Source organism: Pelophylax lessonae (assembly GCF_965119305.1).
Source record: "Pelophylax lessonae genome assembly, chromosome: 3".
Classification (NCBI taxonomy): domain Eukaryota; kingdom Metazoa; phylum Chordata; class Amphibia; order Anura; family Ranidae; genus Pelophylax; species Pelophylax lessonae.
This window is the reverse complement of record NC_138770.1, coordinates 446,398,263-446,470,351: the sequence shown is the minus strand read 5'-3', so window position 1 is coordinate 446,470,351 and position 72,089 is coordinate 446,398,263.

The following is a 72,089-nucleotide window of genomic DNA, read 5'->3' as shown; positions in this document are numbered from 1 at the left end:
ATGTCAGTGTGGGTTGATTTACTAAAAGCAAATAGGCTGTTCACTTTGCACTTTGCAAAGGGATTTTTTTCCAGAGCTTAGCTTGGTTACTCATAATTTTGTATACGTCATTGTGCCTACCAGTATCTTTTGTTTGTATATAAATCTTACATTTCGGAATCTGTCTTTATAAAGTATAAACTATCAGGCTTTTTTTTTTTAGAAATAATTTGTGGTTTATTTTAATATAGGTAGCTATCTGTTTTTCAGTTTCAGTTTTCTGAATTTCTTTGTTGCAATTTTTATTACATTCCTTGTAATTCCTTAATGAATTTTCAGTATCTTTAAACTTTAGAATCGTGCATTCTTTCCTTTTATGCCTTAAAGTAGATAATAGGTTTTAATGGTTTTTTTTTTTTGAGATCTGTATATGAAAATAATTAGCTTAATGTAATTAATCCTATTAATGTGTGTTAATGCATTAAATTGTTTTTGTTTTTTTTTTTCTGTTTATAGTTTGTTCTTATCAATGTGTATGCAGTTGAGATATTTATCCTTTTTTTCTCACTGTTCATTAAAAAGACTAGACTCTCTAAAGTAATAATTGGCAGGCCTTGTGATTTAGGCTGCCCAGACTGGAAACTGGGGATTTAAGGCAATAAAGAGGTACTTTAATGTGAACTTTTAATTTCAATTAAATAGAAATCCAAAGCTTTTCCATTAAGTTATATACCTGCAGCAGTATATACAGTATCTCACAAAAGTGAGTACACCCCTCACATTTTTGTAAATATTTTATTATATCTTTTCATGTCACAACGCTGAAGAAATTACACTTTGCTACAATGTAAAGTAGTTAGTGTACAGCTTGTATAACAGTGTAAGTTTGCTGTCCACTCAAAATAACTAAACTCACAGCCATTAACCAATTCTGGACTGGAAGGATTTGCCCCCTTAATGACCAGGACATATTTTGCGATTCAGCACTGCATTACTTTAACGGACAATTGCGCGGTCGTGCAATGCTCTACCAAAAAAAAATTGATGTCCTTTTTTCCCCATAAATAGAGCTTTCCTTTGGTGGTATTTGATCACCTCTGCAATTTTTATTTTTTGCGCTATACACAAAAAAAGAAGAGCGACAATTCTGAAAAAAAAAAAAACAATATTTTTCACATTCTGCTATATAACATTCTCAAAAAAAAAAAAAATAAAAATCTAAATTGTTTAACATTTTAGGACATTTTTTTTCCTGCTATATATTTTTGGTTAAAAAAATCGCAATAAGCGTATTTTGATTGATTTGCGCAAGAGTTATTGTGTCTACTAACTACGGGAAAGATTTATGTAATTTTTATTGTTTTTTTTTACTAGTAATGGTGGCGATCTACAATTTTTTGTGGGACTGCGACATTGAGGCAGAAAGATCGGACCCCTGACTGACATTTTTGACACCTTTGGGGGGACCAGTGACATTATTAAAGTAATCAGTGCTAAAAATATGCACTGTTCTGTAATAATGACACTGGCAGGGAAGGGGTTAACATTGTGGGTGATCAAGGGGTTAAATGTGAGCCTAGGGGAGTGATTCTAACTGTGGGGGGCGTGGCTTGTGAAATGACACAAGAGACCTGTGTTCCTATATAGAAGGGGCTCTTTGATCACTCTTTGATCATTCCAGGGTGAAGAATGGTCAGCTCCCGCCCCCGCTGACGAGGGGAGCGGGAGTGCGGCAGCGCACGCTCACCCCCTAGCCTCCTGTGCGCGACTGATGTACAGTTACGGCGGTTCACGCAGGAGCGGCTGCCTGCCGCAGTATAACTGCGGCGGGAGGTCATAAAGCGGTTAATGTCTAAAGCGCTGGCAACAAAAGTGAGTACATCCCTAAGTAAAAATATCAAAATTGGGCCCAAAGTGTCAATATTTTTTGTGGCCACCATTATTTTCCAGCACCGCCTTAACCCTTTTGGGCATGGAGTTCACCAGAGCTTCACAGGTTGCCACTGGAGTCCTCTTCCACTCCTCCAAGAGGACATCACGGAGCTGGTGGATGTTAAAGACCTTGCGATCCTCCACCTTTCATTAAAGGATGCCCCACAAATTCTCAATAGGGTTTAGTTCTAGAGACATGCCTTGCCAGTCCATCACCTTTACCCTCAGCTTCTTTAGCAAGGCAGTGGTCATATTGGAGGTGTGTTTGGGGTCATTATCATGTTGGAATACTGCCCTGCAGCTCAGTCTCTGAAGGGAGGGGATCATACTCTACTTCAGTATGTCACAGTACATCTGGCATTCATGGTTCCCTCAATGACCTGTAGCTCCCCAATGAAGGCAGCACTAATGCATCCCCAGACCATGACACTCCCACCACCATGCTTGACTGTTGGCAAGACACATTTGTCTTTGTACTCCTCACCTAGTTGCCGCCACACACGCTTGACACCATCTGAAGCAAATAAATTATTCTTGGTCTTATCAGACCACAGGGCATGGTTCCAGTAATCCATGTCCTTGGTCTGCCTCTCTTTACAAAACTGTTTGTGGGCTTTCTTGTGCATCATCTTTAGAAGAGGCTTCCTTCTGGGACGACAGCCATGCAGACCAATTTGATGCAGTGTGCAGCGTATGGTCTGAGCACTGACAGGCTGACTCCCCACCCCTTCAACCTTTGCAGCAATACTGGCAGCACTCATACATCTATTTCCCAAAGGCAACCTCTGGATATAAAACTGAGCATGTGCACTCAACTTCTTTGGTCGACCATGGAGAGGCCTGTTCTGAGTGGAACCGGTCCTGTTCTGCATGGTCTTTGCCACTGTGCTGCAGCTCAGTGTCAGGGTCTTGCCAATCTTATTATAGCCTAGGCCATCTTTATTTAGAGCAACAATTATTTTTTTCAGATCCTTTAGAGAGTTCTTTGCCATGAGGTGCCATGTTGAACTTCCAGTGACCAGTATAAGAGAGTGAGAGTGACAACACCAAATTTAACACACCTGCTCCCCATTCACACCTGAGACCTTGTAACAGTAATGAGTCACATGACACCGGGGAGGGAAAATGGCTAATTGGGCCCAATTTGGACATTTTCACCTAAGGGTGTACTCCCTTTTGTTGCCAGTGGTTTAGACATTAATGGCTGTGTGTTAAGTTATTTTGAAGGGACAGCAAATTTACACTGTTATACAAGCTGTACACTCACTATTTTACATTGTAGCAAAGTGTAATTTCTGTCGTGACATGAAAAGATAAAATAATTAAAATTTTAAGTTTAAATTAAAAATAAAATATTTACAAAAATGTAAAGGGTGTACTCACTTTTATGAGATACTGTATTTCAAATATGTTTAAACATTTCCCTTTTGATTTCTATAGTTTACAGAAAACCATGGCTTCATTGACCTAGTTGATGTCTCGGCAGTTAGAGTTACCCATATAAGCAACATAAAAAGGATCAGTCACTTCATAAACTGTCCATGTAGATCTTTAACCTTCAAGCAATTTGCTCACATTAACATTCACCTGAAACAGCTATCACATGAGGGCAAGCTTGTACAGCATGCAGACTAAACCATTTTTATTAAACATGGAACACATAATTATTAACTATATGGGAATGTTTATATATGACATTTACAAAATCAAAAGACATGGTTTTAAAGATATAAAGTGCTGATTAATTGGAAATTATAGCCAAAATGGTAAATACAACCAAAAATATAGGCAAAATAGCACTGCACTGTTTTGGAATATGTACAGTTGGTATGTAATCTTTTTTTTTTTCTCTGCCAAGATGTCAAAATTTAAAAAATGATTTGCTAGATCTGAATAATATAATACTACCCATACCCATAAATAATTTAATTCCACCTATACTATTAAAGGTATATTTGTATGTACCTATTCAAAATACCTGTCAAATAGTTATTAAATGCTAAAGCCAAAAAGTGAAAATTCTCAGTTGTGCTTGTGATTTTTAGCCATCCCTATGACCATTAATGACTATCTCTATTTATAAACAGATATATTTCAGACTATATGCCAATTTTAATTTAATTAATTTTCAACCTGTGTAAATACAAATGATTAGAGTTTACATATTTCAATTATTTACCAGTAACCTTTGCAGTTTAGCAATCACAATCTGATTAATTAAATTATTATAATTTTATAAAAAAAAAATCCCTAGATGTGATCATCTTAACTTTAATATATTGGAGAGAATTGCTATGTTGGAGATGATACTACTATCAAGACATGCTACATTTTCATCCAACAAAACAATCTGATGTAAAGCCGTGCTTACCCCATGTAAAACCATGCAAATCACACAAATCAAAAACAATAAACTAGAAAAAAATGAATGCAGCTTTTTAATAGTCCAAATATTGTGCAAATAAATAAATAGCTCTCAAAGTGCCAGTTCTCAGAAAGTGTCAGTGCTTCAAAAATGTACTTCTTCTATGAAAAGTGCCACACTCTTCACCATCAGCACTCCGCTATGTGCAAATAGTGCCCTTTTCCCGATGGGAGCACACTCACCAGGTGGGGATGACCACCTTGGCATATACCAAGATACTGTAGGTCTCAAAGGCTTGTGTCAATATCATTTATTTACTGCAGCCTTTATAATAGAGGTCCATAGCACTTCTCTCTAGAGATGGCCTTGCTTTTTGCCCGGTGTTCGGTTCGCGGCGAACTTTGCTCGTTCACACTTTGCCGATCTTGCGAACATATGGCGTTGTTTGCGGCAGCCATATTAGTTTACATTGGGGAGAACTTTGACCCATGTCACATCCATCAGGTGGAACAGGACAGCCAATTGAGACATTTCAGCACATGGACATACCCCCTACCTTATAAATAGACCTGACCTGGCTGCCATTCTGCTTTTTGTCAGTGTAGGGAGAGGTTTGCTGTGTGTAGCAGGGACAGTTAGACAGTGACACAGATCGCTCTGTTATAGGTCCACAAAAGTACTTTTAAGGACTGGTATTTGGTATAGGTATACTATTTATATTGTCTCTTTTGTCAGTGTAGAGAGAGGTTTGCTGTGGGGAGCAGGGACAGATTGTCAGTGACACAGATCTCTCTGTTATAGGTCCACAAAAGTCCTTTCAATGACTGGTATTTGGTATAGGTGTACTATTCTTTGGTGTGCACTATATAGGGGTGTAATACACTCATAATATACTTTATAATATAGAAAGCATATTATAGTGGCTTTGTATTGTGCACTGTGCAGCATTGTGACTGGTGTGGTGAGCGTTTCTGCAGCAATACTACAACTACAAAGAGTGACAAAAGCACTTTTAAAAAAGTATTATAACTGGTGTGACTGACCAGTGGCCCCCCTAAACAACAGATTGAAGCGGGGTGTTATCTAACAATATACTTTTATAACAGTGTATTTGGGTACTGCAAAAATGTTGCCTCTTTTGCTGCATTAACTCTGCTACACACAGTGCCAAACTTACTGGCCAATTTTTTGTATAACTGGTGTGATAGACCAGTGGCCCCCCAATACCACAGATTGAAGCGGGACATTATCTAACAGTATACTTTATAACAGTGTATTTGTGTCCTGCAAAAATATTGCCTCTTTTGCCGCGTTAACTCTGCTACACACAGTGCCAAACTTACTGGCCATTTTTTTGTATAAATGGTGTGATAGACCAGTGGCCCCCCAATACCACAGGTTGAAGAGGTGTGTTATCTAACAGTATACTTTATAACAGTGTATTTGTGTCCTGCAAACATATTGCCTCTTTTGCTGCGTTAACTCTGCTACACACAGTGCCAAACTTACTGGCCAATTTTTTGTATAACTGGTGTGATAGACCAGTGGCCCCCCAATACCACAGATTGAAGTGGGGTGTTATCTAACAGTATACTTTCATAAGTGTATTTGTGGCCTGCAAAAACATTGCCTCTTTTGCTGCGTTAACTCTGCTACACACAGTGCCAAACTTAGTGGCCAATTTTTTGTATAACTGGTGTGATAAACCAGTGGCCCGCCAATACCACAGATTGAAGTGGGGTGTTATCTAACAGTATACTTTCAAAACAGTGTATTTGTGTCCTGCAAAAATATTGCCTCTTTTGCTGCATTAACTCTGCTACACACAGTACCAAACTTACTGGCCAATTTTTTGTATAACTGGTGCGCTAGACCAGTGGCCCCCCGATACCACATATTGAAGCGGGGTGTTATCTAAGAGTATACTTTCATAACAGTGCATTTGTGTCCTGCAAAAATTTTGCCTATTTTGCTGCATTAACTGTGCTACTGTAACGCTCCTGCGTTTTATGTATGATGTGGATTTTCAGCTGCAGAAATATTCCACTTCAGTAGTCATGTAAGAGAAACGCTGAGACACCATTCCCAACTCTCAATGACTCATCATGTGTGGAGGATCTCAATTCAGCAAGTAAATACACACACTCAATAAGATGTTTCCTAGAGTGACTTATGTATATAGTAACACAGTGATAATAGGCTGAAGAGACATGTTGGGTAGAGATGGTAGATGACAGACACTTGAAAGGAAATGTTCTTGAAAGTAAGATAGTAGCAGATGGGATGCAGATAGGTTTAGCAATCATGTATGGTAGCAGATGACAGAGTAGCAGGTGGACATACAAGAGAGATCAACCCAGTGCAAGAACAGGTGGTAGTAGGCTCAAGAGCTAGCAATCTTAGATAATGCAGATGTAGTAATAGTCCTTAGTATGCAGAGCTAGATAGTGTAAGCTTTAGTATAAAGGTTATAGAGGTTTCCCCTGTGGGGTACTTATCACTAATAGCAATGTAGCAGAGGAGAGGTTCGGCAAGAGCGGATGATCCGGTAGCGGGATACAGGGATCAGCGCAGCGTGGTTCCGACAGCGAGGTATGCTTGCAAGCATGAGAGCTTCAAGACAGGTTAGCATCAAGGCACAAAGCAGTTTGAACGAACACATGTGAGTGAGAGCCGGCGATCTAAATAGCCATCCAGTCCGGCGCTCAGTGATGACAGCATCAGTCTTAAAGGTGTATGCGCACCTTACCAAAAGAGAATGGTGGGGCGCATACACTTATGAAAGAGTAATTAGGGTACCCAAAGGTACCAGAACATTACAGTACCCCCCCCCCTTAAGGCCGGCTCCTGAAGGCCTCTGGAGCTGGTTTGTCTGGGTATTTCGCATGAAAATTGCGGATTAATCTAGAGGCATGTATGTCAGAGGTGTTTAGCCAGGTGTCGTCTTGGGGCCCATAGTTCTTCCATCGAACCAAGTATTGAAGTCTTCCTCTGTGGATACGAGAATCCAGAATCTCTTTTATCTCGTATTCTTCTCCACCTTCAACTTGTACAGGAGGAGGAAGTGGGATAGTAGGCCTTATTCCTTGGTCAGGAACATGGGGCTTCAGTAGCGACACATGGAAAATGGGATGTATTTTGAGGTCTATTGGCAATGTAAGCTGTACTGCTGCTTTTCCAATAAGTTTCTTGATTGGGAAAGGTCCCAAGAACAAAGGTCCAAGCTTTTTGCTAGGGATTTTCAGTCTTACATTTTTTGTTGAGAGCCAAACGAGGTCCCCGATAGCGTACTGAGGAGAAGGTCTTCTGCGAAGATCATAGTACTTCTTTTGTTGACTATGAGCGTGTGCAATGGTAGTATTAAGCAAACCCAGAGAGTCCTTTATTTGGGTAAGATAGTCTGAAGCTACTGGGTTATTTGAAGGAAGGATGCGTGGTGGAAGAATAGAGGGATGAAACCCATAGTTCAAGTAGAACGGACTCTGCTTGGTCGTACTGTGGGTTGCGTTGTTGTAGGCAAATTCTGCCAGAGGGAGAAGATCCACCCAATCATCCTGTTGGTAAGAAGTGTAACAAAGTAAATATTGCTTGATGCATTGGTTGACTCTTTCAGTCTGTCCGTTGGTCTGTGGATGGTAAGGAGAAGTGAGCTTCCGCTCGATCCGTAGTATGTGACATAGTTCTTGCCAGAACTTGGAAATAAATTGTGATCCACGGTCAGACAGAAGAGTTTTTGGGATACCATGTAACTTAAAGACATGTTTCATCAGGAGTTCTGCCGTTTGTTTGGACGAAGGTAGTCTGCGAATAGCAATGAAATGTGCCATTTTTGTCAGATGGTCCACTGACACTAAGATGGTATTAAATCCTTTGGAAGGAGGCAATTCCACTATAAAGTCCAAGGACACAACTTCCCATGGAGTTTGGGGTATTGGTAGACTGCATAGTAGACCGGATGGTCTCGTAGTGTCAATTTTGGACCTGGCACAGACATTGCATGAAGAGACGAATTTTTGTATAGATGTTTTCATGTCAGGCCACCAGAATTGCCTGGTAATCAGATTAAGAGTCTTTGTCATACCCATATGTCCCGCCATAGGCACATCATGCGATAATTCCAAGATCTTGGTGCGTATGGTAGGTGGTATGTAAAGTTTGTCGTTGTAGTAGAGGAAGCCTTCTGCATCAGTATTTAGTTGTGGTGGGGGTGAATCCAAACTTATACCATGCAAAACCTCTTCCTTCAAGGAACGGACAACTCCAATAATGCGTTTGTGAGGTATTATAGGAACGGAAGGGATTTCGAAGTAGTTTTCTTCAGTTAGTCGTGATAGTGCATCCGCCTTTTTGTTCTTATCTGCAGGTGTGTAGGTCACTAGGAAGTTAAACCTTAAAAAGAATAGTGACCATCGTACCTGTCGGTGCGAGAGAGTTTTGTTAGTCTGAAGATATTGGAGATTTTTATGGTCCGTGTATATAAGTATTGGTAATTGGGTGCCTTCGAGTAGATGTCGCCAATTCTCCAGAGCCAATTTTATAGCAAGCAGTTCCTTTTCACCCACGGGGTAATTTATCTCGGGACTGCTTAGGGATTTAGAAAAAAAGGCGACTGGATGAAGTGGTGAAGTGTGAGTTGGTCATTGGGAGAGTATTGCTCCTACTGCCATGTTTGACGCATCTACTTCCAGAATGTATTGGAGGGATGGGTCTGGATGGCGTAATATGGGAGCAGAAGTAAACCTTGTCTTTAACAGGTGAAAAGCTTTATTTGCTTCATCTGACCATTTGAATGGTTTTTTAATGCTAGTGAGCTGTGTGAGGGGTCTCACAATGGCAGAGAAGTTTCTAATGAACTTCCTGTAGAAATTCAAAAATCCAAGGAATCGCTGTAGCGCCTTGCGTGTGGTTGGTGTAGGCCAATCCTGAATGCAGGATATCTTACTCATGTCCATCTCGATTCCTGTTTTGGATATGATGTAGCCTAGAAAGAGTACCTCTTCTTTATGAAACAAGCATTTTTTCAGTTTCACATAAAGGTTGTGTGCAAGCAATCTCGATAATACTAGTCTTACATGTCTTATGTGTTCAGACAGGGATCGTGAATATATAAGTATATCGTCCAGATATACCACAACACAGACATCTAGTAAGTCTCTGAAAATATTGTTTATAAATCGTTGAAAAACTGCAGGGGCGTTGCATAGCCCGAATGGCATTACAAGATATTCGAACAATCCGTATCTGGTTCTGAATGCAGTCTTCCACTCGTGTCCATCACGGATTCGAATGAGATTGTATGCTCCTTTCAGGTCCAATTTTGAAAAATAGGTAGCTCCACGCACCTGCTCAATGACCTCAGGGATAAGCGATAGAGGATAGCGATCTTTTATTGTAATAGCATTCAATTGCCTATAGTCGATGATAGGCCTGAGACTTGAGTCCTTATTGCAGACAAAAAAGAGTCCTGCTGCTGTGGAAGAAGTGGAAGGTCTAATAAAACCTTTTTCCAAATTCTCATCCAAATAGTCTTTGAGATGGGAAAGTTAATCCTGTGAAAGAGGATAAACATGACCGAATGGCAATTTGCTATTTGGGAGTAGATCAATGCTACAATCATAGTCTTGATGGGGAGGTAGTGCTTGAGCATTTTTCTCAAGAAAAACCTCAGAGAGATCCTGATAACATAGTGGTGCAATCTCATCTGTCACCACAGACAGGATCTTCCCGAAAGACGGGAGGTTACACGTACCCTCGCAAAAGCAAGAGAGGAAGGCCAGGGTCTGTTCCTTCCAATCTATGGTTGGTTGATGTGTGTGTAACCAGGGAAGTCCCAACACAATGGGAAAGTGGGGTGAAGGTATTAGATCGAAGGTAGTGGTCTCCATATGAGACCCGTTTGTAGTGACTAGGAGTGCCTGTGTCTGATCAGTGATCGGACCAGAGGATAAAGGAACACCGTTAATAAGACTTACTGAGACAGGTTTAAGTTTAGAAATAATAGGAACTTTATTTAAAGCAGCAAAACGTATGTCAATATAATTTCCAGAAGATCCTGTGTCAATCATGGCCTTAGTAGTAATCCTGTTCTGGTCCCACTGTAATGTTAAGCAAACAGAAAGGTAAGGGTTAGTGATTGAAGTTGTCAATCCCCCTAGGAGGACATGTGAACACTCACCCTTCTTTTTGTAGACTAGGGGACAGACGTTTATCTTGTGACCCGGGGATGCACAGTACAAGCAGAGATTACCAGATCGTCTTTTGGCTCTTTCCATAGTTGATAGAGGTGGGCGTATGGTTCCTATCTCCATAGGAACGGGGTCATCGGCCGAAATCCGAGAAGAACTGGATAATGGCATTCCCATTTTCTCAGCCTTTCTTTCTCGTAGTCTTCTATCTATGGTGATACTGAGTTGTATCAATGCATCCAGGGTTTTTGGCAGATCCGCTCGAGCGAGCTCGTCTTTAACGGCCTCTGATAGGCCAAGCCTAAATTGGGTTTTCAGAGATGCATCATTCCATTCTGAATCAAGGGTCCATCTCTTGAATTCTGCGACAAAGTCTTCTACAGATCTCCTACCTTGTTTCAAGGATCTTAATTGAAGATCGGCAGTACTCTGCCTATTGGGATCATCATATAGGCTAGTGAGTTCTGCTAGGAACAAGGCATAGGAGTTGAGAAGCTGGTCGTTTTTCTCAAAAAGAGAGTCTGCCCAGGCCCGAGGATCGCCTGTTAGGTAAGAAATAATAGTACAAACCTTAATGTGATCAGTAAGGTAGGTACGGGGTTTTAGCAAGAAAAGTAACTCACATGCGTTTTTAAATTCGCGAAATTTTTTGCGATCGCCTGTAAATACCAAAGGAGGATTTATTTTGGGTTCAGGGGACTGAGCAGAGGTAAGTTGTGTCAGTCTAATTACCTGCTGCGACAGAGCCTGATTGTCTTCTTTTAATTCAGCAAGTGCGTGTATTAACGCAGTTACTTGCTGTTTTAATTGTATCATCTGAGTGGTTATTTCTGCTGAATCCATTTGTAGGTTCGTTCAATCTGTAACGCTCCTGCGTTTTATGTATGATGTGGATTTTCAGCTGCAGAAATATTCCACTTCAGTAGTCATGTAAGAGAAACGCTGAGACACCATTCCCAACTCTCAATGACTCATCATGTGTGGAGGATCTCAATTCAGCAAGTAAATACACACACTCAATAAGATGTTTCCTAGAGTGACTTATGTATATAGTAACACAGTGATGATAGGCTGAAGAGACAGGTTGGGTAGAGATGGTAGATGACAGACACTTGAAAGGAAATGTTCTTGAAAGTAAGATAGTAGCAGATGGGATGCAGATAGGTTTAGCAATCATGTATGGTAGCAGATGACAGAGTAGCAGGTGGACATACAAGAGAGATCAACCCAGTGCAAGAACAGGTGGTAGTAGGCTCAAGAGCTAGCAATCTTCGATAATGCAGATGTAGTAATAGTCCTTAGTATGCAGAGCTAGATAGTGTAAGCTTTAGTATAAAGGTTATAGAGGTTTCCCCTGTGGTGTGATAGACCAGTGGCCCCCCAAAACCACAGATTGAAGTGGGGTGTTATATACCTTCTTCCACATATACTGTGCTTCTCTAGAGACTTTTGTCACAGGGTAATTAAAAAAAATGTCAGGCAGAGGAAGAGGCAGGCCCTTACGTAGGGGTGGTAGGGGTAGGGCAGGAGCAGTAGGCCAGAGCCAAAGTGTGAAGTTTCAGAAGGTGCGTTCGATTACGTCAAAGGACGCACCAGACTTGGTTGAGTGGCTCACTCAGCCTTCCTCTTCTGCACCCTCCTCATCCTCTCTATCTGCACCCTCTTCACTCTCTGCTGTGTGCACCCCCAAAGACACCACCACCAACACCACCATATACCCTCTGCTTGAGTCACTGGAATTATTTTCCGATCCATCACAAGACATTTGCGATGCGCAGCCATTCGTGGCATCGGATCAGGAAGAGGAGGTAGCAACAGCCGCCACCCAGCAGTCTGACGACAGTACCCAGATCAGCCCAAGGAGGTTGGTCCCCGCTGTTGCTGCCTACTCCGAGATCTCGAATGCTAGTGGTGGGGAAGGTGATGTCGATGATGACATGTCTATGGACATCACGTGGGCGCCCACAAGAGAGGAAGCGGAGGGGAGTTCAGAAGGAGAGATGGACTAGCAGATAGGGAGGAGAAGCAGGCCGAACTTACATTGCACAGGAGGGACTAACCAGACTGCTAATGTATCAGGAGCGAGTCATCAACCATGTACAGTCACATCTGGCTCTCCAGGACGCCGGCACATGGCTCCGCAGTGTGGGCTTTTTTAATGTGTCCACTGCTGACAATAGTGTTGCCATCTGCAGCTATTGCAGTCAACGCATAAGTAGCGGTAAGCCCAACACTCACCTAGGGATAACCGCCTTAAGAAGGCACCTGGACTCCCATCACCGAGCCCAGTGGGAGCAACACCGTCAGAACCCACAAAGCCACACTCCAGGCTCTCACCATCCAGCCTCTTCTACCTCTCCTCTCTCCTCACAATTGTCCTCCACTCCACCTTCCATCATGCCATCCTCACATTGTTTAGGAAAAAGGCAGGCTTCCGTGGCCCAAATGTTGGAGCGTAAAAAAATGATGACGCCGGATAACCCTCTTGCCCAACGGTTGACTGCTTGCTTGTCGGAACTGATAGCCCGCTACCTACTGCCATATCAACTGGTGGACTCAGAGGCCTTTCATAAATTTGTGGCCATTGGAACACCACAATGGAAGGTCCCAGGAAGGAAATATTTCTCGCAGAAGGGCATTCCAGAGCTATATGGCCATGTTCAGCGACAAGTGAATGTATCTCTGGAACACAGTGTCAGTGCCAAGATACATCTGACCACAGACACGTGGTCTAGCAAACATGGTCAGGGAAGGTATATAACTTTTACTGCCCACTGGGTGAACCTTCTGACGGCTGTAAAGCATGTAACCGTGGCACCCATGTAGATTTGGTTTTACCGCCACGGATTGCATGCAGGCCTGCCTCTTTTTCTCCTCCTCCTACTCCATCCTCCCTCTCCTCCTCGGCTGACTCCTTCTCTACCGTCTCTTCCGCTGTGCCGCCCAAGATCCCCAGAACCTATTCCACATGCCAGGCGAGATGCTGCCATGCTGTGCTGTGTCTGTTGTGCCTGGAAGCCAAGAGCCACACTGGTCCTGCACTCCTTTCAGCTTTGCGCTCACAGGCAGATCAGTGGCTGACACCGCTCAATTTGACAGTTGGTAAAGTGGTGTGCGACAACAGTGCCAATCTGCTGAGTGCGCTGAAACAGGGCAAAATTACACATGCCATGCATAGCACACGTCCTGAACTTGGTCGTGCAGCAATTCATTGCCAAATACCCTGGGGTCCAGGACGTCTTGCGGCAGGCCAGGAAAATCTCGGGCCATTTCAGAAGATCTTACACAGCCATGCCTTGCCTTGCTCACATTCAGCGGCGGCACAACCTGCCCATCAGGCTTCTTTTTTGTGACTGCCCGACGCGATGGAACTCAACTTTGTATATGCTTGATAGGCTGCTCCAGCAGAAATGTGCAGTTAATGACTACCTGTACGAACCCTGCGGCAGGACAGGTTCTGGGGAGCTTGGGTTTTTTCACGGCGCCAGTGGCTGCTCATGCGAGACGCATGCAGACTTCTGCGGCCATTTGATGAGATCACCAAACTGGTCAGTCACGGCCAGGGCGCCATCAGTGACATTGTACCATACGCCTTCTTTCTGGAGCATGCATTGCGACGTGTCATTGATCAAGCTGTTGAGGAGCTGGAGCAGGAAGATGAGGAAGTCGCAATGTTGGATGCATTTCCAGGGGGTGCTACTCCAAGTTAACAACAGGAGTCTGAAGAGGAGTCAGAGGAGGATGGTGCCTGGGCAGATGAGGAGGAGCAAGAAGAGCATGCTTTAAACCTTTCTGGGATCCCTGGTGTTGTCCGCGGATGGGGGGAGGAGAACGAGGACGACATTATCCTGGATGATTAGCAGGAGTCAGGCCACTACACCGCTTCCAATTTAGTGCAAATGGGGGCCTTCATGCTCCAGTGTTTTAAGGGGAACCCCTGTATAAAAAGCATAAAGGGCAAGGACCAGTACTGGCTGGCAATGTACTTAGACCCCTGGTACAAACAACAAATGGCGGAAATGTTACCACCATCACAGAGGGCGGTCAGAATTCAACACTTCCAGTCCTTGCTTCGAGAAATGCTGCATTCTGCTTTTGTGTGCGCTGGCAGAGGAATTTCCACTCACAAAGAAACAGTTGCGGGTACCAATCCAACAACGCCTGCAAGAAGAGGGCGTTTTGAAGATGTGTTGGTCACTTCTGATATGAGATCATTCCTTCAGCCGACCCATCGACAGCTGTCCTCCGGATCCAGCATCAGGGAACGCCTAGACTGACAGGTGTCTGACTACATTGGGTTAACGGCCGATGTGGACGCTCTGAGGAGTGATGAACCCCTGGACTACTGGGTGGGCAGGCTTGACCTCTGGCCAGAGCTTGCACAATTTGCAATGGAACTGTTGGCTTGCCCCCATCCAGTGTCCTGTCCGAAAGGACAGTCAGCACAGCAGGGGGATCGTGACTGATAAGCGCACTCACCTAGTTCATGACAGTGTTGACTACCTCACATTTATAAAAATGAATGAGGCATGGATCTCAGAGGAATTCAACACATGTGACCAGTAGACCATGTTTGATTAAAATTCCTCATGACAGGCCACAAATATCCAACAGATCGCCATCCACCCATAACAATTCATGGTCCGTGTCTTTGGTAAATACAGTGGCATAAAAGGCATTTTATGTCCATTGAATGCCTAACTTTTGGGGCCTTTCATGGCCAACGATTATTTATCCTGTCAATGCCTAATGTACCTCAAGCCACAGAATACAACGTTCTTAGCTGTCAGGTGAACGCATGTGGGCTAATTTTTGGGGCCTGTAATGGCCGGGCGACACTTACTTCTGTATCCTGTGAATGCCTAATATACCTTCAGCCACAGAATACAACGTTCTGAGCTGTCAGGTGAATGCATGTGGGCTAATTTTTGGGGCCTGTAATGGCCAGGCGACACTTACTTCTGTATCCTGTGAATGCCTAATGTACCTTCAGCCACAGAATACAACATTCTTAGCTGTCAGGTAAACGAATGTGGGCTAATTATTGGGGGCTTTAATGAGCGACACTTACTTATTTATCCTGTGAATGCCTAATGTACCTCCAGCCACAGAATACAAAGTTCTTTGCTGTCAGGTAAACGCATGTGGGCTAATTTTTGGGGCCTGGAATGGGCGAAACGTACTTATTTATCCTGTGAATGCCTAATGTACCTCCAGCCACAGAATACAACATTCTTTTCTGTCAGTTGAACGCATAGGGGCTAATTTTTGGGGCCTGGAATGGGCGACACTTACTTATGTAGCCTGTGAATGCCTAATGTACCTCCAGCCACAGAATACAACGTCCTTTGCTGTCAGGTAAACGCATGTGGGCTAATTTTTGGGGCCTTGAATGGGCGACACTTACTTTTGTATCCTGTGAATGCCTAATGTACCTCCAGCCACAGAATACAAAGTTCTTTGCTGTCAGGTAAACTCATGTGGGCTAATTTTTGGGGCCTGGAATGGGCGACACTTACTTATTTATCCTGTGACTGCCTAATGTACCTTCAGCCACAGAATACAACATTCTTTGCTATCAGGTGAACGCATAGGGGCTAATTTTTGGGGCCTGGAATGGGCGACACTTACTTATGTATCCTGTGAATGCCTAATGTACCTCCAGCCACAGAAGACAACGTTCTTTGCTGTCAGGTGAACGCCTGTTGGCTAATTTTTGGGGCCTGTACTGGCCGACACCTACTTCTTTATCCTGTGAATGCCTAATTTTTCAGATTGGAAATTGAAAATCAATGGGTCTGTAAACGTTCCGCCAAATTGTGGAATGGATGCAGACCCATTTTACAGACGTGTGAATGGACCCTATATGTATTTGACATGTATTTACCGGCTGCTGTCAGTTCTGGCTGATTAAGAAAAAATATATTTTTTTTGCTGAAAAAAAATAAATAAATTTATGACAACTTTTCCAATAGCAATACTTATTTTATGACAGTGTCCATGTTGTAGGACTATTTGTGCACAGCTAGTAAGTTTTTTTTGGCTGCAAATATGACCTGAAGGTTTTTAAAGTTTGCCTGCAATTAAAGTCAATGGGGCCCGCCGCAAACTTGCGGTTCGCGAACATTTGAGAAAGTTTGCGGATAACGTTTGCGAACCACCTCGGCCGATGTTCATCCATCACTACTGCTCTCATACATGGAAGAATTCAAACAGAGAGGGATTCAAAGCACATAACATTTGTTGAAATGCACATATAAAAAAGATGAAAAACACACTAACAGTTTGTAGGATTTCTAGTTTGGATGTGCACAGACGCGTGCACAGTGCGTGTTAGCACCAGACAGACTATTTAAGGATGATCCTGCCTGTGCTGAAGTGCTGACTGATCTTCAGCTGTTCCCTGTGTCCTGCATACTTCCAGTGTGTTCCCTTTGTTGATGACCCGGTTTATTCCTGACCTGATCTCGGATCCTGCTTTTGTCTTGCCACTTGTTCCTGATTTCGGCTCTACTCTTGATTTGACACCTAGCTGCCCAACTGTTTATGAACATAGCTAATCCTGTGACCATGCTTCTACCTCTGACCCTGGTTTCCCGACCCGTTTGAGTGTCTGCCTGGTTGTCTGCTGTTGCAGTTCTGCACCTCAATGAGTGTGCCTGCTGCAAAACTGCTGAGAGCTCTGACCAGCCATGCATCCCAGTCCTGCAGTGCAAGTGGAGTGCTTCTTTAACCTCGGCTTGGCTACTGTGCACGGCTACTGTTCCTGACCTGATGGTTCTCCTGTTCTCTTGGAAACCGCATCTCCTGCTTCAAGTTTCTCTATCTACATCTTCAGGCACTTGTCTTCTTCCTGTCCCTTGGCACCCTCTGTTTCACTTCCGGTGGGGCCTGGGCTGGAAATACAGGAGAGGCCACCCTCATCATATCAGCCTCCTATTAGGTACATAACAGCATTTCAAATTTTGTTAGACCACCCTTCTAAGGTTAGTTCCCCTCCAATGTGGTTTCACCCTATCTCTCCCATAAAATGTAAGCAACGTGCAATGTGGGGTCCCTTTTATGAACAGCGCAAAAATATTTTGAGACGTTATGTTTCTTGAAACCTTTACGTATATTATTCATGTGTTCCTTAGTCCTGACTGAAAGTTTTCAAGTGGTACGTCCCACGTACTGTAACTTGCATTGGCATTCTAGCACATATGTTACATATGTGCTGTCACATGTTATAAGTTTCTTTATATCATACCATTTACTCGATTGATTAGATTGGAATTTGCATCCTTTTGCTGGTTTTGTCTCTGCTAGTTCTGCATGGTTTACACCTTTTGCATTTATATGTGCCCTTTGTATCCAAAAATGTAATGTTTTTTTTTTGGGGGGGGGGGGGGGGCTGGAATGTTTTTTTACTATTTTAGTTCCGGAATGCTTCTATATATGAATTTTGGTCTGACTGGTAACACTGATTGCAAAACATGATCCCTCTGAAGTATAGGCTAAAGCTTAGATGCTTGAATATCCTACTGAATCCTGTCACAAAAGTGAAACCACAGTCTTGTGAACGCATAGCCTTATCCTCCAACATTTGACTTCTATGTGTTTCCCTTAATACATTTTTCACATATTCTAGATCTTCCGTATGGTATACCTTCACCAGAAATCTATCAGTAAGGACCTTAGCCTGTTCCTCATAACCCTTAATGTCTGAGCAATTACACCTGATTTTCATATATTGAGTATTCCCCTAACCCACTTGGGGTGATGGTAGCTTTTGGTGGTCCATTCTTATCCATTTCTTTGTAGAAGGTTTAGGGGCAACTCTTCTCTCTTCAGCAAAATTAGGTAAATCTAAAAACTTTACCATTTGCCGGTCTCTACTGTCAGTGCACTTGATGCCATATTGATTATTATTCATATATGCTATGAATTTATCCAACACGGCATCAGTCCCCTTCCACACTATAAGGATGTCATCAATAAATCTTTTAAATAATTTTAGCTTTGGCCATTTACCTCCAAAAATTTCTTCTTTCTCCCATTTATTAAGGACTTTATTGGCCACACTATTTAGTGTATTTAGTGCCCATACCAACCTCCTTTTTTTGGGTATAAAATATGTTATTATACCAAAAAAGTTATTATGCATGGCTAGCTGTAAGGCTTCCAATATGAACTTTCTTTGATCCGCTTAAGATTTGTTTGTTCCCTTAATGCTCATTTAACTGCTGACTTGGCATGCTATTGTTTGATGTTGGTGTATAAATATTCTATGTCCACTGTATCTAGTATAGTATTATCTCCAATTGGGGGAAAGGGCACTTTTTGCACATAGTGGAATGCTAAAGAGGAAGAGTGAGGCACTTTATCATAGAAAAAATGTATTTTTGAAGCACTGGCACTTTCTGAGCACTGAAACTTTGAGAGCTATTGATTTATTTGCGCAAAATTTGGACTGTTATAATTTTGCATGGCTTTTTTCTTGTTTATTAATGATTGTTGTAGATTATTTGTTTGATTTGCAGTTTTATAATGCTTTACATCAGATTATATTTTTGCTAATGTTTATATGTTATACAAGCTGAAGCTACCCGCACTAGAACTAATATTACCGTTGTGCAGGTTCCTGATTGTTATTATATTTTCACGCAACACACTTTACCTGGGAGATGTGTACAGGGCAGATAGAAAAAAACCTGGTGTAAACAAGGCGCTAAAACTAGGTATCGATACACTTGTAGGTGTAAACTACTGATTATCCCAGAGTATTCTTTTTTTTTTTTTTAAAGGAACTATTCTTAAAAAAATAAATCCTGAAAATGTAAATACTTACATGTGGAAAACTGCAAATGTCTATGTAAATGTATGTGTGATAAGGCAGAAAAAATTCTTACATTTTGCCATCTCTTTCTCTTGTATTTTAGATACCTATTTCATGTAGGTTGTTAAAATTGTATTTAAAAAAGTCAATAAAAATGAATAAGGACAGGAACTTTCTATTTCTATTTAATTAATTTTTTTTCTGTATATTTGAATATTTAAAAATGGTCTCCAGTTTTTCTATCCATTCAACGAAAGGATTCAGTGACTTTTCAGTCTTTTGTAACCTCACACTTTCACCAGGCACCATCTCTTGTTCTCTGATGATGTCATCATACCCTCTCTGCCGAGTAGATTTTTTTACACACTTGTCTCTACATTATTGTTTGTGAGTATCTTTCTTTATAATAAAAATTTTAGTGTTTTAACTACTACACTATGAAACCTTTTTGTTTTTCCTCTGTACTGGATATTGTTTGATTAAACGTTGCTGAGAAATCTCTATATGGAGTGATCAACCTGTGGAACATTTTGGATTATTCTGATCTCCTAATTTCAGGGGTCCAATTTTGTAAGCAGTGGAAGTGTGTATTGGTGGCAGAGCACTAAAGTAATTACATTAGAAAGAAACACTGCATCTTTATTAGTTATTTATTCTTGGGATATTTTTTGTGTTTATCACAGACTGGTTTTCACTTATTAATTAACATCTTGTGGAGTGTTCATTTGGGACCTTTTTTGATTTTCTCATTTTTATTATTGTTTTGTATAATGCATGGTTGATGTATTATGAGATATGAGTCAAAAGAACCTCAGCACAATCGTTATAGGGGAGAGTATTGTGCTTATTAGTCTAATGAAGATAAAAAGACTTACAATCACCAATATATAAAAAAAAATGATATAACTGTATGGGAAAAATATAAAAAAAATATAATAATAGAACGAATAATAAATATATTATTTTCAGTTCTGCTGTTTCTAATATTAGAATGAATAATAAATAGACTACTGCACTGCTACCAACACATCCTGTGTTCAAAAAATGATCCTCAGGGGGGTCTGTTTATAGGGGAATGAGATTATGCAATACCCAGACAATGTATTTAATGGAACATTAACACGAAAGGTGAAAATATATTAAAAAGTTTGGTATTTTTATTAAACACAACATTGAAAAGGAGAAATACTCCCATACAAGCAGTGAAAAAAGGATGTATATACATTTGGTAAGAACAAACACAACTTGTATACCCTACAGCATGCAGCAATATTGTTAATCTGGTATGGAACAGACCATGTGGACAAGGAGACCCCAACGCGCTTCAACACAATGTCTTATTCTGGGGGAAGGATGTCCACAATTTACCAATGTCTGCAATTAACATTTGTATAAAGAAAACAATTAGAGCTTATACACTCCAACCGTGATTCTTATCTAATTTATATATGTATACACAACTTTTTTTTACTGCTTGTTTGGGAGCATTTCCCCTTTTTAATATTGTGTTTAAAAAAAATACCAAACTTTTTTATATATTTTAACCTTTCGTGTTAATTTTCCATTACTTACATTGTTTGAGTATCGCATAATCCCATTCCCCTATAAACTGACCCTCCTAAGGATCATTTTTTGTTCAAAGTTAGGGATAGATACCCAATAACCCTCTTTTTTTCTACCCCTCATCAAGGATTGACATTTGAAATCCTTTCAGAACTTAGCTACTTTTTACACATCCTGTTCCCACAGTTTCAACAATATGCAAATCTATGTAAATCAGTGCTGCGCTATAGTTTACAAGTATTGTCATTGTGAACTGCAAATTATATCTTATGACCAAACTCATATTTCTGCAAGACCAACATTAAAATAATAGTCCAATGTGTCTATACTGTATTCCTACAGACATATACATTCATGATGCTGTATTATTTCCAACAGTGCCACATATTTTGCGGCGCCAAGTCAATCCGAAAAAGTAGTTCCTACTTTTGGTGATTCCGGGTGCAACTTGCATAGATATCTGTGCATGAAGCCACACAGATGTCTTCCTAGTCGTACCTGAAGTTGCACTGACAGGCAGCTTTGAAATCATGCAATTTCAGATGAAGTAAAATTTCAAAGCCCCATTCAATGTGAACGAGGGCTAAATTGACTTATTGTTTATATTTTTTAAATAAAAATAAAAGTTTGACTTGTGAAAATCAAGTTGAATGTAATCAATACTATATATTATGGGTATATAATACATGTCATTTCTAATTTGAAAAAGGATAATCATAAATAAAAAGATGGCCAAAGTGAACATTTTTAACTTTATATTTGTAAACGCAATAAAAAGCTATAAAAAATTGAAAATAGCATCTCACATATCTTTCGTGATCACTAGATGGCAGAAGCGTTCCTTTTCATAAGTATTATGTTAACAGCGCTGAACAGATATAATTAGGTCACTGTGAGGTAAAATAAAGCTGAGTGAAAAATAAAGTGCATGTAGGTTTTTCCTTCAAGATTGCATTGCAATTTAAAACCAATTCTTTTCACTCTGTGAAGGTTGATTCAAGTTTCAGAAAAAGGACAACCAAAAAATAAAACACTAATCTAATAATATTGTAACCCACATACTAGCCAATGAAAGGAAAAGCTATTTCAGTGTTACTAATACAGTTGTTCAGTGGGCTGGGAATTAAAGGATGCAAACATTTAACATTTATCATACTTTGACATACTGAGAAGCAACTCCAGGCTGTCTTGACGAAAATGATTTATTTATAGTACCACACAAACTCAATTAGATTCAAAGAAAATCCTGATGTGAGCATTGCTTTTAGTAGTTATTTGTATGTTTGAAATATAGCTCTATTTCATGTTGTTACATTTAAAATTAATATGAAATATCAGCACTAGCTATCATATTACTGAAATCATTGTAAGCTGTCTGTGTCTGTGCAAAGAAAATATAATAAATGATTGATTTTCCAGCCTCACTATCATTATCACACATATCTTTTACCTGTCACGTATTAGAAATAAAAAATTTAACCTAAGTGCCGGTTGATACATATGCGATGTGGGAACGCTGCAAATCCATTGCGGGTTCCCGCATCGGACACGACTCACAGGCAGTTCACGCGGACATATGCGATCTGCTGGGGGTGTCGATACAAAGTTAACGACACCCCCAGATCAGTTCACATGCAAACTGTCAGTATGGACATAAATCGGATCACATAGGTGTAAACACCCATGCGATCCGATTCTGGTGCAGACCAAAAAAAGGGTCCTGTGCGACTTCGGTCTGAATGCGATGTGAATTCACCCATACAATCTGTATGGCTGAATTTGCAACGCACAGACTTCGCATGTGTGAAGCGGCACTCAAAGTCCCTTTTTGTCAGCTAAACCCAAACCCACAGTCACATGAAGGGATGAATCCTGAGTAGGGTTGAGTGAACATGGACTGTATTGTTCGCGATCGTACTGGACTTTTGGGTGTTCGGTACCCGGACACGGACCCGAACATTTTACTGTATATTTGGGATACAGTCCGTTGTTCGGTAATTTTATTTCATGTTTTGGCACGGTTTTAATGTTTTGGCTTGTTTTTAATGGCGCGGTTTCAACAGGGCAGCCAATCAACAGGCGTTTAACTAGTGTGCCCTTAGAAGCCATCACAGCCATGCCTACTAATGGCATGGCTGTGATTGGCCAGTGCAGCATGTGACCCAGCCTCTATATAAGCTGGAGTCACGTAGTGCTGCACGTCACTCTGCTCTAACTACTGTAGGGAGAGGTTCCTGATGCTGCTGAGGGAGAGATAGGAGATTATTGTTGGGACAGGCTAGAGATCGCTTTCAGGGAAAGAATAGGGGAATCTTCTTTAATCAGACAGCGATCTACATCGATTTTATTGTGTGGGGTTGCAGTGCACAATCTTTTTGCCCTGACCATAGCCCAGTGAGGAGGAGGGAGAAAAAAAAAAACCTTTCTCAGTCTGTTAGGTGGGCGGTGTGCGGCGTGTAGCAGCCATGTAATGCAAGCTCAGTGCATATGTGTCTGCTTAATCTGGATTTTTAAAAAAAAAAAACTTTTTTCCTTCATATTTTACTGTGACATACAGTGTTTAGACACTGCTGTTCTAATCTGTTATTCTAAAATCACCAATTTAAGGGGGGAAAAAAATATTTTTCAGTTTTCCATTCAAATGGGTTTTATTATTCAATAGCGGAATAGAACAACAACAGTATCCAACCTGTTAAACGTGCGGTGTGTAGCAGCCATGTAATGCCAGCACAGTGCATATGTGTCTGCTTAATCTGGATTTAAAATAAAAAAGTTTTTTCCTTCATATTTTACAGTGACATACAGTGTTTAGACACTGCTGTTCTAATCTGCTATTCAAAAAGCACCAATTCAAGGTGAAACTAATTATTTTTCAGTTTTTTTTGGGGAAAAATCATTATTTTTCAGTTTTTCATTCAAATGTGTTCTTATTCAATAGCGGAATAGAACAACAACAGTATCCAACCTGTTAGGTGGGCGGCGTGTGGCGTGTAGCAGCCATGTAATGCAAGCTCAGTGCATATGTGTCTGCTTAATCTGGTTTAAAAAAAAAATTTTTTTTCCTTCATATTTTACAATGACATACAGCGTTTAGACACTGCTGTGTTCTAATCTGCTCTTCAAAAATCACCAATTAAAGGGAAAAATAAAAATGTTTCATTCAAACGTTACTGTGAGATACACCCGTTGGATACCGTTGTTCTATTCCGCTCTTCAATAAACACCCATTTAGGGGAAAAAATGAATTGCGGCCTAGTCTGCATATTTTAATGTGAGATACACCCGTTGGATACTGTTATTCTATTCCGCTTTTCAATAAAAACCCATTTAGGGAAAAAAATAATAATTGCGGCCTACCATTGTCCTCAGTGGTATCACGGTACACTATGGTTGGTGGACTTTGTACCAGATGATATTTTGTAACACTTTTTCAATAAAGCATTTTTATCTTTTAATTAATCAGATCTGAGCATCCCTTTTTTCTAGCAACCTTCTGAGGTGACACCTCCTTGTTCCCTCCTTCCCCATTGTTTTTGCCCTGTTGCTTTATGGTTGCGGTGGCTCTCTGATTCTATAGGGCCAACAGGTGACTTTCTGTTAGACCCTGGATGTAACTAGGTCCCCCGTGGGTGGTACCACTGCGGTCCTTCTCACTCCACACTTCCCCCTTTTTCTATGTAGCCCCCCAGATACTGCCCCCTATGGTAATAGGGTACATAGTTGCTCTCTTCATTTAAAAAAAAAAAGATTTTTAGCCTAGAAAAAAAAGACATCCAATATAATAAGTGTTAAATATAGAATATAGAAATAAAAGGTGCACTAGTCCAGATAAACGAATAATGCAGTGCAAAAAATCGGTGAACAACTGTGTGATCACAAATATAGAAATGTGAAAACAATGTATGGAAAACGATGCCAATCAACTAAAGGTAGTCAAACATTTGACAAATCCCCCCAAAAGTTCCTCATTGTAAATCCATCATCAGTCCATATTGTCCAGTGATTCAGATCTAAGTCAATCACAATACCTGCCAAAAGAAAAATAAATCCTTCTGCTGAGGTGCGTCCCGCTCATTCGCTTGTCATCCTCCAAATGGAAAGCCCAGTGGATGAGACCTTTTTTATACAAAGGTGTTGAGTTCCCTGGTGACATCTTTGACCATATATTGACATGCCCATATATGGATATATGGTCAATGACAATCACTGGGATTCTGTCCCTCGGCTTACATGGCCAGGTTCTTATGTGTCCTTAACAACCATTGACAATGGGAAGCGGTCATATATAATAATGGTAGTAATACTTCTATTATACATGATTCTCGGCTCCTGCTGAACAGGTAAATGTTCAGACATTTGTCTACATCTAAATCCCTAATCATTACCAGTATATGTTATCAATATATAGATGATGTCCCCAATGGCAGCAATTCAGATGCAGAAATTTCACATGTCCCAGAATGCTGCAGGAGCAGTCTGATAGCACTACATGATCTCACACATGTGCAGTGGGGAGGCTGTAAAAAAGCAGGAAGTCACAGCCAGCTCCCACTTTTAAAATGGCTGCACCAGGGATCTGAAGCATAGTGAAGAATCTGCTTCGGTGAAGACAGCGCTGGTCTCCATGGTCTGGTAAATATCTATTTCTTAAAAGTCAGCAGCTGCAAATACTTTTATTTATTTTTTTTTAAACAACCATAGTTCTTCTTTTACAACAAAATGTTCTGCACTTGAGTAGGAAAAACATTCATGCTCTAAAAGCTTACACTCACCATGCTTTAGGGGGAAATTATGTATTCTTTTGAGTAAATCAAGGTAACAGCCAAATAAGTGTGTGTTAAAGTGGAGTTCTGGCCACAAAATCTACATAATCGATTTTGGGCCATCCACTTGCTTTTGGTCACCTGAAAAAGAAATGGATAGTTACGATTTTTTTTGTTTACTTACTTTGTTATTGAAGAAAAACATACTCACCTTTATTCCACTTCCTCCCTCTGTGGCCACGGCCTGCGCCGTCACTTCCTCTTTGCATTGATTCCTGGGAGCTGAACGTCATCGCTCCCAGGAATCAATGCTCCTGCACCGGCCCCGCTCGTCACTTCCTTGGTGGCGCCTCATTCCCTGCTAAACAGCTTCTGGGCATGTGAACAAAAATAATATTAAAACCTGCGCTAAATTAATGTGTACTATTCCTACCTGCAGCTGCTGTTCACTTAGAATAAGACCAATAAAACAATGGGATATTTTAAAACAGCGCTACCACGCGTATAAGAATAAATATATATATAAATATAAAGTGCACTAAAAATTGTAAACTATATATATAATGGTAATGATGATATTGGAAAAGTGCATCAGTGCTGAAAAAATATGTAGTCATACAACCACATAAATTATTAAAATGCAAAGAAATGTACCATATAATTAATTAAAGTGCAAAAAAATGTATATTAAATATAAAGTGCCAAATGAGCAAAAAGTGCAAAAAAGAAAATATATATATATATATAGTGCAGTCCAAAAGTTGTATACAGTCCACTTGAATCAAATAAGGTGCTGAATATCGTGCTCCACACAAAAGTGCCAAGTGCTTCAAAAGAACCCTTTTGGGGATCCACTCACCAGACTTAGGAGAATTCTGAGCCTTATATATATATCCAGCTACACCTCCAAATCAACCTCCAGCCTCAGATGCGGGATACTAAACAGCCTTGGTGTCCCCCAGGATATCAATAAGGATGAGCCTCCAATGTACCTTCGATCACCTCTAAAACTCCTCCATGCTTAGAATCTCAAACAAAAGGGGGAAGGAGCCGAAATTAGTGAAGCCCGTAGGGTGATTTTATTGTAAAAAATATTAAAAAGCTACTCACAAACATATGAAAAGTAACAGCATTGTATACAGGTCAGTGGTCACAATGAGCCGATACACTTCCGGGTACGCTGCTGGCGTGCGTTCCATGGTGGCTTGCGGAGGTGACGTAGTGTGACGAGTATCTGCCAGGAAGTTACATCAACGCGTTTCGCCCGCCTATCTTGGGCGTCATCAAAGACATCACTTCCTATGACGGCAGAGCTTATTTATACTAGACTGACATTAGCTGCAAAGAATTAGAAGGGGAGGAGGACGCCAATTGAGTTCAGATCGCTTCCTGTTAGTTACCAAAGTGCGCTGGGTGTCCCCATAGCAAACAGGATGTGCAAAGTGATATAATACTTAACAACAATTAGCATTATGGTTTTAAATGGCAAGAATTTTGGCGTGTGTTAATATCATAAAATACATAAACGTGATGCGCTAGAAGTGCACTAAATAATACTGTGGTGATGATATAAATAAAAAGTCCATATAAATAGTCCACTGTGATTGTGTTCAATTTCAACAGATGGTGTATAAGTGATCAAATCAACAATTCCAATCTTGTGGGAAACATACACCCATAGTGAAATCCCTCCACCAGACAGATTGGCCTCTCACCTCAGTAGGGACCCAAACGGGCCAGCATATGCCTATATGAGGGTATAAGACTCCTAGGGTTGACTCTCCAGCTGCTCACCTCCGGAGGTCCCGGGACATGTAGTAAAATAATAATAAAGGCAGATCTAGTGCTCTCAGTATATACACTGTTGTAGGCTTTATTAAGAAAAATTTAGGCAACTCACATGTTCATGGCACTCAGCCGTGCCTGCTAGTAGAGCGAAAACGTTATCCACTGGGAGAGAGAATCTGGCAGATTCTCTCTCCCAGTGGATAACGTTTTCGCTCTACTAGCAGGCACGGCTGAGTGACATGAACATGTGAGTTGCCTAAATTTTTCTTAATAAAGCCTACAACAGTGTATATACTGAGAGCACTAGATCTGCCTTTATTATTATTTTACTACATGTCCCGGGACCTCCGGAGGTGAGCAGCTGGAGAGTCAACCCTAGGAGTCTTATACCCTCATATAGGCATATGCTGGCCCGTTTGGGTCCCTACTGAGGTGAGAGGCCAATCTGTCTGGTGGAGGGATTTCACTATGGGTGTATGTTTCCCACAAGATTGGAATTGTTGATTTGATCACTTATACACCATCTGTTGAAATTGAACACGATCGCAGTGGACTATTTATATGGACTTTTTATTTATATCATCACCACAGTATTATTTAGTGCACTTCTAGCGCATCACGTTTATGTATTTTATGATTTATTGTGAGGAGTGAACACGATTGGTGTATGCTGCTGGATTTATTTATGCACACTTTATGATTTTGTTTGCGTGTACCTATTTATGTTTTATAGCACATATTTCATGCACAGTGATTTATTTGCGTTTTAGTGTTTGTACCGCACAGATTTGGATTTGCGCTGATAGTTTTTTTTTTTTTTGTTTTTTTTTTTTTTGTTTTTTTTTGTTTTTAGTGTGTTAATATCACTAGTACACCACCTCACTTCCTGCTCAAATACAAATATTTCCTTATAAAATGCCCAGAAGCTGTGGAGGGATGACGCGCTCGCACCGGAAGTGATGAGCGGGGCCGGTGCAGGCGCATTCTGGGAGAAGAGGACACGGAAGAGGATGCAGAAGAGGACGCGCTGGCTTCAGCTGCCCACACCCGAGATGGCAGCGCTGGAGAAGAAATTTTCAAGGTAAGTATTTCTTCTAAAAGGTAAGTGCGACCCGGGACAGTACAGAGGCTATCCATTGTGGAATGTACTAGCCCTGACTGTCCCTGTGGTATTTTTATTGAAAAAAATATTTTGTGTCCGGAACTCCGCTTTAAGGAGGGAAGGTTTCAAGATGTGTTTAAGATACCTGGACAAATGCTCTCCAAGAGATGCCATGGAAGTACAATATGTTATCATACAATTCTTTATGAATACTGGAGAGGAAGTATTCTACTTGAGTCAGGAATTAGCAGCAGGGATGGCCAGATCACCGTGGCTACACTCAGGAGACTTGGACCAAACTGTGTATGCTTTAAGTGAGATTTATTTACTATGAAACAAAATCCATTCAAACACCAGCACACAGTGAACATAAAAATATCCTGTGTGTCACCCACCTATGCGCCATCCACCTTTTTTTGTTTTACCATAAAAATATGAGTGAACTAAAAATCCAGTGACAGCATACCTAACTATACTACAATATATATATATATATATATATATATATATATACAAAATATATAATATACAGGGGTGCATGTGCGGCTTCCGATCATGGCAGCCGTGTGAAGAGTGAGCTCCGGACCCTGCCTGCTCTCCACAGGCCCTGCTATGCTACAACCTACTCCATCCACTCCGGGGTATGCTCCACAATGCCCGGAAAGTCACAGACACTCCATGGGAAAATTGGCCAGCAAAAATCCTTCTTCCAGCTGCCACCAGACACACGGTCACAGTCGGCCATGGATCGATTCCTCACTAGGTCGCAGTTCCCAGCTCTGCCTAAGCCCATGAACCAATTCTCCTCCATGGATCAGCTCCTGGGGGCTGAGAATGAGGACTGCGCCACACCAATCATCCCTGTGACCCCTACACCACCTCCGCAGACAGTTTTAACACCTGAACAGCTGGATGAGAAGCTCCAAACTCTCCTGCACAAGCTGACATGCAATATTTCAGTGGATGTGGTTAGGATCTCTCAGGAAATGCAGGGGGAAATTACACAAATAGGGGAGCACACTGGTGCCTTAGAAAATGTATTTGACAAATTAGTGCAGTATGTAAAGGAATTTGAGGAAGAAAACCAGGCTCTGAAACATTCAGTCTCCCAAATCTCATTATAGCAAGAGGCGCCAAAACCTATATTTTCGGGGAATACCAGAAACTGTGGGTAATAATGTCCTTTGCCCCTTTTTGCTTGGCCTTTTCAACATGCTTGCAGCCACCTTAGCAGATATTGATTGGTACTTAGATCACACTTATAGATCCCTGGGTCCTAAACCCCCTGCTGAAGCTAGGCTTAGGGATGTCAATAAGTCATATGTCAATATGTCATAGTGTACTTCCACCACTATGAAAGCAAAGCAGCTCTAACACTGGCTACTTGCAACAAGTCGCTGGTTGAATATAAAGAATACAAAGCACCATATTTTCAATAAACTGTCTCCTATTACCCTTGCCAAGTGAAGGAACCTATGCCGGATTACTTTTCACCTACAATATCATTGCATTTTGTATTATTGGGGCTTCTCATTTCGCTTGATCTTTACCTGGGATGGGGTCTACACAACCTTCATTAAGGGGATGCCTTTATGAGAAGCTTGGGCCTTCCTCCTTTACCAGAAGAAGATTTGCTTTCTCTGGTGAACAGGCCACATCATCTGTGAGGCCTGTTCCCTCTACAGCTATTTGGCTCTGGATCCCTGTTTAGGGGAAGCAGAAGAAATATTTTTCCATGCCACAATGCTCACAACTCTCCAAGCGACCTCCTTGAAATAGTAGGAACCACCCATGGATCTTTGCCTTAGGCTTTGCTGCCTTTGCTCTTTGCTTACTTGGACACTTCTTTACCCAGTATTATGTGCTTTATATATATATATATATATATATATATATATAGTATACAAAATGAGGAACACAAATCAAAGGGCAATATTAGAGATGAAGGGAGGAGAGGGGAACCAGGACTGGGAACAGGAACAAGGGGAGCAGATATAAGGCAGCAGAATACAGGGCAGAGGATGCAGTGCAAGAGCAAATTCAGGAGCAGGATACATGGATAAATGGCAAACAGTATCTAGACAGCAAAGCAAAACATTGGAACAAAGGTAGAGGAGGAATTAAATAACCTCCCAGCAGCCAGCATCAGGTAGAAAGTGATTACTGGGATCTGCTGGGAGACATCATTTGGTGGACACCATGGCTATAACCTTCTGCTCTGAAAAGCGCAGTCCACCAGCAGGTGATCCAGGTCCTGACAACTTGAGTATGAGGGAAGTCCTGTAATATGTACTTGACAAGCTTCCCAAACAGGAAATCAACTTCCCTCTAAAGAAGCAAATTTCAAAATGATTCTGATACTTGAGAGTGTAGTAACCATCAGAAGTACTTTAGAGGTTAGCCTTATTCAGCTTGCACATAATCTGGAATAGTACACCAGAAAAAGAGCAATGCTTAACTGTAATGCTCTATAAGTTGTCATTAGATTTAAATAGCATTTTAAGATAGCAGGGTAGTAAAGTTCTCACAATGAATGAACTAAGTCACAAAACACGGATCCTTTATACTAAGATGTATATTATAAATGTATAGAGGTTTAGGAAAGGCATTTAAATAGTATATGTAGTTAACTGCTCAATTGAGCATAGTTATATATAAAAATGCTCAACCAAAACTAAAATTATGTTTGCATTATGGCATATCTGGCATCAAATTGTGCAACAGAAAAAAGTGTATATACGAAGTACTAATTACATATTTAACCTTGTTTATTGCATTTCAAATTGCTGCTGTTAGAGAAACTGAAACAGAACAACTAAGAGATCAACACCAGACACTTCAGGGATCTTTGGGCATCATGTTTGTCTTCTTGAACTCTGATTTCAATGTTGCTTAGCAACACTAGCAGTAACAGCTGGAATGCCCTTGATCTTGTTTTGTAAACTATTAAGCAGAGGTGATGAGAAATGATTCCTTGGGAACAGTATTAAAACATGTTTCAGTAATTCTGAAACACAGATGTGAAAATGTGTGGATATATATATATATATATATATTGCATTTTTTTAAAATGTTCCCATTACACTAGTTGTTTATTATTTAGCTTTCATTTTGTAAAACAAATAAAAAGGTATATAAAAAGCTTCAATTATTCATGCTGTGACTAAAGAACTAGTCTTAAGAATGTGTTTTAAAATAACTTTCTGAGAGGTGGAGAAATCTAATGGAGAGATGCGGTAAGCTATTAGCACATGTAAATGACCTGACATTTTATCCATTTATGAATCTTTTACACCTTATTTCAGGATAATTGACTAAAAAAAAAAGCTTTACAGGTAAAGTGTGCTCTTGCATTGGCCAATTAAATTTTTCATTAAGACATTCAAAGTGCTAGTGTGGGAAAAATGTTTATTTCTTTAAAAGTTAACACCAGCTTCAAGTAACACCGATTCTCATGTATGACAAAATATTCTTGTGTAGGGACAAATGCATCATAGATGTAAAAATTCAAATATGGATTACTGCAATGAGGCAGTAGTGAGCATGGAATGATGCAATAACAAACATGGGTTCAAGTGACTTTGAAAAATAAAAAAAATTGGTAAACTAGTAAGTGGAATCTTGTGTTGTTTAAATCATACCAGCATTCTTAAAAAGAACATGTACTTTCAATTTACCTAGCCTTTCCTGCAGTATAACAGTTGTCTACCTTTTGCTCCCCAAACACTTTATTCAGCCCCCAGGATTGGAGGAAAGTTTGAGTTATATGTTTTCACCATTTTACATTTTTCCTATCTTTTCACAGGCTCCTCCATTGTGCCTTTCTTGCCTAACCTGGCATCCTTTATTGTACTCATTACCCTTTCCACAACAAATCAGCAAAGTCTTGTGCTTGTTGACCTGAAAAAAAAAAAAAAAACAATTTATATGCATTGTGATCCCCTTTTTCTTAGTACATTTCTTTGGACATTTTATTGTTGTGCTTCTTGGAGATTTTACTAGTTACAGTGCTTCACAAAAAAGGATGTGTATTGACATATATAAGATGGGACTCTATCAAACTCAGCATACAAAGAGAAGTAGAACACAACTGCATCCAGGGCCATACATATCTGCAGATTTTGCATGCACACATGTAAATGTATATACACGCATGTACAGTGCCTTGCGAAAGTATTCGGCCCCCTTGAACTTTGCGACCTTTTGCCACATTTCAGGCTTCAAACATAAAGATATAAAACTGTAATTTTTGGTGAAGAATCAACAAGTGGGACACAATCATGTGGAACAAAATTTATTGGATATTTTAAACTTTGTTAACAAATAAAAAACTGAAAAATTGGGCGTGCAAAATTATTCAGCCCCCTTAAGTTAATACTTTGTTGCATCACCTTTTGCTGCGGTTACAGCTGAAAGTCGCTTGGGGTATGTCTCTATCAGTTTTGCACATCGAGAGACTGAAATTTTTGCCCATTCCTCCTTGCAAAACAGCTCGAGCTCAGTGAGGTTGGATGGAGAGCGTTTGTGAACAGCAGTTTTCAGTTCTTTCCACAGATTCTCGATTGGATTCAGGTCTGGACTTTGACTTAGCCATTCTAACACCTGGATATGTTTATTTGTAAACCATTCCATTGTAGATTTTGATTTATGTTTTGGATCATTGTCTTGTTAGAAGACAAATCTCCGTCCCAGTCTCAGGTCTTTTGCAGACTCCATCAGGTTTTCTTCCAGAATGGTCCTGTATTTGGCTCCATTCTTCTTCCCATCAATTTTAACCATCTTCCCTATCCCTGCTGAAGAAAATCAGGCCCAAACCATGATGCTGCCACCACCATGTTTGACAGTGGGGATGGTGTGTTCAGGGTGATGAGCTGTGTTGCTTTTACGCCAAACATAACATTTTACATTGTTGCCAAAAAGTTTGATTTTGGTTTCATCTGACCAGATCACCTTCTTCCACATGTTTGGTGTGTCTCCCAGGTGTCTTGTGGCAAACTTTAAACAACACTTTTTTATGGATATCTTTAAGAAATGGCTTTCTTCTTGCCACTCTTCCATAAAGGCCAGATTTGTGCAGTATACGACTGATTGTTGTCCTATGGACAGAGTCTCCCACCTCAGTTGTAGATCTCTGCAGTTCATCCAGAGTGATCATGGGCCTCTTGGCTGCATCTCTGATCAGTCTTCTCCTTGTATGAGCTGAAAGTTTAGAGGGACAGCCAGGTCTTCGTAGATTTGCAGTGGTCTGATACTCCTTCCATTTCAATATTATCGCTTGCACAGTGCTCCTTGGGATGTTTAAAGCTTGGGAAATCTTTTTGTATCCAATTCCGGCTTTAAACTTCTCCACAACAGTATCTCGGACCTGCCTGGTGTGTTCCTTGTTCTTCATGATGCTCTCTGCGCTTTAAACGGACCTCTGAGACTATCACAGTGCAGGTGCATTTATACGGAGACTTGATTACACACAGGTGGATTCTATTTATCATCATTAGTCATTTAGGTCAACATTGGATCATTCAGAGATCCTCACTGAACTTCTGGAGAGAGTTTGCTGCACTGAAAGTAAAGGGGCTGAATCATTTTGCACGCCCAATTTTTCAGTTTTTTATTTGTTAACAAAGTTTGAAATATCCAATAAATTTCGTTCCACTTCATGATTGTGTCCCACTTGTTGTTGATTCTTCACAAAAAATTACAGTTTTATATCTTTATGTTTGAAGCCTGAAATGTGGCAAAAGGTCGCAAAGTTCAAGGGGGCCGAATACTTTCGCAAGGCACTGTAAATGTGTATACACACATAAAGTCATTCAAAAAATTGTACATATCTAAATGGAAGTACTGTACCTTGAGCATGTATTTTACACAGATTTATAGTATAGTACATTGCCATTGTTAAGTTCATGTTAAGTTCAAATGTTAAGTTTGAGCCATGAAATAATCTACGCCAATCAGGTTTGCATCTGTTCAGGTAAGCTTTACTGAGATTACTTGCGCAAGGACCACATCTCATACAGAAATAGAGAATGTGACGCCTTATACATTTTTGATACATGCTTTTATAGAGAGTTATCACAGTAAAACCTATGGCGGGCATAGGTCCAAAAACATAGTCATACAAGATTACACAATATTTCAATAACAGCCATAATACAGCCTTTGTTGATTATTTAGCAAAGTTCTTGGTCATCTTGCTCTAGGAGCAAAATGGGAGTATGACAATTAAAATGATGGATAATATGCAATTAACGGCCGGTTACTGGAACTATAATTATCTAAGCCAATATATATTTGTTTATCTGTTATTCTGGAAAGTTAGGGAAGTTCTCTTGGCAGAACATCTCATGTTATAGTTGACACATATTCATAATAAAGACACCATAACAGGCTAAAGACTGAATTTCTAAAACTATGATGTTTAATTATATTCAGGGATTAAGAGGGGACTCTAGACTGCTATAGTGAATATGGATACATGAATACATAATATAAAAGTCTTTAAGAGTCCTCAATATGTTCTCATCTTGACACCATTTAATACGAAAGGGGGGTTTGGGACTTTAAATGAAACACATGATACAGCCAGATCATGCATCTCCAACCCTGTAATTGAATAGAAAAAGGAAAAGGTTGGGACTTTGAGTGAGGCAGGTGGCATACAGCTGACAAAACAATGTTGTAAAATAGCATATTTATTGATTCAGGAATGACAAAGTTGAATATGGCACATTACAGAAATAAAACATGTTAATTATTAATTATTAATGTGAGCTGATATGCATGCCTTGGCATCAATTAGATAAAATATATAATTACAAACAATTGCAAAAATTCCATATATTGAATCAAGATATAAACTTATGATTATTCAATGGCTGCATCCAGTACAAACACAACGCATTTTGTGCTCTAAACACACTTCCTCAGGACCAGATGCAGGACATAAATAAATCAGCTCATGGTTCAAGATGGTGCTGAAAATAGAGAATAGCTGAGAATGTGTCTATCCCAGGAGCTGTGGGAGCATGACCAGCGGAAGTCCAAGGTATACACACAACACATCCCAGGCGGAGATATGTCCCAAAACATTGTAAATAAGGCATAAAGCAGCTTCGAACATTGTCTGTAAAGGAAATAAGTAGTATATGCATTTACATTTTGCTGTTTGCTTCCTAGGTATGAGACCTAGGAAGCCTAATTAGACCAAAAGAAGAATAAAGAACAAGTATGTTAATAAGAATAAGAGTTAACCCAAAGGACCAACAACCAAGAGAACAGAAAGTGTTGTGATGTAGGGAGTGAATAAGTTTGGAAGAGCAAGAAAAGTAAACCCCAAAAGGGTGAATATAACTGACAAAGGGCAGGGCCAAGCCAAAGCTGAGAGGGGAATCTAGAAAACTCAGTGGTTGCATAGCCATTAATATTAGCACAAACAAAAATGATTGATCACAGTTGTTGTTTGTCGTGTAATTTTGTATTTTGCATAGGAAGATATTTTAAATTATGCTCGCCCATTACAAAGGTCTCAGCAGCCACAAATAAAGGGTTTAGGCCTTCATGTGTTATGTTTCTGCTGTTGGAAGTTTTAAAAAGCCATTTTAAACTGAGTATAAAAAAACGTTTTTACCATGGTCCAGAAATATAAATTCATACTTTTCATTTATGATGGCCAAAAGGACAATGCTAAATAACCTTTTTAGTTGTAATAATACAATCCAGAATTAGCAGAAGAGGACATCAATACATGTTTCTGTCTATTACTCCTCCACAGTTCAGAAAATTTCAGTACTCCAGAAATTGTTTTGAAATTGTTTAGAAATCAGCAGAGCTTTTTAGAAACTACAAATGATTAGAAATAATGTGATTACAGTTCCATAACAAAGAAAAATGTTTACACTTTTTTCGTGCTTTTTAATTTTCAATCATTTTTATTGAAGAGCATCAAGGAACAAAAATTACAAACAGCCCAAGTAGTCATCAAAAAAAGTGACAAGATAATAATAACATTACGAGAGCATGGTATAAACAATTGGTGAAACAGAACGAAGACCAACCTTAAGAGGAAGCAAGGTATGGTTTAAGGGCCTGAGGAGCATGTCGCAAGCATGACAAAACTTAATAGAATGCTAACATCAATCAAGAAGGTGGCTCATGTTTCAGCTGAGTAAAATATATCCTGAACATAACTGGGAATATCCCTACTTCCTCCCAGGAGCCTCGAGTTTTAAAACCACAAAAATAGGAACACAGGAAAAATTCAGCAATCTGTACCGGTGAGTAGGAACCCGACCCCAAGCACCCATAGGGTTGCGACACATTTGGGGACCAGGAGGAACACCGGCAAGGGACCACGCCCCACAATGCAAAGGGGTGCCGTCCAGCGTGTTGAATATAGAGAAGTGTCAGAGGCCCTGGGAGGAGAATCAGGGAAGACCAAAGCTAGCGATGAAGGACCATAAGGAAGGTAGGGGGAACAGGGGAAAGAGGGCAGAGACCAGCAGGAAAGGGAAAGGAAGAGGCAGCAAGGGGGAAAAGAAAAAAAAAAAGGAGGGCGGGAAAGGAAGGTCACCGGGGGGATCCATCTGATACAAAAAGGGAAGGGGGGTCATAATACAACAATATTGAGCCCAGGGTTCCCAAATGCTCTCAAACTTTGAAACCTGATCTTGGAATATGGCCACCATCTTTTCTTGGGTCATAATCCAAGATATTATCCTTTTAGCCTTATTTATCGAAATCGAGGGCCTTTTCCAGGCTTTGGCCAGAGTTAGCTTTGCTCCTAGCAACATAAAGAGCGTTAGGGTGGGAGCTCCACGGGAGGTGCGGGGCTATTGGGGACTGACATGTGCTGTCCCAAAAGTGCCGGTGCATCGGAGATGTCCTCCTCTTCCTCGAGTCCCTGGCTGTGTTTGGAAGCACCCGCCATCTTAGAGGAGCAGGGCCGGGATGCTGCGGCCGAAAATTGCTGAGAGAGGTCTCTACGGACCTGGTGTACGGACATCGAGGGTGCCGACAGAGGCACCGGGGGATCTGGAGCCGGGATTTCTCACTGTGAGGTGGTAGTCAGCTGACAAATGTGGATTGGGTGCCTATAATGCCGGAGCGGGATGGAGCTCCCTGGTTAAGCCGCCATCCGGGGAGCTGCCGCGCAGGCGCCCCCTTTTCATGCTTTTTTTTTTTCCAAGAATATTACCATGAATGAAACAAAGATTTTCCTATCACCCTCTGATCCATCACATAAAGAAAAATACTGCAAAAGTCAACTAGCAACTTCCTATTGTAAGCAGTGTACATGGAAATAAAGTGCTTGCAATGCTAACAATTAATAAATAAAAAATATAAAAATATCTGGAAGATAATAAGTTACATATGTGATGGTGAAGCAATAAATAAGTGACACATTAATATATTGCACTTGACAAACGAGGAAGCATAAATAAATAAAAAGTCCATTCAAGTGAGTCTTGTGCCAAAAAACGTGAATAATCTCAAATAGTGGTCAGTGAACAAACATATAAGTGACTCCAGCACTAAATGATAGAGCAATGAATCAAGAAATTCTTCCGGGGGCCCCTTACCTTACTGCTATAAAGAAACAGCATATATAAGATCTCTGGCAATCTTTGAATATATCCAGGATGAAGACTGTAGCATCCTAAAAACTCCAAATGGAGTAAAGACAAGAGAGACTCTTGGTGTAGTTTTTTCCTGAAACATTTATTAAAAATAGAGCAGTGGTAACTCACATGTCAATAGCTGGTAATCGGCAGGTTACATCCAAAACGCAATAGCTATGTGCCTTCAGCCGTCAGTCTAGCTGCACTTCCGGGTTTTGCCGTGACGTCACACACATACATATCGGCACCAGGCAGGCATGACCCTTATCACCCTTGCTGTTTATACTAACATTGAAACCATGTATTAGAACTGTAAATGCCAAAGCATTTTTGAAGGTTTTCAAGGTTTGCAACAGGGAGTACAAAATGGCAGACTATGAAGATTATCTGCTATCTATGGTTATGTCTCTAACTTAAAAAACAAATTATTCCTTATCAGAAGCTTTGAATCTTACACTACCGCAGGAAAATGTTACATTATTGCAGGCCAATTCCCTTTAAAATGGGAAACTAAAGCTATAAAGAATCTAGGAATTTGGCTGACTTCCTTTTTAACTTCCTTATATGATTGCAAATTGCTCCCAATACTTAACCTAACAGAGACCCCGTTTTAGGCACCAATTGATTACCAGGCTCAATGAGCAAAGTGGGATGGGCCAACATGATATTCCACATTATTATTAAACCACACACTTAACTATAATCATGGCACTGGCACAGTGATTCCAAGGATTGGGTTCAGTTGGAGTCTGATGTCGCAACTCTACCTATACAAATCTCCCCGTGGATATCCTGGCTGTGTTGCCCTAACCTGATGCAGAATCACCAGCTAATAGGAAACACATTACAGATCTTCCACAAAATTGCTGAGACATATACGATTTCAGGGGTACCAGACACCTTAAATCCTGAATCTCCCCCTTGGATGCACATCCCCTTACTTACAAATGCACTTAAAAGTAGATCCATTTTTGACACTCATTTTTTCCAGATAGGAATAATAAAATAATTCACTGCACTTGCTACAGGTCCAGACTTGCTTTCACTTCCCATTTTGGACATATCTGCAGATATATAGCTATCTTAGGAATGCACATAGGAACATTCCTTTCCTAGACCTCTTACACCATTTGAGAAGTTATGTCTACAGGGAAAGGCATGCAAAAAGGCGACTTCCATGTCATACTCTTGGTTCCAGCAAGTCCACACTCAGACACAGGACAGATTTAAAGAAACGTGGGAAACAGCCTTGCAGTCTGAAATTTCTGAGAAACAATGGCAGAATGCTTGTATTCAAGCACACATATGCTCTATGAGTAAAATAACTAAATAAAATGCTTACAAACTTCTTACCCATGTGTATGCTACCCCTGTCGAAATACAGCAGTAGTTCCCCCAGTCACCTGGCATGTGTTGGAGGCGTGGACAATCCTTAGGTATATTGATACATATCTGGTGGCATTCCCCTTTCATAACTCCATTCTGGACTCAGATCAGTACTCTCATGTATAAGATCATGGAAACAAAAATTGAGCTGACACCTAAATGTTGTCTTTTGCATATTTTGTAGCTGCCATTGCAAAAATACAAACACTCTTTAGTGAAACACTTGCTTAAGGCAGCTAAATCTATGATTCTGATTCCATGGAAGTCAATCTAAATGCTGACAGTCAAAGATTGGCTTCACAAAAGTAATACTTTATATGACATGGAGGAGTCTCTTGTCCTTGCTACAGATAATGCAGAGACTGTTGCCACAAAATGTGGACAGTTTGGTATATCTTTAGGTACCCTACTGACTATGACAATGCATGGGGTTGCTTAAAATTGCAACTAACAATGTTTGTCGGATCTTATACTTGGTAGTACTCACCCTTTGGGGTTTACATTACATACTGTATCTGTTACTGGTGGTTTGAGTTTCTTGATATGGAAATGTTTGTTTTCTTGCTAGTATCCTATTAATGTATGCTCTTATTTTACTATCTCTTTTCGTTTAATCTCTTAAAACTTGTCATGCTGCATTTATCCTTGTATCACAAGCATCACATGACCTAAAACTATCCCTTGAGCTTATGGACATATTGTAAATCTTCGCTTGTGACTATGAGATGAAGCAATATTAACTTTTGAAGTTCTTCCCTTTCATATTTTGTGGTCGTCTACACTGGCCAGCGATGATACAATTGTTTAACATTGACTTGCCTCACTGTACTTTCTTACAGAGATTTATCTTATTTCCAAGATGTTTCACTTCACTCTATTGCAATGTTTCTTTATTTTGAATAAACTTGATTGTGAAAAAAAAAAAGTATTACATTATGTTACTACCTTTAAATATTCTGCTTGCAACACCTTTGCAATGACTTCATGTCTCTGGAATGATATGTCCGAGTGATGGTCCTGATATCCCAGTTGTGCCGGTATCCCAAACTTTTAATCCTCCAAACTTCTCCCCATTGTGAGAAAACACAGTTTTGCAATAAATCTTTGTTCTAACATTAGGGAGAACCAAAAGACTATAATTTTTCTTGATCAATGGTGTCACGTAGCTTAGTAACTGTTGTAAGCATCTACAAACTGTTGCAGAAATCATTCATCTGGATTGTTTTCTTTTAACTCTCTCAAATTCATGTGTGTCAAAATTTATCATGGTTCTGTAACCAGCCCTTATTCCACATCCTCCTTCTGTTACTTCTGTTCTTTTTCTCTTTTTTTCCTTTAAAATGACAAAAACTATTAAAATATTTCTCTGGGTATCATCCTCACAATCCATTATGTTGTGACACGCAACCACAGAAACAAAGAAAAGATTAACTGATGAACATGAACATTCAACAAACACTTGGAGGATGTGTCTAGGAAAATGTCACACATGCGCCTCTGTGTTTGCCAAAATTGAAAAAAATTGATACATGACATGGCAATCAAACAAAGTTTAATTAGAAATTTGGTCTATCTGTGATAGTATAATTGAGTAATCTTGCAAAAATGTCCTATATGTTTTAAAGAATGTTTAAAAAAAAATTCTTAATGTGTATGGCCAGCTTTAGTAACCTTTTAAAGTAAGAATATCCAATATTACATTAGACAACTTCTGATCTCCTATAGCATGACATGCTTTATATCACCACAATGGTCATATTTGTAACATTTGCTTTTTGGCCATGGACTTGGCCATGGACAAAAACAGCAGCACAACCAAGCTATGCTATGCTCAATGCATAGTTGCATAGCTTGGTAGCGCCACTGTTTTTGTTTATGCAGTGGCGTGACACAATATGAGTGTGAGAGCTGAATTGTGAAGGCCCCGATTATTTCATATGAAGTTGTGATGACAGAGCCAAGACAAACCTTCTCTGATATGCCTATTTAACATGTTGGTCTGGTGAGTTTGCACTACACGTGGGAAGAAGGAAGAAAGCACTACGTGTTTGTTATGATTATACCATCACTGGTGTAACCCCCTCCCCCCCTTGTTGTATTCGTCTATCACAGTATTATGCTATGTTGGACCTCTTCTCTTTAGTTTCATAAGTGGTAAAGGATTTCCGCACTAATGGAAAGAATTAAATATATGACTGCAGCCTACCTCAAAATATAGCAAGCTATATTTAACATGTATAGGGAGAGTGGAGGTAAATGGCGCTGTCAGAAATAGAAGATAGGGAATATAAATATATCGGTGGGTCACTTTATATTGTGTAATAAATAGAGTAGGTGTGTTGAAATATTAAATCCACAAAGTAAAAGGTGATATATGAAATATAAAAAATGTTAAAAATATTTTCCCGTGAGTGGATAGTGGGAGGTAGAGATAAATATGTAAAAAATTTTTCCAATATAAGTGTCACAAAAATAAATAAATTCTATGTGTAGCAATCAAATGTGTAAAACTGAGCCACTTATAAAACACACTTATAAAATCAATATATAAAGTGATACATTGTTGCATAAATTAGGTAGCAAAAAAAAAATATATAATTAAAGTGCTCTTATTCGAGTGCATACATGTGCTGGTGATCAAAGGCTGTATAGCAGTATTAAAGATAGGTAAATAAAACTATGAAAAAATCAAGACATAAACAGTGTCCCAGCAAATTGCATAAAATGTCCATAAAAAATAGATGGTGCCACAAATACACAATCAAGTGTGGATAAGTCCCAAATAGAGAGGGGGAAGAGATTATCAGGAGGAAGTGGATTTCAGAGATTCAGAAATGGTGGGGGTGCTCAATATGGAAATAAGTGCTCCCCTCCTATTGATCCCGCACTCACCAGATGGTGGTACCCCTACAGGGGTAAACAGCATTTGGGGTGACTCTCAGGGGTCCCTCCGAAGGCTGGCTAAGTATCCACTTTATCCCGACCTCCTATGATATGCTCTTCTCCAGGGTAATTACTAAGTGATAAATCCTCATAGGCACTCCCATATGCAGGGGAGATCATAGATCGTGGTCACGTCAGTTCCGCTTCCTGTTGACTGAGACGCACATCCGGCCGGTGGAAGGCACCGCGTCCCGGAACAACCGCTACACGAGGGTGTTGCGGTCCCTAGGACATACATGCACTTTTTCTCTTGTATTAAATGTGATTAGGCCTTCCGCCTAATGCCTACTCGGCAGTTTTTACATTTCTTAAATAGGTAAGGGATGGGGCCACCTGGCTATGTCACCCGGTGGCACTGCCCCTTCTGACATCACAGGCCCAGCACACTCCAGTCTGTGACGTCAGAAGGGGCAGTGCCACCGGGTGATTTAGCCAGGTGGCCCCGCCCCTAAGAAACATCAAAGTGCAGAGCAGGCATTCGGGGGGGAAGTCGTCAAAGGAGGCAGAGTGTTTTTGTTTGTTTTTTTGGGTCGGTGGGCAGTGTGATTGATGATGGATTTATATTGAGGGACACAATTTTTTCTTTTATAAAGGAATTTAGAAAATTCATCTCTTGTTTTAATTACTTTTTAACACCTTTTTTTTAGTGAATGTGTAGGGTGCGATGTACCCGATACTCATTCACATAGGGGGGGCGGGGGCTTCTAGATTCCGATAAGCCCCCTCCTCACAGACCACCACAACCACCGGCCATGGTTGTGGGGATTAGGCCCATGTCCCTATCAACATGGGGATAAGTTGGTTTGGGGTGGGGGGGCAGACCCATGGTAAAGGCGTGTGGCCTGGTATGGTTCAGGGGGGGACGAGTTAGTTTTTCTGATCCTGATGTGGGAGGCACAGATACATCAATGGCCCCCACATCGGATACATCAATGGAATCAAGATCTGGAAATACGTCCAACGTGTCATCGGCTTCAAAAAACGGTTCAACCAAACGAAACAGACATTTCACAAAGAAAAAGGGCAAAGGCGTACAAGGAGGGGAGGAAGAAGACACCACCGGACATACAAATGGCAAATACCGCCTCAGACATCACCGCAAATAGAAACGGGACTCCTCAATGGCAAAAGAGAAAATGCAAGTATGTTATTAATTTATCTAAAAGAACTCTAACTACTGAGGACACTAGTTTACTGTCTAAAGGTTTAAACTTCTGCCCACATGCCCATTTTGACTCTTTTCAGACAGTTTTACAAGTAAATAAGTTTGTTCGAAATTTAACTCTTAAAAGGCATTTTTTTAATGATACCGCTGACATGTTTGATAACACAGATCTAATTCCATCTCCCCACATAGATAGACTCTCACTCACCTTTCGGGAGACATGTGCCGTGGTTGAATTAGAGGATTTAGCCTCAGAGAATATCATTCCATCACCTGAACATAGAGAAGTGGGAGCTAAAAGAGTTCCATTAACTACTTTCTCTGACTTTTACCCCATTCAATCACGCTCACAAAATATGGATCTCTTTCAAAAACTAGTGGAGAGAGACATATTTAGTTTGGCCACAAATACACCATCTTCCATACATAGGTCCTTAGACAATTTAACTACACAAGAAAGAGTCTCATTTAAATCTTTAAAAGAAGACACGTCCATCATAATCAGGAACGTGGACAAAGGGGGTGCAATAGTGGTTCAGGACAGTGAAACCTATAAAATCGAAGCCCTTAGACAACTTACAGATACACACACTTATCAACTTTTAGAAAGTGACCCTACCAACATCTATAAAACAGAGCTTCAAATTTTAGTCAGAAAAGGTTTAACTCTTGGTGCTTTCTCTTTGAAAGAAGCAGAAAAACTTGTCCCAGAACAACCAATCACTCCCATATTTCACCATCTCCCCAAGGTCCATAAGGGTTTGAACCCGGTCTTGGGGAGACCTATTGTCTCTGGGATAGGTTCTCTCTGCGAGAAACTTGGGGAATGGCTTGACGGCCAATTACAAGATTTGGTATTAGATCTTCCCAGTTATTTAAGAGACACCAAACATCTTTTGAATGTCTTGGACACGTTCACATGGTCACAGGAATATTCCTGGATCACGTGCGACGTGTCCAGCTTATATTCTTCTATCCCCCACAATTTGGCTATTACTGCTATTGATACTTTTCTCAAACAACACACTCATATTCATGCTGATTTGCAGATTTATATTCTTGAGGTGTTGCAGTTTCTTTTAACACACAATTTTTTCTCTTTTGACGGCACTTTTTACCTCCAAAGATGTGGGGCAGCGATGGGGGCCAAGTTTTCCCCCTCTCACGCCAACCTATACATGGGTTGGTGGGAGAGACCCCACATCTTTGGAGGTAGGAATCCGTTTAGAGATCAGATCGCTCTGTACCATCGCTACATAGACGATCTGATCTTTATCTGTCACAGGGATGTTGATCTTGAAAGGTTTTTATCATACCTGAACTGTAATTCATACAACTTAAAATTTACAGGCATTAAAAATATGGACAATATAGAGTTTTTGGATGTGGCCTTGGGTCATGCCAACAACAAGGTCACGTCCAATCTCTATAGAAAGCCATTATCTGGAAACAGTTTATTGTATGCAGGTTCCAGTCACCCAATACATACAATAAAAGGAATCCCTGTTGGTCAATTTCTTAGAGTACGGAGGATATGTAGTGATCTGTCGGAGTTTAAAATACAGGCATCCTTACTTTATCATCGGTTTTTAGAGCGAGGATATCCTAAATGGATGCTGAATAGGGCTTATTTTATTGCTCTAAACAAAAGCCGGCCCGAACTCTTATCCTCGACACCTTTAGGAGATTCTCCACACATTGAAAAATGTGTGGTACCCAATAACACTCAGGACACAAATTCTGGCGCTCCCCGTTACACTAAAAAACATAAAAAATACAACAATAATAATAAAAATATGTTTCAACGGAAAAACGAAAAAACTGTTTCCAAGAATTTTGACAACAAAACCTCTTTAGTCACATTGTCCTTACCCTACAGTTTGGAATTCAATAAAATAAAAAATATCATTCACAAATATCTACCCACTTTATATACAGATGATATTTGTGCTAACATCCTTGAAAATGGGGTAAATATAGTGGCAAAGAGGGCTGCCACTCTAGGCAATGCCTTATCACCCAGTTTATATACTACAAAAAAAAACCAATACATCTAAAACAGTGGTTCTCAACTCCGGTCCTCGGGACCCACTAACAGGCCAGATTTTAAGTATTACCTTGGGGGATGCAGACTAGAATACTGCAATCACTGAGAAGCAAATGAGATCACCTGTGATGTAATTTAGTTATCTTGCAAACCTGGCCTGTTGGTGGGTCCCGAGGACCGGATTTGAGAACCACTGATCTAAAACATGGCTATTTTGTAAGGGAAATTTCAAGTGCGGCATGACTGACTGCATCACTTGTCTTCACATCATCCCAAAAGACAAAATTGTCTCTACTTATGACAGCAAAGTGTACAACATAAAAGATTTCTTTAACTGCAACACCCAATATTTGATCTATTTAATTACATGCAAAGCATGTTCTATTCAATATGTAGGTAGAACTACTCGCAAGCTCAAAGATCGATTTCGGGAGCACCTCAGTGACATACGAACCTCCAAATAAACTAACATAGCAAAACATTTTAACAACAATCATGATGGCGATATGTCTCTGGTACAGGTGCAAGTCATCGACCATATCACTAGACCCATCAGAGGTGGAGATGTTTTCAGATTATTGTGTAAAAGAGAAGTTCAGTGGATCTTCAGGCTCCACACTCAAATGCCCCATGGTTTAAATTGGGAGTGGGATGTCACTCATTTTTATGAGTGACATCTCTCCCAGTTGGCCATCATTCTTTGTGGCGCATGTGATCCTTTGTGGCGTTTTTGAGGACATGCCATTATTGTGGTTCTTACATCATTATGTTTACATCATTACTTTGTTGTTATACATACCATGCATATTTATGTGTTTGCCAGATGCATTTACAATCTTCGCGGATTTTGTAATCATTAGTTTTTGTATTTTTACATATTGAGTTCTCTACATTGTGGATGCATTGGCATATATATATATATATCGTTGTTCGATTTTATATCTTCTTTTTGTAAGATTTTCCATGATTTACATGTTTCATTCCGACTACTTTAAATGAGGGTACTTCTTGCTTTTTCGTTTTGGATCTTGTCCCAATTGACAAATTGTAATGATCTTTTTTCTTTGATTTATTGATCCCTATCACTATCTACCCCATTGACCATATTTGGGCTAGGGGGCATTTTCCCAGCCTTTTACATAGATCACCCACAGTAAGTAAATAGGTATTAATTAAATATCAGTAATTAAATTAATTAACCACTTAAGCCCCGGAAGATTTTACCCCCATTCCGACCAGGGGGTATTTTGCGATTCGGCACTGCGTGACTTTAACGGACAATTGCGCGGTCGTGCGAAGCTGTACCTAAACTAATTTGACGTCCTTTTTTTCCCACAAACAGAGCTTTCTTTTGGTGGTATTTGATCACCTGTGCGATTTTTTGATCACGCGCTATAAACAAAAAAAGAGCGTCAATTTTGCAAAAATAGCAATATTTTTCACATTTTTTTATATGAAATTCCCCCAAAAAAAATGTAAAAATCAAAATTTTTTAACATTTTCGGCCAATTTGTTTTATGCTACCTATGTTTGGTAAAAAAAATCGCAAAAAGCGTATTTTGATTGGTTTGCGCAAAAGTTATCGCGTTTACTAACAAAGGGAAAGATTTTTGTCATTTTTGTTGTTTTTTTTTTTAACGCGTAATGGCGGCGATCTGCGATTTTTTTTGCGGTACTGCGACATTGCGGCGGACAGATCGGACCCTTGACTGACATTTTTGACACTTTTGGGGTTACCATTGACATTTCTACAGTAATCAGTGCTATATATATGCACTGTTACTGTAAAAATACACTGGTAGTGAAGGGGTTAACTTTATTTGGGAGGGAGGGGCTGTGTGTGTCCCTAGGGGCGTGCTTACTACTGTGATTGGCTGTGGCTTCAGCTGTAAGGACACTGATCAACGGATCTACATAGTAGATCCGAGTGATCAGTGTCTTTACAGCGAGGAGAATGACAGGCAGCTTGTTTACACAAGCTGCCTGACATTCTCCCTCTCCCCCGCCGATCGCCGAGTGGCCGGCGGACATCGGGTCCGCTGGTCACACGCGCGGGGGGGTCCGTGACCACGCGGGTGCGGGAGCGCGCGATCGCTCCCTAGACCCTCACAAGCAAGCAACGTAGCCCTACGTTAGTTTGCCTGTGAGGGGCTGACCGCCGACGTAGATAGTCGTGCGGCGGTCGGCAAGTGGTTAAATATCAGCAATATTCTTGGTCAATATTGGGGGGATCTTTTATTGTTCTTTTGGGACTTCATCCTAACGATAATGCTCACATCGCGCATATAGACGATACACATGCCGATACATGCTTCAATGCGTTCCAATATGTCTCAACTATGTTCTTGAATCCTATGTCTGTATATTGTTACATTTCGTTTATTAAGTTTATAATTACACTCACAGACATTCGGATCTCGATATAGTCATATTCATGTGATGTCTTCAAGGAAAATGTAGTTATTCACAACAACACTTTTTCACACACTCCTCCACACATTCATTTTCCCACACACACATTTTTCATTTATTAATAATTAATTCTCTTTTACACTTTCCACACATACATTCTTCCTATACAGTTTTCACACTTTTTATTTACACTCTTTTACTTTCACTTTTATTTTTGTTTATCACTTTGGTTTCCTTTTTCACTGATACCCATCACACACACATTCATTATTCAGTATATTTTTAGCACACATGCACATTCACATTCGTTTCACTGTTACCACATTATCATTATTATTTTTCATACATATTCCATATACACATTTTATGTTTATCCCTCTGGGATATTTATATGGCACTTGTACATAGAGACAATATTATACCATACATATATGTGCACATATATATATAATTAAAGTTTATTTACACTTCGTATTCTGTTTTTCCTTAGTCCTCATATTGTACTATTAAGATACCATACAGCAATGAAAGACACATGATCATTTGTAGCTCTATGTGACTCTATTTGCATTTCTATTTGCATTTAAATTGTATATATGGTTTCTTATACTAAATCGGCATGTGTATATCTTACTCTTTTGCGCTAACTTTGTTGTTTTTACAAATTACATTCATTTGTAGACCCATTTGAATGTATCGTTTTTAATCACTGTTTTCACACAATTGTCAAGTTGTTTCATGTGTGTTTTGACATGTCCTGGTGTTGGATCGCGGAATAATCGGATGTTTCATGTGATTAGTTAATGATACACAGTTGCGAGGATTCGCAACAATCAATTTCCTGGTTCACTCATCTTTAAATATTTGACCGATTTCCGCTATCCCACACCGTGGTAATGAGTAAGCGGCCATTCGAGCCGTGAAACGCGTCTACCTTGGACATATTTCTGTTCCTCACACCGTCTGTTTGTCCTGGATGATTTTGAAGAATAAAGACACTCCTTTTGATTTCACCTGCTTGTGTGCGGCTCCACAATTCCTTATGCATGTTTCCGGATGGCGGATCTAGCCAGCACCATTTTGGACGTACACCTGAGCGGCATTCCCCTTCCCTTCCCCCTTCACACTTGATGGTTCAGGGGGGGAGCCCACTCATCTCGACTGGGGGGCGACTCCACACCATTTTTTTTTTACACTTTTTTAATGGCCAGGTGCCGGCAATTGTAACCACGAGTAATTTTAATGGGAATTTACTTGTTTTTTTTAAATTTAGAAATGTCATTTTTGCTGCAGCATGTTTCATGCATGCTACAGATGCACCACTTTACAGGAACATCAAGGGGTCCCCCCTACCCGACACTATATTTAAATTAATTTTTCATTTTTATTGTTGCACTTTAGGCATCATTAAAATCACTGCTCCTGAAAAAAATTATTGTTTTTAGAAAAAAAATGTATTGATTCATGTCCCCCGGGGCAGTACCCAGACCCTCATACCCCTTTTATGGCCAGTTACTTCCAAATAAGCCTTCAAAATGGGCACTTTTGATTCTTCCTGTTTGACTCCCATGGACTTTAATGGGGTTTGCAGATCAGGTTAGAACATTTCCCCTGTTTGGGAGTTCTGCTGTGAACCGAAAAGGGGGGTGTTCAGCCCATGTCTGCTGCCCACATGCTCACTAGCTGAATCGGTCCTCAGTGCAGGAGGTGCCTTATTTAAACCCCATCAGCCTTTGCCTTTCCTGGCTCTCTGTTTGTTTCCCTGCCTGACCACTGCTATTATCTTTAATTCCATCGTTGCCAACCTTTGCTTTATACCCAGATTATGCTTTGGATTGCCATCTGAATTTGACCTCGGACTTTTAATCTGGACTATACTTGCTTTCTACCAGCCCTGACATTGAAACTGATTTCGGACTATGCTTGTTCACTCCTTGTTCAGACCTTGGACTGCCCCAGGATTCCACTACCAGCCACTTGTTGGGTCAGTGCAGCGTGGTGTGGCAGTAAACATTCCCAGTTTGCAAAATTGTTGTATTGAAACAGAAAGTCAACTGCACAATCAGGCCTGATGGGAGGCTCACCTGTCCAGGCCTACAACCAAGTAGTAAATTGGCAGAGGTCATAAGACTCAGGGATGCCAGCACCTGCCACGGCGCCTTATTCCTGAAGAGGTAGATTCAGTCCCTTTTTTTTCCCTACGCCACCAGAAACTTTCCCTATCCCTATTACTGTCCCTGTCAGATGAGGTAAGGTCCCACTCAAATAAAGTGCACAGAACTCAGGGGTCAGAGTAAATAGACTCTGCACACATCCCATCTGTCCCTGGTGGCCATCTTAGGTCAGACAAACAACCAGATCACTGTCTGAGTGACCTAGCAAATCATAGAGAAGCTTACCTTCTCTTAACTTCCTCTCCCCTCTGCATTGCCACTGCAGATGAGCGACACCTGCAGTGAAGAATTTAGACTGCACTTTTCTACATGCTGTCTAGTGACTGACAACCCTTGTAACTACAGGTCCTCTTTGTCATCTCATTTGCTCAGTCCCAGTCAGTGCTGGATTTATAGGGGGCAATTGCCCCTGCCCCGCCCCCTGCCAGAGGGGGCCTCAGACTTACTTTTTAGAAAAATTTAATTTATTTCCCCCCGAGACTTCAGTGGTATGTTTGTTGAGGAAATTGTCCAGTTTGCAGCTTTTGCCAAGCTCCGATCATGACTCACTCCATCTCAACAGGCAATTTTATTACATGTTGAAGGGCTTGCTGATACCTGTAGCTATTAAATATATTTGAACATGATGATCACTAGTTGTTCAGGAGAAAGGTCACTCAACAAACTGGAACTGATAAAGAATTATTTTAGAACCATGATGACCTATGAACGACTAAGTGTTCTGTGCCTACTGGCTGTCGAGAGCAGTGTCCTCAAGATGATACAGTTTGATGAGTTACTTAAAGATTTTGCAGATGCTAAGTGCAGAAAGAAAGACTGTTTGTATATAGTGTAGTGTGATGCATAACTGTGATGTATGACTTGCCAGTTCCAATTACCTGTGTAATGTGTATTCTTACAGTCAATAAAATTGAGAAAAAAAATCAGACAAGTGTCTTCTTCAAAACCTAACTTATATTTATTTAGAACAAATGTGGTTTATCATTCATTTCAGTTAACTTTTTTATTTGTCATGGAATTTAATTTCTATGTTGGGGGCCCTCCAAAATAAAATGCCCCAACCTGCCCAAGGTTTTAGTCCAGGACTAGTCGCATTGGCATCTGACAAGGAACTATGGCAACATGTTCTAGGACCTGGGGCTGTTAGGTCTGCTAGTATCAAGGGAACAAGAGCTGCTATAGGCAGAAGGAACACCATCCAGCTCTAGTTTCTGACTATATCAAGCTGTGCATTACACTACACCTTTTGAGGGTAATAAAATTGGCAGCAAGGGATGGGAATACAGAGAAAAATCAGATTGGGCAGTAGAGTTTCTGGTCTATGTGTCTTCCCCTTTTACCATCTTGGACACACCCCACCCTTGTTAGGTGTATATTTATAAATTGGCGTGAGTCAAAAAACATTAACTGGTGATGAATCAATCAATGCCATTAAAACAACATGCTCGAGCAAGATTCACATGCAGTGGATTTTTTGGTGAATCTCAAATTCACTGCGTAATAGGTATGCCCATATGTGCCCAGGTTTATTCATGAGATATATGAATCAAAATAAAGTGACAGCTATGTTGCTCTTTGCTGTGCATCCTTTTTTGAAATTCTCACATTGTGCTTTAATGTCCAGAGCCCATTAACATTTTCAATAATATAATTAGCAGCAGTTGAAAATTTTGCTTTATCTTTGCATTCTGCATTTTAAGAATGCTATTTGACTCAATAGTTTTTTTTTTTTTTTTCTGAATTTCTCCTAGTCACAAAGTAGATTTCCCTCACAGACAGTGGCTATCTTCTTTGGAGTTATTTTACATAATATTGTGCTATCAGCAAAAATCGCACAGCTTTATATTTAATTCTTCAGACCATTAATAAATAGATTGAAGGAACTAGGCCTAATGCTGATCATTGTGATATTCAGCTGCTAAATCTAGTCTGTTTTTAGTATTTTGTACTTGCAACTGCCTTTTGCCTTCTGACTTTTATCCAGTTTTTTACCCATGTGCAAACATTATATCCTAGTCCTTGCATTGTTACCTTATCTGACAGGATATTAAGAACAACAAAGTCAAATCATTCAGAAAATTTTGCATAATAGTTGACACGCAAGTTGTACTTACTGGTCTATAGCTGACTTGTTCTTTTTTCTCTCAGTTCTCTTCAATGGCAGCATAACAACTGAAATATGCCAGTCTTATTAGCTTTTCCCCCTTAAAAAAGTCTTAGAAAATAAGAAAGTGCAGAATATCAATTACTGAACTTAAAGTAGAAATGAAAGTATAATAAAACATATCTATAACTCTTCCCTGCCAATTCCAACACTTACAGTAAAGAAAAACCACAGACCTCAGATCAGATCAAGCACATTGACATTTCTGTGACCCAGTTGCATGCCATTCAGCTGCATTGATGTTTATTTGGTTCCTTTACTTTACTTCAGGGACTAATGTGTGGGCAGCCAATAAAAGCCTATACAACTTTAAAGCACAGATGCATTATTTAGAATAAAGTCCTTGTAATGCAATCTTGACACTTAGGGAGTGATTTACTGAACTGTCTGAATCAGAGATTGAAAATTCATACTATCTAGTACCTGAATCTACAAGTTTAGGCAACATGCCATATTGATTCTACAGCTCTAGCACACATTTTTAAATAAGTAATATTATAAGCAATGTCCCTATGGGTCTTTATTCTTTATGCGATATGGCCCAATAAAAACTTTTAAATATTCAAATGATATCGTTCTATCATGTCCTTCTATCATATCTACACTTTCTCATTTCTATACATACTTATTTTACCCTAAAAAGTTAAAAAAAAAAAGTTTTGTTTCAAAAATATATATTTGATATAGTTTATTATTTTTTAATGTTTGGACTTTTGGGTGTCAGTCACACACCAAATAGCATATGTTTTAAAAAAATAGATTAGATATTATCATATTTTTTTATTTCCCCTGAAGGTGTAAAGTATATTACTCCACGAGCATATACTATATGTGCGACATTCTTAGAGGGAAGGTTATATACTATGGAATGCACATTAACAAATATGTATTGCCCAAATAAGAATCCAACAGGATAATTGAAGGAGGTCATTGGGAGGCTAATGAATTTTAAAGAGGGAAACTTGATAATGGCAGGATGTTTTAACTTCTGCATAGATCCAAAAATAGATAGTACGTCCCAGGCACAGAGGATTTTTTACCAATGTCAAATTGTAGATGTGCGGAGGGCCCAACACCCTAAAACACAAGATTATACATTTTATTCCCTTGGGCATAGGGCATATTCAAGAATAGACTATATAATGGTTGAACAAAGATTACTGGATGTGGTGGTTAAAACAAGAATTGAAATAATTTCACCATCAGATCATGTGCCGGTGAAGATGTGGATGTGCCTATCGGGAGTTCAAAATATAATAAATATGAGATTGAGACTGAATGATGATTTGTTACAGGATAAAGAAGTGGAGGATAAAATAAAGGAAGAACTAAAACAATATTTTGAATTAAATGAAACTAGAGATATATCAGAAGCCACTATGTGGGAGGCACACAAGGCCTGTATTAGGGGTATCCTGACATCCACAGGTGCGCAAATAGATACAAGAAGAAGAACTATTAGCCCTTGAAAAATCTATAACAGAAGAAGAGATCAATGTAGCACTAAAAGAAACAGCAACAGGGAAAAGTCCAGGCCCAGATGGGTTTACAATCCGCTATTATAAAATGTTTAAAGAACAGTTAACACCAAAATTATGCTCATTTATGAATGGGCTAGGAATACAATTTCAGATGAGGAAGAAAGCACTATTACCATCCATCACCATCATACAGTAACTAAAGAAGGAAAGGATGCAACCCTCTGCTAAAGCTACAGACCAAAATCACTGTTAAATGCAGATACAAAACTATTATTTGCAAAAATATTAGCCACCAGGATAAAAGACCTGATGCCTGAATGGGTACATCCTGACCAAGTAGGGTGTGTTCCAAGAAGGTAAGGAAGAGATAACATAGTGAGAACATTACTCCTGTTACATAAGATTTGTGGAGGCAGATCCCCAGTTCTATTCCTGTCAATAGATGCTGAAAAAGCATTTGACAGGGTAGACTGGGGGTTTATGTTGAACACACTAGAGGCATTTGGAATAGGTACAAGTATGGTCCAATGGACCAAAATGTTATATAACCATCTCACTGCAACATTAAGGATTAATGAGAGTGCATCTCCACCATTTGAAATGTTTAATGGAACAAGGGAGGGGTGTCCTCTTTCACCCCTGTTATTTATTCTGACACTAGAACCATTACTGGCAACTATCTGAAATAGCATAGACATAAAGTGTATTAGGGCTGGGGATGAGGAGCATAAGTTGGCTGCATATGTGGATGATGTTTTGTTCTACATATCCAACCCAGTGGCAGCTGGTGCTCAAAAAATTTTTTTTGGGGGGGCACAAACAGATAAATGTAATAGGCATTGCTTTGTGGCAAAAAATGCGGTAAAAAATTGCGTGACTTTGAGGTCACAAAAGTGTGAAAGGGGCCTTCAGTAATTAACATATAGTGTGCCCCCTTCAATGCAGAGTGACCAGCGTGCCTCCATCAATGCAGAGTGACCAGCGTGCCCCCATCAATGCAGAATGACCAGCGTGCCCCCTTCAATGCAGAAAGACCAGCGTTCCCTCTTAAATGCAGAGTGACCAGCATGCCCCCTTAAATGCAGAGAGACCAGCGTGCCCCCTTCAATGCTGAGTGACCAGCATGCCCCCTTCAATGCAGAGTGAAACATTTAAGGGGGTCTGAATACTTTCCGTACCCACTGTATATATATATATATATATATATATATATATATATACTGTATATATATATATATATATATATATATATATATATGCCTTTGTATGATATTTGTATCTGCTAGTATATACTGTATCTATTTATTATGTGTATATGCCTAGAAAGATATTTCCTTTACTACCTCTTGTATGTCCATACCCGGATTGTCTGTATTTGTACTGTGAATATGCAATATTTTATTTATTCTATTTATTGATTATTGCTGCATGATCAATTTTACCCTGCAGCAATAAATAAATTAATATTTTGGATATTTGTAATAGCAACCTACCTCATTTAAAGTCCCACTGTCCTTACGCCCCCCCTGTTGTATACAATATTAGGGAAGGAGGTGGTTGCTGTGATGCCTCAGATCATTTATTTTTCACATTGACTGGGATGCCATTAAAGTTCATGTGCGTGTAAAGGCAGGAGTCCCAATACTTTTGACAATATATATATATATATATATATATATATATATATATATATATACTGTATATATACACATACATATATTTGTTTTTGTATTTTTTTTCCTTGCATGTTGGAGTTGTATACAAAAGGGTTTGCTTCATCCATTGATTGCATTAGGGATCATTTATTAAACTTCCTGCTCTGGACCAATGCAAACATTTTCTTATGCTGCTTTGTACTTCTTTTGTAAGTTGGTAGAGTACCCCTTTTTTATACATACCAAACAATTTTTTTAATCTGCTGTGTTCTTCAAACCAGTGTTTGCTGCTCAGTGATATCAATACATTGCTGTAAGGTAGATGTTTAAAGAAACACAGTGCTCACCCTAATTTCATCAAATGTATACCAGTGGATAATTCGTGTAAACATGGATTGTATAGTAGCAACATGACAGTCAATACATTTATCAATAATGCAAATTCAAATTAACCACCTGCTGACTGGTTACAGTAAATGTACTGTGAGCGGGCGGCAGGTACGTGCACAGTCACGTACATGTACATGACCAGCCTTCTTGACACAGCATGAGTTTGGCAGCAGATTTCAGCCAATGATTTTGGCTGAAACCTGCTGATTGGCTGTGTCCAATCACACACAAAGTTCTGGGTTTACAAAAACACAGAACTCTGTGTAGAGGGTAAAGCAATCTGGCTGTTTTTTCTCCTTGAAAAGCAGGGAGAAAAAAACAGTCAGTTTAGTACGTAGAAGCAGCACACATTACATATTGTTAGGCATACAGTTAACCCCTTGATTGCCCCTATATGTTAACCCCTTACCAGCCAGTTTCATTAGTACAGTGTTAGTGTACTGTATTATCATTGATCACTGTATTAGTGTCACTAATGACATCAGTGTCAGCTAATGACCCTTCTAGCCAGTGTCTGTTGGAGCCAGATTGTCCGCCACCCTATCACATTCCCACTATAAACCGTTATACCCTGCATTACAATATAACATCTATAACTGTGTAAATTCCATTATAAAAATCATAGTTTGTAGATGCTAAAACTTTTGCACAAACCAATTAACCACTTGCCCACTGGGCACTTAAACCCCCTTCCTAACCAGACCAATTTTCAGCTTTCAGTGCTCTCACATTTTGAATGACAATTACTCAGTCATGCAACACTGTCCCCATATGAAATTGTCATCCTTTTTTCACACAAACAGAGCTTTCTTTTGGTGGTATTTAATCATAATTGGGTTTTTTATTTTTTGCGCTATAAATGAAAAAAGACTGAAAAATTTTGTAAAAAAAAATGCATTTTTCTTCGTTTTGGTTTTAAATTTTGCAAATTTAGTCATTTTCCTTCATAAATTTTGACTAAAATTTATACTGCTACATATCTTTAGTAAAAATAACCCAAATAAGTATACATTTTTTGGTCTTTGTGAAGGTTATTGAGTCTACAAGCTAAGGTGCCAATCATTGAAAATTGATCACACCTAAAGTACTGACGGCCTATCTCATTTCTTGAGACCCTAACAAGTCAGGACAGTACAAATACCCCCCAAATGACCCCTTTTTGGAAAGTAGACATTCCAAGGTATTTAGTAGGAGGCATGGTGATTTTTTTGAAGTTGTAATTTTTCCCCACAATTCTTTGCAAATTGAAGTTATTTCTTACACACTGTACTACACCCCAAAATACATTCTGCTACTCCTGAGTATGGCGATACCACATGTGTGACACTTTTCCACAGCCTGACCACATACAGAGGCCCAGCATCCAAGGAGCACCTTCAGGTGTTCTAGAAGCAAAAATTACACATATCATTTTCTGACGACTTATCACACTTTTGAAAGTCCTGAAGCACCAGGACAATGGAAACGCCCACAAAATGACCCCATTTTGGAAAGAAAACACCCCAACACATGATCTAGGAGGCATAATTAGTCATTTGAACATGTCATTTTTTTCCTACAAGTTTTTGGAAAATGTGGAAAGAAAACCAAAACACATTTTTTTTTACACAAAGTTGTCCATTTATTAGACATTTCTAACACATAGCATGTTCATAGCATAAAGACACCCCAAAATACATTTTGCCACTCCTCCTGAGTATGGCAATACCACATATGTGACACTTTTCCACAGCCTGGCCACATACCCAACATGCAGGGAGCACCGTAATTTCCTGACTTCCCATTACAATTTTGTGAGACACTGTAGGGCACTGATAAGCATTGTAGTGGCACTGATGTGGCCCGAATGAGCACTGACGTGGCATGGATGTGGCACATATGAGCACCCTGACGTGGCATGGATGTGACACAGATGAGCAGTGACATGGCATGGATGTGGCATTGATGTGACATGGGTGAGCACTGACGTGGCATGGATGTGGCACTGATGAGCACTGACGTGGGATGTATGTGGCACTGATGAGCACTGATGTTGCATGGATTAGCCCTGACGTGGCATTGATGTGGCACGGATGAGCACTGACGTGGCATGGATGAGGCACAGATGAGCACCCTGACGTGGCATGGATGTGACACAGATGAGCAGTGACATGGCATGGATGTGGCATTGGTGTGGCACGGGTGAGCACTGACGTGGCATGGATGTGGCACGGATGAGCACTGATGTGGCATTGATGTGGCATGGATGAGCACTGACGTGGCATGGATGTGGCACGGGTGAACACTGACGTGGCATGGATGTGGCATGGATGAGAACTGATGTGGCATTGATGTGGCATGGATGAGCACTGACGTGGCATGGATGTGGCACGGATGAGCACTGATGTGGCACGAATAAGCACTGAAGTGGCATGGATGTGGCACGGATGAGCACTGACGTGGCACTGATGTGGCACGGATGAGCACTGATGTGGCATGGATGAGCACTGACATGGCATGGGTGTGGCATGGATGAGCACTGACGTGACATGGATGAGCACTGAAGTGGCATGGCTGTGGCACGGATGAGCACTGACGTGACATGGATGTGGCAAAGATGAGCACTGACGTGGCTTTGATGTGGCACGGATGTGCACTGATGTGGCATGGATGAGCACTGACATGGCATGGATGAGCACTGACGTGGCATTGATGTGGCACGGATGAGCACTGATGTGGCACGGATGAGCACTGAAGTGGCATGGATGTGGCACGGATGAGCACTGAAGTGGCATGGATGTGGCATGGATGTGGCATGGATGAGCACTGACGTGGCATGGATGTGGCATGGATGAGCACTGAGGAGGCATGGGCGGGCACAGATGTGGGATGGATGAGCATGGATGTGGCATGGATGAGCACTGAGACAGCATGGGCAGGCACAGATGTCGCACAGATGAGGCATGGATGAGCACTGATGTGGCATGGATGAGCATGGATGTGGCATGGATGAGCACTGACGTGGCATGGGTGGGCATGAATGTGGCATTGATGAGCACTGATGTGGCATGGGTGGGCACGGATGTGACACGGATGATGCATGGATGAGGCACGGATGATGCATGGATGGGGCATGGCTGGGGCACTGATGGGGCACGAATGAGGCACTGATGGGGCACAATGAGGCACTGATGGGGCACAGATGGGGCACAGTTGAGGCAGAGGAGGCGTGCAGCTGCAGTTTCTTTCCTCTCCTCACACGCTGTACCGATTGCTGTGTACAGCGTCCGAGGAGAGGAGAAAAATGAACCGGACATGCGCCGGTTTTTTGTGACGGGATCGCTCCGTCATTGGACAGAGCGATCACGTGGTAAAGGACCGCTCTCATTGGCCCTTTACCACGATCCGTGATGCGTTGGGTCCCCGGGACCCGGCGAGTACGGACACTCCCATGTGCGCGCCCCAAGGGTCGCGCGGGAGCGCGATTCTGGGAGGGCGTCCATGTACGCCCTCCCAGAACTATACAACCACTTTGTTGCCGTGTTTTTACAATGGGCCGGTCGGAAAGTGGTTAAAATACACCTATTGGGATTTATTTTTACCAAAAACATGTAACAGAATACAATTTGGCCTAAATTTATGAAGAAGTTAGATTTTTTTAATTTTCTGTTGGATATGTTTTATAACAGAAAGGAGAAAAAAAATATATATATATAATATATATATATTTTTTTTAAATTGTTGGTCTTTGTTCATTTATATTATAAAAAAAAACTGTGGTATTAAAATACCACCAAATAAAAGCTCTATTTTTGTGAAAAAAAAAAAAAAAATGATATGCATTTTTTTGTTTACAGTGTTGCATGACTGCACAATTGCCAATTAAAATAGCGCAGTACTAAATATCAAATAATGCCCTGGTCATGAAGGGGGTAAAATCTTTGTGAGGTCAAGTAATTAGTTATAACAAAAAAATGACTCTTCTTTGTAGATGACTTAGGCTGGCCATACATGGTTTGACATTTGGTCAGTTCAGCAGGGACAGGCCTAATTTAATCCATCTGTGGCCACTATGGATGGACAGAAGACAATCTAAAAATCTGTTCAACCACCCTGTTGGATTTTAGCCACCCAATCAGTGCTGCAGGCAATTATTATTATAAATATTATAAGTTTTTTCAACAATTATAAAATCTGAAGTGCAGGGTGAAGTGAAGTGACGAGGCAGTGTGGCTTTTACATACAGTTTGAAAAATGTGTGACTAAAATCTCTTTTTTCAAAGCAAATTGTTAAACAGTGTAATTTTTTTGTTGGCTGGTTTGTATTGGCGCTGGGAAATGTTTTATTGTGTTTATTCTGCAAAAAGCCCTTTAATGTGCACCTTACTTTTAAAAGCTAGTTATAAATTAAATAGAAAACAATAAAAAAACAGAAGAGAAGCACAATCCATTTTGGAGTTAACCTTTATTAACCACTTAAGGACTATTCCTGACACTTGCTGTTTACAAGTTAAAATCAGCATTTTTTGCTAGAAAATTACTTAGAACCCCCAAACATTATGTAAACATTATATATATATATATATATATATATATATATATATATATATATTTTAGCAGAGACCCTAAAGAATAAAATGGAGATCATTGCAATACTTTGTCACACCATATTTCTGCAGCTTACAAACTGATTTTTTTAATACACTTTTTTTAATTAAAAACTTAGAAAACAGTAAAGTTATCCCAATTTTTTCCAACAATGTGAAAGATAATGTTATGCTGAGTAAATAGATACCCAAAATGTCATGCTTCAAAATTGCGTGCGCTCGTGGAATGGCGACAAACATTGGTACCTAAAAATCTCCATAGGCGACATTTAAAAAATTTCTACAGGTTACTAGTTTAGAGTTACAGTGGAGGTCCAGGGCTAGAATTATTGCTCTTGCTCTAATGATCACGGCGATACCTCATATGAGTGGTTTGAACATAATTTACATATGTGTGCGCGCCTTGCAAATGCGTTCTCTTCTGCGCACGCAAGCTCAGAGGGAAGCGGTGCTTTACATTTTTTATATTTTTTTTCTTATTTATTTTACCTTTTAATTTTTATTTATACACTGTCCCTTTTAATAAACAATGTTTGATCACTTTTATTCCTATTACAAGAAATGTAAACATCCGTTGCAATAGAAATAAGCAGGACAGGTCCAAATCTCACATTAACACTTAAAAGCAACAAAAAAAATGTATTTTTTTTCAGCATGAAATAAAATGGGCCCTTTAGGCCATTGGGAGGAAGCAACATATGACATTGCTCCAGTCTTCCAAAGCCATAGAGTTGAATGGGAGTCATCTTGCACTCACTTGACTTCCTGCCTGTGACATGGGTGGACTGGATAGTTTTTCCCACTACCAAGGGCTCTGGTAAGCAGGGAGATGCCTGAGAAGCAGCGGGAGGGGTGGCACCTCTCCCACCGCCCATAAAAATAATCCCGCAACAAATCCGCTGCTGGGACCACTTTTATGTGAGAGAGGACCGCCTGCCCTGTAAGAAAATACCAGGGTTTTGGCAGCTATCTGCTGCCAAAACACCGGTATTTAACGTCAAAATACCAAAGTAAAACTGCGGTGGGCAGTCCGGAAGTGGTTAAAAAGAAAAATTAAAAGCCATTACACTCACATGTCATGTAGACAAGAGACAGCATCACATATGAGTCAGCCTCAAGATGGTCTAAGTACAGAGAAGGAATCACAAAGCTGGAGCCTTACAGCGATATGCTGGTGTGTGCACTAGCAACCCACAGGTGTGTGAAGCTAGGCCCGCAATGTCCACAACATGGAGGGGGAGAAGAGAGTCCCAAAGGGAGATCCACTCGGGGGTAGCCAAATGGAAACCAAAGGAGCGCACTGCCTGTATGCAGCAGTACCCAAGGCACAGGCCACTGTCACAGATGGAGATTTCCCATTGTCAATGGACGCTACTGAGCCAAGAGCCCGCTTACACAAAAAAACACGTTGTTTATGTTGGGTAACCATGACAATGCATTTCAAAGGCATTTCCCTCCTTTGTGAAGTCTTTTTTTTTTAAAGATAAAGGTTAAGTTCTTAATGTATTGCATTTCTCTTCTGTTTTTTATTGTTTCCCAGATGTTTTGGAAGCTGCAGTCTTAGGGCTCTTTCACACGGCCGCTCCGTGTGAGAGCTCCGCTGTGGGACTTTTTTTTTTTTTTTCACGGAGCGGATGACATTTCTGTCATCCTCTCCTTGTGCCCGCATATCATCCCATCCGTTTGCGGATGATATGCGGACATAATGTAAGTCTATGGGGATTGCGGATGTCAGCGGATGACACCGCTGACATACGATTTTCCTTCCTTTCCGTTTTTTGAACGGAACAAAAATAGGGTTCTGTTCCGCTCCAAAAAACAGAACAGAACTGACAGGAAGAAAATCGGATGTCAGCGGATGGTATTCCGCTGACATCCGCAATGCCATAGACTTGCATTATGTCCGCAAATCATCCACAAAAAAATAGGATGATTTGCGGACACACGGAGCGCCCGTGTGAAAGGGCCCTTAGAGTAATTGTCCCCAGATTGGATCAGTCCCATACATTGACAGTCTAAGATAGTCACAATATCTGCTCAACACCTTGTGGCAGTGGGTTCTTCTATTCAGGGTGTATTAGTCATGCACAATTGCTGAGTCAAAGTTTTCTTTGCTTTTTATAAATTAAATGGAGCATTTGACATTTTTGTTTAGCTTGTTAGAAATGGAGAAGCTACATAGGTGTGTCACTTTGATTTAATATAATTTCCAGAGAAGTACACATTCTATAAAAAGATTAAAAAAAAAGGTTTATGTCTCTATTGTGTGTTTATTTTAAAAGTCTTACTGCTTATAATGACAGTCTTCTAATATATAGGATGGAAAATTGTATTTCAATTTATCAGCTCAATTGATTGTTATAATAAAGGAATACAATTTTTCATAGAAAGATATTTACTATGGGTAGGTGAAATTAGATATTTTGAAGCATTCTGTCATTAGGGAGGTATGAAGCCAGATATTAATAAAATTGCAGCAATATCTTGCTCGAGATCACCTGAAACACCAGCCAGAGAAACTGTTTTAAGAAATGCCAATTATCTGTCAAAATTCATTTCTAGCTGATGTTTTGTCACCTTTGGGAGAACTTTCTTTTGACTTTCACTGGGAGTCTCATCAAAATGACAAATCTAGCAAAGTAAAGCAGCTCTTTTCTGGAGATAAATGAATAAAATAATCTCAGACTTTCCAAGATAGTAGTCCAGATCAGCAGACAAACAGACTGGTATTACTGCTGGATGGCTGTGAGTGTGTAAGCCCCATTCATATCCATATGACCCCTTTCAACCTGTAAGCCAGAAAAGTTGCTTTAGACTGGTCAGTGAGTTAAAAAAAAAAAAAAAACATTTACCCGATTGCCCTATCTATACATTTGAGGTGAATGGGGGATTTTTTTCCAGCGGGGTGGTTGTACAGAAGTCAATTGGTAGCTTGACTTCTGTTCAACTACAGTGGCCATAGATGGATCCAAATTCTGACGGCCCCTGCTGAACTGGCCAAATTTTTATCCTTGTATGGCTGGAAAGATACTACTCTCTGAATTACAAAAATTCAGCCCAGCGCTCACTCCAAATGGGAAGACTGGTGTGCTGCTCTCCTCAGGCAGGGAACTCCAATACGGGTGCATAGAAAAGAAAGAAAGAGGAGGCGCAAACACCTAGTGCATTACCCGTGGTCAATTTGCAAATTGTTTAATAAAAAATGCCAAATGCATACTCACAGACGTAGAGATAAAAACATGTTACAAGAATCCACCATGTGTGAACTGGGACACGTCCTTCAGTCAGGACCGCTGACGCGTTTCGGGGGTCAGGCCCCCTTCCTCAGAGCTGGTCTTACCACATGCAGATCACAAATATATATGAATGTTTACTGTACCTATTTATTATGGTGTAAATTTATTTTTAAAGGACTTAAAAGTTCAGTTACAAAGACATACAAAAGCTAAACAGAAAACAGAAATACTTTTAAAGGTTTTCTGTATGTATTCATCCTTGCTGGATCATTTGAAGTGTTAATAAACTCTTAAATAAGCCCACTGAAGTGACTAGGTTTAGGTGGTACACTGATGAATTAAATCTTCCTACATAAGCTGTACTTGTTTATCCACAGAATTCTCTCTACTTCAGCCTTCCAAACCCAGAATTGCCTAATGTCAAGTTCATTCTTAGGTAATCTTTCATTTCAGAGGTTTACAACAACTTTAACCTGTTACTGTCAACCTCACACATTTGTGCTGCATCACAAAAGTGGGGTTTCTACATTGACACCACATATATGCTTATCTGAGTTTTTGCTGAGAGTGCTCTCCCTAGCTCACCCCCAACACGAAGACTGAGCTGTCTCCAACAGCTCCTGGTCTCAGATTAATGATTGGGAGCCAGAAGGACCAGCTTATGATCATTTGATCACTGTGATTAGCTCACCTTGTACTGTTTCGCCTCTGCAAGTTGCAAAAGATACATTGTATAGTTTTTTCTCCTCACTAGAGGAAAAATCTCTATGAAAAAAGTCTGTAAAAAAAAAAATAATAATAATAAAAAGATATAATAGCTGGGCTTGATTTAGGTTAGTGGTAGCATTGGGGTCAATGTCAGTTTTAGTGTCAGAGTGGGTGTTAATGTGTTTTAGGTAGGATAACATTTAAAAAAGGTATTATATTAAGTGCCAGTGTCAGTACCAATTTTAGTGTCAGTGTGTTTAGGAAGAGTAACAAAACAACAAAACAAAAAATCCATTCTATTGTTTCTGGGGTTTACTATGGGTACAAACAAAAATAAAAAAATGGTATCACCACGAATGTCAGGAGTAGAATAATTATTTTAGGTTGTTCTCTGATGGTGAATAATGGTAATGGAAAGGTAAAGATTCTTTGCCATTTTCAAAAATGGTTTAATGGATTAAGAGGCCAAACATTCCAAACTGTTTCCCAGGGCTCAAAGGACACTTGCTAGCACACTCCTAAAGTCTAAGACGGCATTGTATGAATCTAAAATAGGGGACCCATTAATGACTTGTCCTGTCTTTTTAGGGTTACACATATTTAGGGCAACTCTCTTTCCAAAGAAATGACAATTGCCTAATCTGGAGTCACAATAAGATTTATAAAAAACACATTAGCAATACATACCAACACCTTCCTCCAGGCTTTACTGCAGTGGGGATGGCCACTCCTCCTCCTGCTGATGTTCTTCTGAAAATAAGACATTGCCATGTGAGTTAGCATTTGTAGAGAAGAGACCAGTCTATACATTGCTTAGCACATTCCCATTTTTGACTTACCAGGACTGTCCCACACCATCTCCAATTCATGGGTGCCATCCTCCTAGCTGCCATGCAGGGGCTCCTGGAGGGGGTGAAGCACCTGCTGTAGAGGACAGAATAGGGGTGAAAAAAAAAAACCAAAAATATTTGCAGGCCAAGTATAAAAGTACAGTAATTTCAAAGATAGGATACCAGTTACTAATTTCACAACAACTCACACAAGTAACATCTAAGTTAATTACTTACCACTTTGCCAATCATCAGTATCCCTACGTGTGGTTATGCCCGAGATGATGTCCAGATTGATGATTGGCAGGACTTGTTGTTTATAGTCTGGCAGGAGCAACAGGTGGTTCCGATCCACAACATGTTCATGGGTGACATGCCCCTCCGCAGCCCACACGCTTCTGCCCACGGGTGAAAGGTGGAAGCCGGGAGTCAGTGGACACGCTGCTTCTCCCCGAAGGGGCCTTTCTAGGGCTGGAAAGAGGAGAAGCAGCATGCCCACTTGGTGGAGTAACACCCCCCCCCCAGCTTCCCCCGGGCTGGAGGAAGCAAGCACCCTTCTGGACACAACTGGAGCCTCCCTCACACCCCAGCCAGACAATGTCCATCTGGCCCCCCCTAGATGCTCCTCTTACCCTTCTCCATGACCTAGAAGCTCAGGGGAGCCATGGGAGGACCAGGTGGGCAGGTAGTCTGGCTGTCTAGCAGCAGCAAATTCTCCCAAGGCAACAATCTGCAAAGGAAAGAGACAAAACAATGTAAGTTGCAGAATGAGAAATGTAAAAGTGCAAGTATAGAACTGACACTTGCCAAACGTCAAAAAGGGGTAGGTTTCCCTCTGTGGGATGGTGGTGGGGGGGGGGGCAAAAGGCCAAATGTAGACTGAAAAGGGAGACAAAACATCAGGAAACACATTTTGCAAGCCAACAGCGCATGAGAGAAACTGACACTTGCCAAACATCAAAAAGGGGTAGTTTTCCCTCTGTGGGGGGGGGGGGGGGGGGGGCAAAACGCCCAATGTAGACTGAAAAGGAAGAAAGACAAAACATCAGGAAACAAATTTGCAAGCCAACAGCGCATGAGAAAAACTGACACTTACCAAAAATCACATACCCCAAAAAAATAAAAAAATGAAGGGGGGTCCCTGTTCAAAGTTTTAATGTGCAAATCAGGTGTGCAGTTTGACAGGCATTTGCACAGAAAACTGAGACAAAAAAATGAAAAACACAATTTCCAAATTTGGGATCCAAATTTGGGATCCAGCTCCATTGATAGTCATTCACACTCTTCTGTCAGACATATTAGATGTGTTGAAACCCAGATCCAATTGGCATGTGGCATCTGAATCGCAAGGTGGAAGGGGAATTTGAAAAGCCATGGGGATCCAGCTTTCTATGTGAGTATCATGGTGAGAAATGTAGTTTGTGTGAAGCAGGAGTTAAAAACATATTACCCGAAACAGGAAAGAGATCAAAATTAGAAACAGGATGTGAACCCAATTTCCATGTGTCTTCAAGTGAACTGCAAATGTGTTTGGAAGCACACAGCAGAAAAATCAGAGGTACCTTAACCACTTGCCGACCGTACACTGTATATATATATATGTCAGCAGAGTGGCTCTCCCAGGCAAAACCACATATCGGTACGTAATTTGCCTGGGAGGAGCTAGGGGGCACGCTCCCGCCCCCGATCGTCAGTGGGGAAGCCAGCGTATGTGTCAGCAGCCCCGATTGCCGCCTGGCAATCTTTATCTCTCCCTGCTGAGAGAGAAGGATGGTCGGCTGATGTAAACACAGCCATCCATCCTTCTCCCTGCAATGATCACAGAGCTTATGTGATCCTGCTATGTAGGATCGCATGGCTCTGTAATCATTTCACAAGCCCAACCCCCCCCCCCCCACAGTTAGAATCCCTCCCCTAGGCTTACATTTAACCCCTTGATCACCAACAGTGTTAACCCCTTCCCTGCCAGTGTCATTATTACAGTAACAGTGCATATTTTTAGCACTAATTACTGTAGTAATGTCACTGGTACCCCCAAAAGTGTCAAAAATGTCAGTTAGGGGTCCGATCTGTCCGCCACATTGTCACAGTCACACAAAAAATCGCAGATCGCCACCATTAAGTAAAAAAAACAATAAAAATGACATAAATCTTTCCCGTAGTTAGTAGACTTTTGCGCAAACCAATCAAAATGTTTTTTTACCAAAAATATGTAGCAGAAAACAAATTGGCCTAAAATGTTAAAAAAATTTGATTTTTAAATTTTTTTTGGAAATGTCCTATAGCAGAATGTGAAAAATATAGTTTTTTTTTTTTTCAAAATTGTCGCTCTTTTTTTGTTTATAGCGCAAAAAATACAAATCGCACAGGTGATCAAATACCACCAAAAGAAAGCTCTATTTGTGGGAATAAAATGACGTCAATATTATTTGGGTACAGTAAAGTAACGCAGTGCCGAATCGCAAATAGGGCCTGGTTATTAAGGGGAAGAATCTTCCGGTCCAGAACTGGTTAAAGAGGTCGGTGAAATGTCTTGACATGAGAGATTTAAAGTGTGTTAACAGCATATGCAGAGACACATGTCAGGGTCCAACATTTAAATCATGGCTTTTTTAAATGAAGAATCTTAGCAGGATACGCACATTTGTACATGTTTGGCATTGGTAGATGTTTGGCATGCATTTATTACAGACATTTTTACAAGTGAAAGACAGCAATATATGTCAAAATTGTATGTGCTACACATATGGAATGTTGTACACAAATGCACAACTGTTAAACCACATGCCTAACATTTTAGACCCCGTTCACACTGGGGCGACCTGTCAGGCAACCTGGTCGGCTGACAGGTCGCCGTTGGTCGCCTGCCATAGAGAAGCTGTGGACCCGTTCTAATAGGAGCGACACAAGTCGCTTCGACTTAGAAAAAGAGTCCAGAGCTTCTTTGGGGCGACCTGGAGCGACCTGCATTGACTTCAATGTTATGAAGTCCGTGCCGGCCGCTCCGAGGTCGTGGTGCGAGCTGCGCACCGCGACCTGTGAGGTCGCCCCGGCAAGTCGGATTGCCCCAGTGTGAACGGGGTCTTAAGGTGCTAGTTAGTGAAAAAATGAAAGTGCGCTGATTAGGTATTGAGAAGCTGCTACCTTAGAGCTTAATAGTAAACTTGATAGGGATGGGAGTATCAGGTGCGCTAATCAATAAGGTGATGATTGAAATAAATCTTTTGCAAGGTGCAAACAAGGGAAGGATTTTAAACAAACCAACCGTGTACTGAAAACATCAAAAATAAAGGTGTACAACAAAATGTGCTAATGACATTAGAAGGGTTGCATAAAACACAAACATTAAACCACAGCAATCACAGTGAAAACATCAATGTGTGTCTCAGGTGTGCATGGTGATGTATAAAGTCCCAAGTGATATATAAAAATAGTCCAGTTAAATTTGTTGTGATGAAGCCTTAAACAGAAGAGGTGAAGATCACATGACTAAATTCAATGTCCCACCACCAGCGTAGCTTCTTACCAAAAAGATGGGAATTTAGGGCATATATATAAGTGATTACGCTCCAGACATCAAACACCAAAAAGGTTGGGAAGATGTGACCCCTAACACCATCCAAGAGGAATGGTGATGTTGAGCCTCTTACCAAATCAATGAATGGGTAGAGCTGTAAATCAACAGACACTTCTCCCTTCCAACACGGTAGGTGATGGGTCGGTCTCTGGTGGGTATTCGCTGTTCTTAACCTCAATATAAGTGGGGAAAGAAAGGAACCGCCAATGGTGCATTATCTTTTAACATTTTATTAAATGTATAGAATCACACTTACATTTAGATGAGAAAATGCTCGCATTGAAATCACCCTATGCGGAAAACACAGATGACGGCGGCTGCCTGCAGTGCAAACTGCCGTGTGACGTTGTGTGTGATGACGCGGCGCCTCCTCTCTGGCGCGTTTCCTCCCAATTGGGCATCAACTGAGATAGGAGGGGAGCCCGCGTCATCACTGCCGCCATTTTTATAGCCTGATGGGAAAGTGTTTCCGGGGTCTGCAAAGGAGGTACCTGTCTTTACTGGTCGATGTGCCAGTGCTCTCAAACCATTATAATGCCAGGTGATTCTTGCATATTATTAAAAGAAATGGAGCAATAAAGAAAAGTTTCTTATTAAAAGTTCCACGATCTTTATTTTGATTAAAACAAATTATGTACAGACCGGACCGAGTAAGTACTTCCGCCGGAAGTACTACCTCTGATCTGTTGTGTGTACTGGAGTAGGTGAACACTTCCACCGGAAGCACCACCTCTGTTTGGATGTGTGTCCCGGGTTAGGTGAACACTTCCGCCGGAAGTACTACCTCTGCTGTGATTGCTTTGTCTTTGGACACCGATTGGCTGGTTGCATTCCAACTCCGATTGGATGAGGGCAATGGAGACCTGACAGTTCCGGTGTCTGCAAAGGAAGTCCATAGCCTTAAGTGTTAGAATATTGTCTTTCTTAGGCATTTGTTGTGTGACTTATCCCCAATGGTGCGGTATTAAAATTTTAATATAAAATTAATTCTATTTTATTAAAAATTAAAAATGTAAAAACTAGGTGAAGGAGCAAGGGCGTGGTCTCGGCATGGAAGAGTGAGGACGCACCGGCTCGGAACTCCCGCTGACCGCCGCTTTTAACTCTTATAATTAGCACCTACGGACCCCGGACTTGATCCCTCACATGCCTCCGAAGCGGAGCCAGTCACACCAGCCGCCGAGGACACCGCGGCCGCGCTCTGCATCGATCGGTGCTTATTTTTCCGGCAGCCACAGGCCGGGTCAGGAGCCTCCCAAGATGGCGCCGACACGAGGTACGCAGCAGGAGAGGGCGCAGTCTCCCATCCCTTCACCGCAGCTCCCGCTGCCTACTCAGCTCTCCCCTGTGTCTCAGGGCTCCACCGCTGCCCCCAGTGCCACCACTGGCACAGCAGAGCTGCAGGGCCTGGCGGACTTGCGGGCACACATCCTCTCGCTCCCCACTGCCGCAGACCTGGATAAGCTGGCAGAACGGGTCCAGCGGGCCCTGCGGCAGGACATAAATGCTATTAAGGAGGACACCGCTCACTTGGGGAACCGGGTTGAATCTGTGGAGACCAGGGTGGACGACTTGGTGCCTGCTGTACATGCCCTTGCCGCCAGATGCAGCCAGCAGGACAGACGCATCGATGCCCTGCTGGACCAATTGGACGATGTTGAGAATCGCAGCAGGAGGGGTAACATTCGCATCAGGGGACTGCCAGAGGCCACGGCTCACAGGGACATCGTCCCCACCTTGCAAGGTATTTTCAAGCAGATACTGGGCCATGACGCACCTGATCACATTGAGATTGATCGGGCTCATCGGGCTCTGAGACCCCCATCAGACGACCCTGGGAAACCCCGGGACATCATTTGTAAGTTGCACAAATATTCGGTGAAAGACCGAATCATGTTCCACATGCGGGGTGTCCCCTCCATAGACTTTGATGGCGCACGGATCTCTCTCTTCCCTGATGTTTCTCGTCGCACGCTAATGCAGCGCAGGGCTCTGAAACCCCTGCTGGAATCCATCAGGGGGGCTGATCTGACCTACCACTGGGGGTTCCCTTTCAGCCTCACAGTCACCAGAAACGGCTGCCAGCATGTCCTTAGGCACAAGGATGACCTCCCGCACTTTTTGGCCCAGCTGGAGTTGCCCCCTGTGGACATCCCGGAGTGGCGGGTCTCCTCGGAAGCCCCCCTGCCTGCTCTCACTCCTTCGTGGCAGCCTGCACGTCGCAGGGGCCGCAATCGGCCCCGCAATAGACCTCCACGCACGGACCAGTGATGCCTCTCAGTGATGCCCCTCCGTGTCTTCACTTGGAAATCACCGCTGCCACTTTTGAACTCATTGCCCTTCTGACCGTGGATGGCCCCCCCCTGCAGTGTCTTCTTTCCTCTAACAGACGATGATCGCCTGTGGCCTGCTGGACTTACATGGAACCTGTGGACCTTGTGACTTTCCGGCAGATTCCTCTATCTAACTATGGCTGGATGCCCTTCGCTGGGACTGCTTCCCTTAGTGGGATCACTGTGGGGTCCACTCCTCCCGGTGGAGTTTCAGCTGGACCCCCTGCTCTCTATGCCCTACCTCTTTCCCCCCCTAGGGGCTTCGGCTCCCACCAATGCTGGACTCCCTGGAGTCCGTGGCAGATCCCCTCCCTTTTTTGAGGTTCTGCCCAGGTGTGGCCGGGGGCGCCCCTCTCCCTGCCCTGCCCCCCGTGTGGGAGCGGGGGGGGGACCGCCCAGGCTTACACAGAGTGTCCGCAGGGCCGTGAACAGTTCCGCGGCCCACCTGGACCTTGTTTTTTGTTTTTGTTGTTTGCCATGTTGTTTTTCCTGTTTGACCATTGTGCTGTGTTTTTCCCCTCTGTCTTTGTTATCGGGTGCTGATCGTTTCACCATTTTTCTGCAGAGTGCGCTGGTTACAGTCCGTGGGTGCTGGGGGGTCCCTCATCCACTCCCCCGGGGTCGACCCGGGGCGGCCACTACCGGGAATGCTCCATGGCTTCGCTGAAGTTTCTGTCCTACAACGTCCGGGGACTCGGTTCCCCCTTCAAGCGTGGTAAGTTGTGGCTGGAGTTGAGGCGGGCGGGTGCGCAGGTGGTATTTATACAGGAGACTCATTTTCGCTCCCAATCCACGCCACGGCTGCCGACACATCTGTACAACCAGTGGTTTGTCAGCTCCTCTCCCCGCCCAAAATCTGGAGGTGTGGCCATTGCCATTCATAAAAATTG